The 72,089-nt window shown below is 41.9% G+C and overlaps 1 protein-coding gene across 2 annotated transcripts; it reads right to left on the reverse strand.

Moving 5' to 3' along the window:
• Window positions 1-291: 291 nt before the first annotated feature.
• On the reverse strand, window positions 292-53,356 carry LOC126354298 (uncharacterized). Of its 2 annotated transcripts, none has more exons than XM_050003852.1 (4): window positions 53,162-53,356; window positions 32,380-32,471; window positions 7,249-7,291; window positions 292-477 (listed from the first exon to the last, which is right to left on the reverse strand). In XM_050003852.1, exons 1-3 carry the CDS (start codon window positions 53,349-53,351, stop codon window positions 7,256-7,258), a joined length of 318 nt encoding a protein of 105 aa, XP_049859809.1. In that variant the 5' UTR covers window positions 53,352-53,356; the 3' UTR covers window positions 292-477; window positions 7,249-7,255. The 2 variants fall into 2 exon arrangements, with proteins under 2 accessions (XP_049859809.1, XP_049859808.1); XM_050003851.1 differs by having other exon boundaries at window positions 7,245-7,291.
• Between the last annotated feature and the right edge of the window lie 18,733 nt (window positions 53,357-72,089).

Raw genomic sequence — 72,089 nt, forward strand, 5'->3', positions numbered from 1 at the left:
CGGCAGGGACGTTGACCGCCGAGTTGATTTCCAGCATCATGACGACGACGAAACTCCACTGGCGTACAAGGCCGACACACAGTGCGTGCACAGGTCGCTGAAGCAACTATTCTGCGCCAAGCCGTTTACCAGAAAGCGAAGTGGTGTCCTCAGCATTGTGGGGCCCGGGCCCAGTGATGCAGACTGAGGGGAACACAGCACTATAGTTGGAAACAATAAGTCAGTTTGAAAGCTCAGAAGAGTCTTAATACGGTGCCTTCTACCTCTTTCCACAACATTTGGTCATTCTGATACATTTGGTGGCAGAAGTTACCACTACAAAATTTTATTGGAATACTTATTTCCACTCCTTTTACAGAATATTTTTAAGGCAGAGGGATTACTGGGAGATTCTATATACTACATATTCCAGATGTACTGACGATTCAGTAGGTGCCATGTACGTTGCCTTATCATTTTGCTGCTTGTCCATCCATTCTGAAAACAATGTAATAGTAATCGAATTAGTAATGCCTCATCTTAACAACAATACGGATGCAGTATTTAGCTCCCCCACCCCCACCCATACACACACAGCACCTACACACTATACTATCACACATTCAATACACCCTCCCTTCCCCCCTCCCCCCTCACTCACACATGACGGAGTCACACTCTCCAAGCTCTCACCTTTCTTACATCCCCTTCATGACACACACACTGCAGCATCAATCACACTACTCACCCCCTCGCCTCCACTCGCTCTCCTACACTCACTTGGCCTTATATCCCCCTCCTCCTCACATATATAAAACACCATTACACAGTAAACATTCTATGAATTTTGGTGAGGTAGTATAACACCCAACAGTAACTTTTTCAGAAAGAGTATTTAATTTTTTTGTTTCATTAATACTACATTCTGTGATTTATATATACGTAAGCCATCATTAGTGCTATCATTATTACACAAATATACTGAACTACTCTATAGAAAATTTTATTGAATATTAAGACCCTGAGTTTTTTCATTCAAAATAAGACGTTAAAATTAGTTAATCACTTCATCAGTAACATTACGAAATGCTGAAATAATACATAGTATTGTATTTTAAAGTATAATTTGAGAGAATTACATGTATATTAATATCAGTGATTAACTATATATTAATAATTAATTACAGTGAAATGTAGTTTAGGCAACAAAATTTTTGTCTTAATTCAAAGATATTTTCATTGTCTCTGTAGCAACGAAACTGCCTACTACTTCAGAAATTTTTATATTTCGTAATCTTTAATTTTCTGATGGTATATTGCCACACCTGATAACCGCCTCACTGAATAATTTATTTTTTTAAGAATTTCTATTTTGGCTAAAGTAAGCTCAGTTTTCTCTAGAGTCACTGGTACTGGAAAATACACTAGGATGTCTGGCACATGCTATGGGAACCCGTCACCTGTGAACTATGTTCCTATAATAGCACCTCTGGCAAGTCTCATGCACCAGACACATTCTATATTTGTACCTGAAATTTGCTTCATATTAGCAACAGCTGTAACTGAATCAGAGAAGAGACATATTCATTGTATATCAGTGGGAACTTCGGTTCCTTACTTTTAAGACGTTTCTTACAACCTTGAGTTATGAGGAAACATCTCATTATTGTGTATGCCTCTATAATGCGCTTCATACAGTGAAGCCGCTATTTTACATGTAAATAAATGGTGTCAGACACTGAAAAAAACGGTGACACACTTTACATGCAGTTCCAGATCATTTATAGATGTTGGAAGCTTCGTGAAGTAGTAGCTCAGACGGTAAGTATTTCTGATAGCATCTTTCCGTCTACAGTTTCAATTATTTATGTTAGAGTGCAAATTAAGATAGATCTCTCATCTGGGAAAGCGAAGTAAATGATTCGCACTTGCCTATGACTTCCTGGATGATCTTTGATTATTTTACCGTTTTGAACGAATTCACTCAACCTGCAGCTCTTCACTGACGTGTTACGCCGTATCACACACTGGAGAACCAAAACATTTTGGAGAACTGCCTGGTAATGTGTTGGTTCATCTTTACTTTGGAACCCCAGTCATTCTGTGTAGCACGTGCTCGACAAGTCGCTGGTATGATTCCAGAGGTATGTGGCATCACAGATGTCTACCTACAGCTCCAGAAGTCCCCTTAGATTGCGAGCCAGTAGTCTGTGGGAGTGGAGCTGGCTCTCGTTTGCGTCGAAGATGTGTTACATCGGGTCTAGATTGGACGAATCTGGTTTTCAAGATATCAACTTGAGTTCACTGTCTTGCTGCTCAAGACAACTCTGACCTTGTAAAGAGGACGGTTACCATGCTGCAAGATACCATTACCAACGGGGAAAATGTCAAGAAATAATGTTAGGGTAGAGAACAGCTCTCATCGTTTCTTCAGCTACTGCCGCAAGTGCTAAATTGAGGCAAAAAAGTCATGGAATTCCTCTTAATATTATGTCGGTACCCTTCTTGCCTGGCGTAGTGCAGCAGTTGTTGAGGCATGGACTCAACACGTCGTTGAAAGTTTCGTGAAGAGATGTTAAGGCATGCTGCCTCTACAGCCGTCAGTAATTGCGAAAATGTTGCACAGACTGACCACTCCAACAGTCCACAATATTCCTCAAATCGGTCGCGAACGGTCGATGATCCATTCAGTTGGATCAGAGGACCCAGTCTATTCCATATAAACACAGCCCACATCATTACGCAATCATCAACAGGTTGGACAGTGCCTTGTTGACAACTTAGGTCCATGGCTTCGTGGGGTCTGCACCACAAAGAAACCCCATCATCAGCTCTTAGCAACTAAAATAGGGACTCATCTGAACAGCATACTGTTTTCCAGTCGTCTAGGGTACAGCCGATATGGTCACGAGCCCAGGTGCGGCGCTACAGGCGATGTCGTGCTATCAGTAAAGGCACTCGCGTCGGTCGTCTGGTGCCATAGCCAATTAACTCCAAATTTCAGCACTCTCTCTTAACGGATACGTTTGTCGTACGTACCACGTTTATTTATGTGCTTATTTCACTCAGTATTGTTTCTCTCTTAGCACTGACAACTCTTCGCAAATGCCGCTGCTGTCGATTGTTAAGTAAAGGCCGTCGGCCACTGCGTTGTCCGTGATAATGCCTGAATTTTTGTTTTCTCCGCACACTCTTAGCACTGTGAATTTCGGAATGTTGAATGTCCTATTTCCGAAATGGAATGTCTCATACGTTTATTCCACATTCAGAGTCTGTTCATCCCCGCCTTGAGTCCTTAATCACATCTGAAAAGTTTTCACACGAATAACCTGAATACATCTACATCTACATCTACATCTATATCTACATGACTACTCTGCAATTCACATTTAAGTGCTTGGCAGAGGGTTCATCGAACCACAATCATACTATCTCTCTACTATTCCACTCCCGAACAGCGAGCGGGAAAAACGAACACCTAAACCTTTCTGTTCGAGCTCTGATTTCTCTTATTTTATTTTGATGATCATTCCTACCTATGTAGGTTGGGCTCAACAAAATATTTTCGCATTCGGAAGAGAAAGTTGGTGACTGAAATTTCGTAAAAAGGTCTCGCCGCGACGAAAAACCTCTATGCTGTAATGACTTCCATCCCAACTCGTGTATCATATCTGCCACACTCTCTCCCCTATAACGCGATAATACAAAACGAGCTGCCCTTTTTTGCACCCTTTCGATGTCCTTCGTCAATCCCACCTGGTAAGGATCCCACACCGCGCAGCAATATTCTAACAGAGGACGAACGAGTGTAGTGTAAGCTGTCTCTTTAGTGGACTTGTTGCATCTGCTAAGTGTCCTGCCAATGAAACGCAACCTTTGGCTCGCCTTCCCGACAATATTATCTATGTGGTCCTTCCAACTGAAGTTGTTCGTAATTTTAACACCCAGGTACTTAGTTGAATTGACAGCCTTAAGAATTGTACTATTTATCGAGTAATACAAATGACAGCTCCCCCACTACACCGCCGTTTCGAACCTCATATACGTGATAGTATCACCATCTCTATATCAGCGTATCGCAATCGCATAATTTTTGTCACCACAGTGTATAACACAATAACGACCTCATCCACATGTGACCGTGGCGCGGTGTATGTTTGCGCAACCATTCGCTTGGATGGTGCCGTATTTGGTTACGACCATCGATCTGCTGTAGCAAGGAATGTGATTCACCCGACCTCAAGGCACATTTTCGTAGATGCAATCTGGAGAATCCTATGCCCAGACCAGTCGTAATTGCCTTTATTGTAGAGTGGTCATGCAGACAAGTTGCTCAATAATGTTCATTGAGTCGTGTTCTCAGAAACAGTTGTTCCTGCAACAGCAATTTACTCAGTCACCAGATATGCCACAGACCACCACCTATTTTGCTTTAGAGAGTGGTTTCACAATCCTTAAGCACCTTGGTGACCACTCAAGTAGTATGCTTTGCCGTTTCCGATAACCTCGATCAATGTATCGAGTGATAGCAATGTACACTTTGTCAAAGACGCTGCTGCCAGTAGATTTCCCAACTTGCGGCCGCTATCGTGGCTATAATGATTCCCCATTATGTCTGCTTCACTTATATATACTTCCATTACCGCGTCACGGGACCGCAACGTCACTAGATGACATTCGGTTTCGCAGTGGTCACTGGTCACAAGGTTTTGGTTCATTAACTGTATAAGGCAACGATAAAAACTGCTCATTTCGAATGTCTTCAGTTACTTTGTGCTTGATTTTTCTTGCCACCAACGGCACAATTTAGTTCTGATTTAGAAGAGTCAAATGAAATAGGAGAAGACTTTGACGGAGAACTGAAAGACGTAAGTCGAAACAATGACCCTGAAGTAGACGAAATCCCGTCAGAACTTGGGAGAGCCGACCGTGACAGAATTTTTCCATCTGGTTTGCAAGATGTCTGAGACAGGCGAAATAATTGAATTTCCAAAGAAAGCAGGTGCTGAAAAGTGTAAAAATTAGCGAACTATCAGTTTAATATGTCATGGTAGTAAAGTACTAATAAACAATGATTGAAAAGCTGGTAGCAGCCAACCTCAGGCAAGAAAAGTTTAAACTCCGGAGAAATGTAGGACAACGCGAGGCAACACTGGCCTTACTACTTATCTTAGAAGACAGGTTAAGGAAAGACCGTGCTACGTTTATACCATTTGTAGACTTGGAAAAAGCTTTTGATGATGTTGACTGGAATATTGTGAAATTATGAAAGTGGCACGACTAAACTACAGGGAACGAAAGGCTATTTACAGCTTATACAGAAAGCCGACGGCAGTTACAAAAGTCGGAAGGAATGAAAGGAAAGCACTGGCTGAAAATGGAGAGGGACAGCGTTGTAGCCTATCCCCGATGTTACTGAATTTGTACACTGAATAAGTAGTAAGAGAAACCAAAGAAAAATTTTAAGTAGGAATTAAAGTTCAGGGAGAAGAAACCAAAACTTTGAGCCGGCGGGGTGGCCGAGCGGTTCTAGGCGCTACAGTCTGGAACCGTGCGACCGCTACGGTCGCAGATTCGAATCCTGCCTCGGGCATGTATGTGTGTGATGTCCTTAGGTTGGTTAGGTTTAAGTAGTTCTAATTTCTAGGGGAATAATGACCTTAGAAGTCCCATAGTGCTCAGAGCCATTTCATTTCAGAAACTTGGAGTTCTGCCTATGACGTTGTAGTTCTGTCAGAAACACCAAAGGACTTGGGAAAGCAGTTGAACGGTATACACACTGTCTTGGAAGAAGGGTATTAGAAGAATGGTGTAAAATAAACATCAACAAAATTAAAATAAGGATAACGGAACTTAGTCGAATTAAATTAGGTAATTCTAACGGAATTCGATTAGGAATCGAGAAACATAAAGCAGTGTATCAGATTTGCTATTTGAGCAGAAAAATAACGGATTATGGCCAAAACACAGGATATAATACGTAGACAGGTAATGGCAAGAAAAACATTTCAGAAGAACAAAAATTTGTTAAGACCGAATATTGATTAAAGTGTTAGGAAGTCCTTTCTGAAGGCATTCGTCTGCAGTGCGAAACGTGGACTATGAACAATTTAGACAAAAATAGAATGGAAACCCTTGAAATGTGGCGCTACAAAAGAATGCTGGAGATTGGAGGGGTAGGTCATGTAATTAACAAGGGGGTACTGAAAAGAGTTGCTAAGGAATGAAATTTGTGGCATAACCTAAAGGGGTACTAAAAAGAGCTGCTGAGGAAAGAAATTTGTGGCATAACCTAACTACCAGAAGGGATCAGTTGATAAGATACAATCTGAGACATCAAGGGTTCACTTAATTAGTATTGGAGAGAAGTGTGATTGTGTGTGTGTGTGTGTGTGTGTGTGTGTGTGTGTGTGTGTGTGTCTGTGTGTGTGTGTGGAAGGGGGTGGGAGAGGGAAAGGAGGAAAGGCGAGGGGGGGGGGGGGTAAAAATAATAGAGGGAGACCAAGAGAGGAATACAAGAAGCAGATTCAGTAGATGTACACCGCAGTGGTTATCTGGAGATGAAGAGGCTTGCACAGGTTAGAGTAGGATGTAGAGCTGCTCCAAACCATTCTTCAGAGTGAAGATGACAAAAAACAACTATGTAACTCTTTCAGTAATGAATAGCTATGAACAGTTCAATGACAGAATAAAAGTAACGTTCCAGACTGAGCCCTTACTCTTCAGCTGGGTGTGCACTGGTCTCATCCGTTTTAATCTGCCAGGATGTTTCAAAATTAACACTGTCAGAATACGATATGTTGCTGTTTTTTAGCCGAAAGAGAAGATTGCTGTTACAGTCCGTGGCAGATGCAGCCCTTATGCAGAAACCCTACATTAAAAATAGCGTTCTTCTTTTAATCTGTTGGGTTTCAGCTTATCATAAACTGCTTCATGCCTTCGCCATTGCTCATAGGTAACTCAGAAATTTCTGTGAGATTAAGTATATTCACGTGTTTGCGTCACTTATAATTGGAATAAAAGTCGTCAGTCTCATAATATCGTACCGCAATATGTGTTCCAAGAAAAGTGACAAAACATAATTAAGTTCCTCAGAATATGATTATCCTTTCTGTTCACTTTTAGAAATTACTGGGTTAAAACAGTACAGTAAATATACAAGTCACATTCCTTAACCTTTGGGGAAAGACTAATTTTGTTGAGAAGGCTTGTTGGCAATTACGTTACAAGTTAAATCTTCGTCAGTTATGTATAATGGTACTTACTTACGTAGCCATTATGAGCTGATGTAAAAACCAATAGCGGTGGAAATCTGTAAAGAAGACATACATAATTAAACTCAATTTCTTTTATTTATAATAAGACGTGTTTCATAATAAATAATACCTATTCCTATTTCTTATGCTTAATCGTATTACACTATCAGACATTACTGATTCTTAACGAGAAACTGAAATAATGGAAATAATAAGAGAATTACTCAGTTAACTGGTGACAGTACTCTCATGTTTAATGGTCTAAAATATAGAAACAGTTATGGGAATGTGTTTATTCTGCTTTGAAATTCAAAAGTTATATTTTGATTTCATAAGCTGAATATTTTTCAGTATCTCTGTAGAACCTTCAGTGGTTCCTCCCTATTATTAATCACCTAACTTCATTTGAAATATCTGATCAGTCCGAAAGCCACTGGAGTAATTAAATTGACTCATCCTTAATTGTAACTATTGTAATAACTTCAACTTTAGTTCGTAGTTTAAATGTGCTTTATAAACTTGTTTTAGCTATGCTCGATGGGTAGGAAGGTGGTTAAAATTTATTAAAACCACTTAAACTCTATCTGTATACGTTATGGCCAGCACGCCACTCGGGAACGACAAGGAAGAGAAGGTTGTGAGAAGAAGTCAGCCAATCGCACGCTGACCGGGCCTCCCTTCACGATGATAGCGCGTCAGCAGCGGCCTCTACGTGAAGAGGAGATAAGGGCCACGACCGACTAATATCGGCCCATTTAGTAGCAGCTTCAAGACTAACGACGTGGATAGCAATGGCAACGCTAGATCACTTCGCTTGTACTCTCTATGTTGCACAGACTCGGGATTATTTATACTTAAGAACACTGATTATCTCGTATGTCGTCCTTTGCCTGCAACACATTGTGTGGTTGAAAAATTCAAGTATTGTAATTTTCTTATTGTAATAAAACTTATTTATGCGACTGGTTTGATTGTTTGTCTAGCGATCGGAGTATGCAGGATTGCTAGACGCCATATACCTGGCGACGAAGTATACGAATACCAACGCAGTAACGTGTTCACGTTTCACAGCCCAGAAACTGGCTGCCACTATTTTGTTTTGTCGTGAGGTTTTGTGTTTTGCTGACACCCTAAAATGGTTCAAATGGCTCTGAGCTCTATGGGACTTAACTTCTTTGGTCATCAGTCCCCTAGAACTTAGAACTACTTAAACCTAACTAGCCTAAGGACATCACAGACATCCATGCCCGAGGCGGGATTCGAACCTGCGACCGTAGCGGTCGCGAGGTTCCAGACTGTAGTGGCTAGAACCGCATGGCCACTGCGCCCGGCGCTGACGCCTTAATTCTACCTTGCCTTTTCTTTGCAGGGGTATGTTTACTTGTTTCAACAGTGTCTCTTACAGTACTTTTTCTTTTCTGTGTTTTCAGGTGGACGTTGCAGAAATTTTCATTGGGTGTATGCTCATTTTTATTGCTTGCCTTGTCTGTTTATCGCAGTTGCCTATTCCACAATGAGCAACCCACCTCTCCCACCAAATGCTTAAGCGCCTCATCTGAAAGCGATAGATGCAACGCGGCTGACACAGATGTTTCAGTTTCAGACGGTAGAGATAGCCACTCTAGTAATCACGGTACAGGAGTTGCTAACAAACCAATCTACCAACGCTCGCAACATGACACAACTGTAGCTCCGAGTGCCATATCGCCCTTTCGCCAGTTTAATGAAAAAGTAGAGCAACGGCTGGAGTGGCTTCAACAGTATGAAGCCTACATTATTGCTTACAAAGTACTGTGAAACTACATTACTTTATTCAGCGGTAGGAAGTGCAGTCTTTCACTCGTTCAGAGATTGTTACCTAACGCCACTCCCTGTGAACGTTCCTATGATCAGGTTGTAGATTCTCTAACTAACTATGACGACCAACAAGTAGATGTGGTGGCAGCTGGGTACCAATCGTTTCATTTGCAAGAAAAGGTTAGAATAAACTTAATGCGAGTGGGTAACAGATTTGCAGGGTATGACGAGGAAATGCAAATTCAAATATGCTTGTGATCCTGTATATTCAGATGTTATGTAGTGTGGTGCCAACATTTACAGTGTAACTGATGTCAAACTTACAGAACAGGTTTCGAAACAGTCAGATCCATATTTTCAGCAGGTAGTGCAAATTCTAGATCAGTATGATTCAGGTGCCGTAACGGGCAATAAATTTGAGCAGCCACCAGTTTATTGAGTTAAGTTGCCCCTTGCACACGACTGGCCCAGTAGGCAGCAATAGCATACATGTGCCAAGCCACGTAAACAGTTCTCTAAACAGGAAAACAGAATTAAGTCATTCCCTCAGTGCTTTTCATGCCACAAACGCCAAGATAGCCCATTCAGACAAGCACAGTGTTACTCGTATGGCAAGAAAGGTCACGTATGATCCAAATGTTTGCAACAGAACAAACATTAGTATTCTGCCCACTCACAAAAATTATTCAGTGTGTTCAGAGCCTGCTGCAGGCATTAGCAAAACTAGCAACCAAACAGTTTATTCCATGCTATGCCAGTCCAACAAACTGTTTGTTCATTTGCATCTTAGCGGAAAACCTGTGAAATTTCAGTTGGGCATGGGTGCCTCTATTACATTGCTGAATCGTAACATATATTAACCTGTCAGACTCCCCACGCCTGTCTAAAACTAGCATGCACCTGACGGCTTATTATGGACAGGACGTTCCCGTTCTCGGAGAATGTATTTTGTCTGCCATGTATCGCTCGCATACGCGAACTGTGACTTCCACTGTGTTACAATCACGCGATTGTGAGAACATATTTGGCCTTGATTCGTTTGCTTTTTTTTGTTTTTTTTTTTGGCTTTCAAATGCAGAACAATTAGTTGTCAGTAACCTGTTTCAATGCCACAGACAGTGTAGCTGGCTTGCTGAAAGAATTACCTGAAATCTTTTCAGAAAGTTTAGGCAAGGCTAACAATTTTGTTGCACATATTACTATGAAGGACAATGCGCAACTAAAATTTTGACGGCCAGAACTGTTCCCATTGCTGAACTTAAGGAATTGCAAGATAGCGGACCTATTGCGCCCATACAAGCTAGTCATTGGCCATATCCACTGGTTTTGCTCTCGAGACCGTCAGGTCGCATTCGCCTCTGTGTTGGATTTAAGTTTACAGTCAATCCACAGAGTGTGATTAATACTTGTCCACTGCCACACCTCGAGCATCTCATGGAAAGGTTAGGCGCTGGTCACAACTTTCCAAAAATTTGTTTGCGTGGTGCATACCTTCAAATACCATTAGGTAAAGAATCTCAAATTATGTGTGTTGTGAACACTTATTTGGGATTGCATAAATATTTACGTTTGCCTTTTGGCAGTGCCACCCCAGCAGTCATTTTCCAATGGTATTTGGAACAGCTGACTGCTCAAGTCCCAAACTGTTCAAACTGTTTGGACGATATTGTCGTAGCAGGTCGCATACCTGAGGAACACATTGCAAATTCGCGTGCTTTGTTTCGTGTGTTATCTGTTGCAGGATTACAGTGTAGATTGGATAAGTGTGATTTTTTAAAAATCTAAGTTGCAGTACCTTGGTCCACTCATAAACAGTGCAGGTGTCCATCGTCTTCAGTCACATTTTTATTCATGCGTAACCTGGCCGTTCATCGCAGTGTTACAGAATTGCAGTCAGTCTGAGGGAAAATGAACAATTATCTTCGGTTCATACCAAATGCTGAACAAATCGCAGCTACACTGCATTGCTATCGACTCAAGAACATCACCTTTGTTTGGACAGATAAGCGCCAATAAGCTCTTCAAAAATTTAAAGATGCGTTTCTCAGTGACCGATGCTTGGTTCACTTTCACCCTGACAAACCAGTTGTGCTGCAAGTTGACGCTTCCTCTGGCGGAATCGGTGCAGTGGTTTTGCACAGATTAGCTGACAAAGACAATATTGCTTCCACATCAAAAGTGTTGTCGAAAGCTAAGTGTAACTATTTACAAATAAACAAAGAGACATTGACTACTGTGTGTGGTGTCACCAAATTCCACCACTATTTTTATGGCAGAAAATTCTACTTGGTAACGGATCACAAATAATTGCAATCATTGTTTCATTCAGTGAAGCCGGTTCCTGTACGGACTGCCAAAAATCACAAAGATGGGCTTTGTTGTTGTCTCAATACGAGTATGAGATTGCGTATCGTCCGACAGCTCATCATGGTAATGCGGACGCACTTCCACGTCTTCCGATTGGCCCTGATACAGACTTTGGCGCTTCTGGTGCATCTTGTTGTCGCATCGATGTTCAGGATTCTGAACTGCTTCAATTCTTTCCTCTAGACTACAGTAAAATTGAACAGACCACGAAAGCTGATTCAAATCTTATCATTTTGCTAAAATACATTCGCAAATCTTGGCCTCACTCATTGCTTAGCATAAAGAACACTGTAGTGCGTCAATACTTTGCACGCCGGCATAGCCTCGCTACACAGCGAGGTGTAATTATTTTCAAAATGACAATGGACAGTCATGTGTATTGATCCCCAAAGCTTTACAAAAAGAAGTGTTGCAGTTACGTCACCAAGGCACTGGGGCATTGTTCGTACGAAACAGTCAGCGCGTCGACACTGTACTTGGCATGGTATGGACACCCAAATAGAACAGATGACGTCACACTGCCACGAAAGTACGGAAAATCAGTCTTTTTCGCCCCAAAATTCTCTGTTTGGCCTAAGTCGCAATCTCCATGGCAACGCGTGTACATAGATTTTGTGGTACCTTATTGGAACACTCGTTGGTTGATTCTGGTAGACTCATGAGTTTCGTTTTTCTGAGCCAATGAACTCAACAACGTCACCTAGTACAATTCAGATGTTGTCCCCTATTTCTTGCCTCAAAGATTTGCCTGAAGTCATAGTATCGGACGACGGTCCTCAGTTCACGTCAGATGAATTTGAAACATTCTGTGAACGCAATGGCATGCAGCATCTAACTAGTGCACCGTTCCACCCACAGTAAAACAGCGAAGCGGAACGTTTTATCAGAACCTTCAAGCAGCAGATGACCGAACTTCGCACCGCGCACCAAGGGACCAAGTATTCCAACTGTTTCTCGCCTACTATCGTTCGCATCCACGAGATGGAACATCGAAAGCGGAACTGCTTCACAGCCGCCGCCATCGGACGCCGAAGGAAGGACGCAATTATAGCTTCGCGCCAAATTATACTTTTTTCTTTTTTTTTCAGGGTTTCTAGCGGCAGCAGACCGTTTTCCCGAGGCTAGATCCTTCGTTGACTCGGCGCAAGCATGTGTCTCATTCCAGACCCAAGCGGATTGCAGAACTGTGTACTGAAGTGTACACGGTGATCCTTCTGTATCTATTCCCCCAGATTCACAGATTCCGAGGACAGCGCGGCCACAGCAGCCGCCAGGAGATGTCCGTCCTCACGACACCGCGGGACTACCCCATGGAGACGGAGCCTTCGCCTCCTCCACCTCGTCTCGTCCTGCCGATGGAGCTGGACCCTTCCACGCCGCAGCAGCCGACGCCTTCAACATCTTGTCAGGAGGTGGACTCGTATCCTTCTGGGCGATTTCCGGGAGACGTTTCCACGTGAGCGAAGGCCGGATGGTGGGGTACAGAAGTCTGACGTCCCATGCAGCCACAGTTTCCAGTCCATCAGTGCGTTCACGCTCCTGACAAGGAAGAGAAATGGCTGTGAGAGGAAGTCAGCCAATCGCACGCTCTCTTCAGGACGACAACGCAACAGCGGCAGCCACTATGTGAAGAAGACATAAGCTCTGCGACCGACTGATAACGGTCCAATTCAATAGCAGCTTCAAAACTAGTGACTTGGATAGCAGCATCAACGCTTGTACTGTCAATGTAGCACAGACTTGGGATTGTTAATACTGAAGAAGACTGATTATTTCGTATGTCGCCCTTTGCTTGCGACACATGTGTGAAACCTCCCCTTAGAAAAATTTATGAGTTACTGTGCTGGTAAACCCCTTACGTTATTTGATTTTCAAACAGCTGAGCAAAACTGAACGAAGTCGGACATTTCTCTCTTTACTTATTCTGATCATCACTAAACTGACACACAATATTTTTTGCGCAACGCAATCTGACATTCAATAATCCCTACAAAGGAATGGTGGTAACTAACAATAACCTATACCTTTCACTTACCACACAAAAATCTTCGTTACTCGAACTACCGCAATACAGCGAGCGCCAATACTCCCAGCTAAATTATCCCAACAACGCAAACCAGCCACAGACTGCACACAGCAAAGTTAGTGATTTTCATACAGAGCGCCCCGTGGCGTTACCAACATAAAAACCTAAACAGACTACTTACATCTGTAGAATTGCAAAAGCCAAGTATTGTAATTTTCTTTTTGCGATAAAACTCATTGATACGACTGGTTTGATTGTTTGTCTTGCGATCGGAGTAATTTATTTTATATGTTTGGAAATTTGTGGTAAAGTCGTATGGCACGAAACTGCTGAGGTCATCGAGCCCTAAGCCTACGTACTACTTATTCTTTCTTAAGCTAAGTTACGCTATGGACAACACGCACACCTATGCCCGAGGGAGGACCCGATCCTCCGACGAGGTGGCCGCACGGACCGTGACAAGGCGCCCCGAACCGCGCGGCCGATCCGAGTATGCAGGATTACTAGGCACCACAGTATAGGGATTCATTTTCTTTATTTCTCTGTGGCAGTCAGCGGTTGTCCTACAGATCTGATTGAGTAACCCGACGTTTCGCCCCCATCTATAGCGCTTATCTTCAGAGGTATATATATATATATATATATATATATATATACTTCCTAAGTGCAAAGTGACTCGTTGTTGTCTAAATATACTATTTACTGTTACAGATCTTGGCTCGGAAATATGACGACACTTACTACGGGTGTTCCAATTTCGTGTTTCGTTTGGTGATTATTTATTGTGGCAATTTCCGTTCGTAGCCGGAAATGAGGTATCATTAAGATCTTAACTAACTGAATTGTCAAAGTTGTTGTCGTAGGATACTACGTTTCTGCCTTTTCTGGTGTCATCAATATTACATTTCTGAAGCTAGTAATCATTGCATCACTTTGCGAGTGTATCGAGATCTGAGCGAATATTTGCGCAGCTTTCTTTTCATATAGTGTTTCATTTTAGCTAGCTGGATCCGCAGAGTGTCTGACATCACTATTAATATTGCGTGCTAGTTCATTAACTTGCATCGTGGACAACTGCCACAACATACTTTCCTGGGGCACGCCTGAAGTTACTTCATCTGTCGATCACTTTCCATCCAACATATCATACTGCATTCTTCGTAGCAGCAAATCCCCAGTCCAGTACCAAGTTTCATTTGAGACTCCATACAATCGTAGTTGTGGACGAATAAGGGTTTTATCCAAATGTATGGGGCATACGGGCGTAACAGTTGCCTCTGCACTAGTCGGTTTGCCTTTAGTTCCAAATTCACACTACAAAACTGGAAACATGCAACGCTTCCAGTCTCCACGTAATCCCAGGTAATTCCCTTCAATTTCATCGGACAACGCAGTAAAGATATAATTTCATGAAACTACTGATGAATTTTAAGCCCGCGCACAGAATATGGAGTATTTCCGCACCACAAACGTAGCTAGACTACTCAGTACGGATCCCAAATGTCTTTCTTGAGAAACTAATGTACTATCTAAATAAATCAACATGTACAGCGTCCTTCAGACAGATATGATGATAGTACGCTTTTTAATGAGAGATTGAACGTACTTGTTTCGAGGAACTAGTTCTTTCCACTTCCTGAGATTTGTGGACTCTTTTACTCTGGGGTTTTTACTCTGTTCCTGAAAAGATATCATTGATGAGCATTTAGATGAATGTTCAGGATGTTACTTCGGAATTATTTGGAGCCTGGAAGTGGTTTATGTTTCTGGTTTAGTAGCTGAAATTTAAAACATCAGATCTGATCCTGGTCCATCGACAAATTTTTCCCATAGTAACAGAATTGCGTCGGGTGGGGAGATCCACCGGGACTGGGATGACAAATCCTGCGTCAGGCACTGATGTGTGTTAGGTTAGATAGGTTAGTTAAGTATAGGTAGTTCTAAGTTCTAGGGGACTGATGACCTCAGATGTTAAGTCCCACAGTGCTCAGAGCCATTTGAACCATTCTGCGATGACGATGGTGTGGGGCGTTAGGTACTCGTAACAGCGACCTCCAGTTATCAAACAAAGTGTCTTAAACGACTCTAAGAGGTCTTCAGAGACAATTATTTGGTGTTTTTTTTTCACTGAACAGGGGTGATTTCAAAATGGGAATATTTGCGGAATCAACGAATTAGGTTTCATCACGATATGTTAAATATATTTCATCAGCCTCATTTCATCTAAATGCATTTCCTGACAAGTGCCCGTTTCTATCAAGTTATTCCACGGGAATATCAAAAGAGAGGTGTCTAGTCTACACGGCTATTGGTCCTTCTGGCTTTGCCCTGTTTACGTGGTCTTCATCATTTTAGAGCCAATGAGCAATAGTATAGGCAGACAAGCTAACGTATGTAGGGGTTAACTTGAGAGCGTTATTAAGCCTTTACAAGAAGAAATGAAATTACAGTTGCATTTTCCACTGAATCAGATTCGTCTGCAAGTACCATAGTTTTTGATGTAGCAGTCTGCATTAGCAAATGTTCGTTGATAATTCTTATATTTATTATTCTGACAGCCTTGAAGTGTTATTAGTGCGAAGCAAAACGGAAAAAACTACGAGCAAAGTACGTCAACTTTGACGAGCTCTTACTTCAGTTTCCATCTGTCTTAAGTAATATGATAACTGAATTCCTCATTCATTTGACACATTCTGCTATTATTGGCAAAGTGTCTCTAGCAAGTATTCTGTAATAGTAAAGAACAGATAATACATTTCGTCTGCTTTTGTACACTCAATGACAGTTTTGTCCAAGAATGGCATATTCTAGACGTTATGGTCATCACTTATTGTTCCTTGATTCTCCTTTCCTGTTATCAGAAGATGGAATCGAACTTGAACTGCGCTCATTCGCTTGCTTTATTTTACTCAAGGCTTTGGAAAAATATTTTTCTGTACCGGTACTTGCGAAAGATTTGAGACTAGAAGTTATTCGCAGTTTATGACACTTGTCTGAGATTGTGAGATTGTTCTCCATTGTAATCAGTGTTATTTTGGAACAGTTACGCTTATTGTGAATTGGAGGATTACTTTTTACTCAGGTAGTTCAGGATTATTACGTGTGAACATGTAGAGTTTAATAAAGGATTGGATTGAATTTGTAGTGCAGTGGAGGATAGCATATATTTATTTCAACCTCAGTTTCTTTAGATATTAATTTCACTCTCCATTTATCTGTCCTTTAACCTTAACTTTTCTTTAGGTACAAAACACTACTTGCATCTGATACTCCTTTAAAGTAACGCGCAATGGATAATTATCTCTCCTGTTTAGCATATTAATTAAAGAAGTGTATAAATGTCTAATTTTATCAGTGAATCTTTCAAGTTACTCTTCCACAAATATATTAAGGATGGGAAGTGGGATTGCAATCCTGAACCATGAAGTGTTTCAACGTATGATCCGAAAAGTTTTTTCTACGGTTTGATTATTTGTGAATCAAGTCCATACAGAACAATGATTTTAAAATATTAATAAATTGATGTAATTCTCTATAGTACACGAACTTTTAGCGAATTATCAAATCCAAACACTGTCGTGGGGTAAATAGCTTGGCCAAAGAAAACTGGAATTATAGAAACGACTGACATTTTTACACTCGCTCATTCCACAACATCCCGAATAAATATGGTAATAGTATTGCTAGAACAACCACAACACCCAATAATGTAAAGGATTACTCAGCAGCGTGTCTGGGCTAAGTCTAGGAGGTAGAGCGCGAACTAATCAACGTGCGAACACTTTGGGAATAAGGCACACGAAGAAAACCCAGCCATATCTTCGTTAAAATTTCTAAGGCATACAAATAATCAACGAACACTAAAGGCGTTGACATTTACCGAAAATTTAATGAGAGCATAATTTAACTGTGCTCAGTTACCACAAATGGCTAAAATATTTTAAGCTAGTCAATAGGCGAATTACCAAATAATTTAGCTAAGTAAGTATGTTCACTATTACGGATTGATTGAATAATGCAATATATTTTTACTCTGTTCAGATATGGTTGAAACTCTGGATCTGACAATGAAAAGGCGTCGATTTACAACGGAAAATTCAATAAGATTTTAAAATGCGTTTCATAAAATACTCACGCGGTGCAGGCAAATGCATTTACTATGAGTTAACAAAGAATGGGTTTAGATTCCACCATAAACCATGTAGCAGTGTGATTGTGCAGAACCACCGACCTTCAAATTCCGAACGCACAAACGAATGGAAATTCAAACCTGTGGCGTTCACAATTTCGTTTAATAAATTTCCTCTTAATATTTATAACAAATCCACTACCATCCCGATCTGGATCGCAAAGTCTCGTTTGTTTTACGACACACGTGTAGTCCAGCATGTTCATAAATAAACTACTTTTACCTAAACTCATGACTGAATCAAAATACAAACTCGCAGCTCTCGTATTTCCAATTAATAAATTTGTATTTTTAGAACGAATCCGCTACCATATCTGTCTGGAAAATCAAGTCTCCTTTGCTCTACCTCATACGTGGAGCCCAGCTCATTCACGCGTGCAGTATTCTTACCAAAACTCAAAAAATGATTTAAAAACTTCACATGAAACTTATTTGCAAGCTAATTAATACAATTACCTCTGATTCCTAAAGAGACTACAATGAAATGACTGAAAATGCACACCTTAAATATTTCAAATTCCACCAACCGTGGGCTACCCACAGATCAGTCTGTACTCACCGAACACCGGAGAAAACAGTAACCCCTTCAGCACCCAACCTAACCACTTCCGCTACTGCTATGTTGTAATACAGACGTCGGTGCCTACCAGTCTAATACGTTGTGTGCTTTGGTACAATCTCTGGTGATCAATCTGGACATCTCTGCTTTTCTACTTCCCTTAAAGTTATGGTCGAAACTGGAAGAGTGGAAGAAATTGCGTTAGCAGATAGCTAGTAACTGAGCTCACTGAAACTCACACTCACTCTTTTCAGTCTGTCGCAGCAGGTTAAATGATGTTACATGGCTCTGGAAGCGATTCAGGTGCCTACTTATTTGCAACGAAAAACAGAAAAGAAAAGAAAAATCCATGTAAACGACACGCTTTCTTCCAAGAGGCTAACGACACACAAGCAATAGATACTAGAATATAGGAGAAAAATCTGTACATACGGGAGGGATCTACTGGACCACTCCGAAGGTTTTCCTTTCATTTGTGTTGCTCTGTATTAGAGGTGGTGCCAATAACAAAAACTCTTCCGATGTACAGAATATAAAAAAGAATGTTATATACTCACAATTATAATAACATCTGCTGATGCTAAAATACTGAATCACTTCCGGAAAACAGTTGTTTAAGTATGCAGTTCACTTAAGCCACAAAAACAAAAATAGTTATGACAAATAATGCCCACTGCTCTTTATTTACGACTAGCTTAGCGTCCGCTGCTTCACGCAGGTAGACTACATAGTCTAATTAAAGCCATAGAAGCATAGTCCTTTCCGAAAGTACTTCTGGTCAAAAGTGATTTTGCTGGCTGGAGTAAGGCCCTTTTTGTTAATCCTGCCCTTTCCTTACAAAATTTCATCGTCTAATGCACATTTATTCAGGTCTAACCGGCAAAACGAAATATTTTCATAAAATGTTTCATCCTCTATTTCATCCCCTTGGGGGTTGAATTTCCGAAAGAATTGAATCACGTATGTTTTTAATTTCCAACTTAAACCCCAAATAAAAATTGTTATAGCTTTAGATTCAAAAATGCTTTAATAACGAAACATTTTCATCCCCAGTTTTTCAGTCTTAGGGGTTGAACTTCCAAAAAAAGAACAAGAAAAAGAAAGCAGATGTAATTTTTTTATCTGTGACCGAGAAGTCTAAGCAGTTAGCATAGAAATAACTTTGAAATTACTATAGTAGTTGTTTAATAAAGATTTATTTTCAAAATCAGCTTTCACCCACTATCTCATTAGGTGCTAAAGTTCCAGAAATGCTGAAACACATATTTCCTTATGTACATCTACATCCATACCCCGCAAGCCACCTTACGGTGTGTGGCGGAGGGTACCCTGAGTACCTCTATCGGTTCTCCCTTCTATTCCAGTCTCGTATTGTTCTTGGAAAGAAGGATTGTCGGTATGCCTCTGTATGGGCTCTAATCTCTCTGATTTTATCCTCATGGTCTCTTCGCGAGATATACGCAGCAGGGAGCAATATACTGCTTGACTCTTCGGTGAAGGTATGTTCTCGAAACTTTAACAAAAGCCCGTACCGAGCTACTGAACGTCTCTCCTGCAGAGTCTTCCACTGGAGTTTATCTATCATCTCCGTAACGCTTTCGCGGTTACTAAATGGTCCTGTAACGAAGCGCGGTGCTCTCCATTGGATCTTCTCTATCTCTTCTATCAACCCTATCTGGTACGGATCCAGCACTGCTGAGCAGTATTCAAGCAGTCGGCGAACAAGCGTACTTTAACCTACTTCCTTTGTTTTCGGATTGCATTTCCTTAGGATTCTTCCAATGACTCTCAGTCTGGCATCTGCTTTACCAACGATCAAATTTATATGATCATCATCATCATCATCATCATCATCAGCCAATTCAATCATTAAATGATGTGGCCTCTTCGAGTCGTGGATTCAGGCAGGCTTTCAGCAGTCTTTTCCAAGTGCGACGGTCTTGGGCAGTTTTCTGCCAGGTGTTACCAGCGATCTTCTTGATGTCTTTGTCCCATCTGTCTGGTGGTCTTCCTCTAGGCCTCCGGCGCTCTCTCGGACTCCACTCCAGTACCAGCTTCGTCCATCTGTTGTCTTTTCTTCTTGCGACGTGGCCAGCCCACTACCATTTCAAGGAACCTACTGTCTCTAAGATGTCATTAATCTTCGTCACAGACCGGATGTCATCTGCCCTTTTCCTGTCCCTTCTTGTATAGCACAGCATTTATCTCTCCATGGCTCTCTGTGCTGTCCTAAGTTTCCCTTTTGTAAATGAGTTCAGTGTCCATGTCTCGCAGACGTATGCGTCTTCACAGGAAGAATGCATTGATCAAATACTGCTTTCTTCAAATTTGCTGGCATTTTTCGTCTGAATACTTTTGAATTCTTCCCAAATGCTTGCCAGCCCAGCTTGATGCGTCGATAGATTTCTGGCCTTATGTCTCCCTTCATATTTATAATCTGGCCAAGGTAGACATATTCACTGACCTCTTCTAGTAGTCTGTCCTTGACTTTCACATCTCCAGCTGGGACCTATTTGTTGGACATTACTTTTGTTTTGGAAAGGTTCATGTTCAAGCCAACCAGCTGACATTCCGATGCAAGATATGTAACTAAGTTTGGGAGCTCTGAGAAATCTTTGGCCAGTAAGGCAATATCATCAGCAAATCTCAAGTTGGTAAGCCTTCTTCCATTAACTCCAATTCCCTTACCTTCCCAGCTCAGCTTTGACATAGCCATTTCCAATACAGCAGAGAACAGTTTTGGCGAGATGGGATCGCCTTGCTTGACACCCCTCATGATGCGGAATTCTTTAGTTGATTCGCCGATGTTAACATAAGCTGAAGAATTCTCGTAAATTTTCCTGAGCACTTCAGTGTATGCTGCTCCCACTCCTTGCTCACTCAAAGCTTGGAGGACAGCTACATGGCTAACGGAGTCAAATGCCTTTTCAAAGTCAACAAAGGCAATACAGAGAGGCAGTTGGTATTCATTCGCTCTCCTTATCACTTCACTAGCGGTCATAATGTGGTCAACAGTGCTAAAATTGCTTCTGAATCCTGCTTGTTCTATAGGTGGTTCTAGGGTGGAACTAATTCGGTTTAACAAGATCTTTGTGAAAATGTTGTACAAAATTGAGAGCAAGCTGATAGGACGGTAGTTTTTCTTGTGTATCAATATAATCTCAGCCTTGTTCCACGATAATGGGATTGAAGCATAGTGCAGGCAGGAAGTAAATACTTTTGCCAAGTGATTTATTATTACCTCTCCTGTCAGTTTGAGGATGTCAACTCTGAGCTCATCACCACCCGGCACTGTTCCCTTCTTCAAGGTATCTAGAGCACACTTGACTTCCGATGGGAGTATATCTGGAACACTAGGTACCTCATTTAATTTAGATACACTCGAATTTTCCTTGGATTGATATACAAATTGCTATAAAAGTCTCTGATGAACTTCAAAACCTCCTCCTTTTCAGTGATTCGACTGTCATTTCCATCGAGTACGATAGTCTGCTTTTTACCGATTGTGAGTTTGCGTTTGGCTGACTTTAAACTTTCTTGTTCTCCAAGCTTGCTCGTGAGGTGTCTTCTGTGAATTTCTGTATGTCAGTTTTCATTTCTCTTTGCACTGTCTTACATAGTTCAGAATACGCTACCATGTCACGATCGGTTTGGATTTTCATTTCTCTCCTCTGTTGTAAAAGGGTTTCAGTTTTGGCACTGAATTTTTTGGTTGCTTATTTTTTTGGCATAGGCCACCGACTTCTTGTGCACTTTAAACAATCATTTCCGCCAAATCACCATCTAGTTACGTGGGACATGCTTTGGAGGACTTCTTGGAATTTCGAGGAACGTTCTTCCAGATTTTTGAGGTTGATAACCCTTCTTTTCCCTTTCATAAGTTTATTCCTTTCATTTCTTACATTGAGTTAGACCCTTGCTATCACAAGACGGTGATCACTGCCAGTGTTGAACTGATTTAGCATTGTTACGTCTTTTATAATCTGCGGAATGTTTGACAGAATAAAGTCTATCTCACTTTTAACACTGAAATTTGGACTCCTCCAAGTCCATTTTCGGTCAGGGTGCTTCTTAAAGAACGTGTTCATGATGGACATACTGGTGTATTCAGCGAACTGGACTAATCTCTCACCTCTATCGTTTCGGTCGTCAATCCCTTAGTTGCCCACCACTGTGTTGCCTTGTTTCTTGGTGCCAGCTTTTGCATTGAAATCGCCAATGACCATCTGGAAGTGACAATCGCTACCTTTTTTACAGGTGCTATCCAGACTTTTATAAAAGGATTCAATTTCTTCGTCAGGGTGACTTGAGGTGGGAGCGTACACCTGAACAATCTGTATTTTGTGCCTATTCGACATCTTCAGGACCATTCGAGGTGTCCTGCTGGAAGTTCCTTCTAAGACAGATACTCTATCAGCAATATTCTTGTTGATTAAGAACCCAACACCATTGAATTTTCCTTCTGGGTCGCCACAAAAGTAAAACAAGTTGCTAGACTGCAAACGGAGACAGTCTTCCCCTTTTCTGCGTACTTCGCTTAAACCAACAATACTCCAGTTGATTTTTGTAAGCTCATTCTCGATCTCTTCTAGTCTGTCGTTGCCTATTAGAGAGCGACAGTTATATGTACAGACTTGAAGAGTCTGTATCTTCTTCTCAGCACCACTTGGTGTTTGGGACATCAAAGTTGCTCACACCCGGAGATCCGACTGTGGGGCTATTACTCCGGAAAATTTAAAAATGGGTTCAAATGGCTCTAAGCACTATGGGACTTAACATCTATGGTCATAAGTCCCCTAGAACTTATAACTACTTAAACCTAACTAACCTAAGGACATCACACAACACCCAGTCATCACGAGGCAGAGAAACTCCCGCCGGGAATCGAACCCGGGAACCCGGGCGCGGGAAGCGAGAACGCTACCGCACGACCACGAGCAGCGGACGGAAAATTTAACATTAATGTCACACAACATAACTCGAAGGTGAGAAGCATAATCGGCACGCTTGCTTCAGAACGGATTGGCGATATAATTTCCAGGCCGCCCCTGACATGGAGTACAGATGCCTTTAGTAGGCCGCTCCACTAGAGTACAGACGCCACCACGCTGCTAGTTTTGGTTCACCCTGGGTATTTCATTTCCCCGGTGCCACCCATATCTGAGAGGCTTTCCCCTAACCGCCACCTGGGGAGGCGCCCGATGGGGGACTAGCAACCCCACACGGGAACTTTATATGATCAGTTGCTGACCTGCTATTTTGTAGCTAAATGATAAGGGATCTATCTTTCTATATATTTGCAGCACATTACACTTGTCTACATTGAGATTCAATTGGCATTCCCTGCACCATGCGTCAATTCGCTGAAGATCCTCCTGCATTTCAGTACAATTTTCCATTGTTACAACCTCTCGATACACCACAGCATCATCTGCAAAAAGCCTCAGTGAACTTCCGATGTCATCCACAAGGTCATTTATGTATATCGTGAACAGCAACGGTCCTGTGGCACTCCCCTGCGGCACACCTGAAATCACTCTCACTTCGGAAGACTTATCTCCATTGAAAATGACATGCTGCGTTCTGTTACCTAGCAACTCTTCAATCCAATCACAAATTGGTCTGATAGTCCATATGCTCTTACTTTGTTCATTAAACGACTGTGGAGAACTGTATCGAACGCCTTGCGGAAGTCAAGAAACACGGCATCTACCTGTGAACCCGTGTCAATCGCCCTCTGAGTCTCGTCGACGAATAGCGCGAGCTGGGTTTCACACGACCGTCTTTTTCGAAAGCCATGCTGATTGCTAACAGAGTAGATTTCTAGTCTCCAGAAAAATCATTATACTCGAACATAATTCGTGTTCCAAAATTCTACAACTGATCGACGTTAGAGATATAGATCTTTAGTTCTGCACATCTATTCGACGTCCCTTCTTGAAAATGGGGATGGCCTGTGCCCTTTTCCAATCCTTTGGAACGCTACGCTCTTCTAGAGACATACGGTACATCGCTGAAAGAAGGGGGGGCAAGTTCCTTCGCGTACTCTGTGTAAAATCGAACTGATATCCCATCAGGTCTAACGGCCTTTCCTCTTTTGAGCGATTTTAATTGTTTCTCTATCCCTCTGTCGTCTATTTCTATATCTACCATTTTGTCATCTGTACGACAATCTAGAGAAGGAAGTACAGTGCAGTCTATCTCTGTGAAACAGCTTTGGAAAAAGACATTTAGTATCTCGGCCTTTAGTCTGTCATCCTCTGTTTCAGTAGCGTTTTGGTCACAGAGTGTCTGGACATTTTGTTTTGATTCACCTACTGCTTTGACATAAGACCAAAATTTCTTAGGATTTTCTGCCAAGTCAGTACATAGAACTTTACTTTCGAATTCATTGAGAGCCTCTCGCATAGCCTTCCTCACACTACATTTCGCTTCCCGTAATTTTTGTTTGTCTGCAAGGCTTTGGCTATGTTTATGTTTGCTGTGAAGTTCCCTTTGCTTCCGCAGCAGTTTTCTAACTCGGTTGTTGTACCACGGTAGCTCTTTTCCATCTCTTACGATCTTGCTTGGCACATACTCATCTAACGCATAGTGTACGATGGTTTTGAACTTTGTCCACTGATCCACAACACTATCTGTACTTGAGACAAAATTTTTGTGTTTAGTCGTCAGGTACTCTGTAACCTGCTTTTTGTCACTTTTGCTAAACAGAAAACTCTTCCTATCTTTTTTAATATTTCTATTTACGGCTGAAATCATCGATGCCGTAACCGCTTTATGATCGCTGATTCCCTGTTCTGTTCAAATAGTTCGGGTCTGTTTGTCACCAGAAGGTCTAATACGTTATCGCCACGAGTCGGTTCTCTGTTTAACTGCTCAAGGTAGTTTTGAGATAAAGCACTTAAAAATATTTCACTGGATTCTTTGTCCCTGCCACCCGTTATAAACATTTGAGCCTCCCATTCTATATCCAGCAAATTAAAATCTCCACCCAGAACTATACCATGGTGGGGAAATCTACTCGAAATATTTTCCAAATTATCCTTCAGGTGCTAAGCCACAACAGCTGCTGAGGCAGGGGGCCTATAAAGACATCCAATTACCATGTCTGAGCTTGCTTTAACCGCGACCTTCACGCAAATCATTTCACATTTCGGATCTCCGCAATTTCCTTCGATACTATTGCACTTCTTATCGCTATAATACGCCTCCCCCTTCACTGTCCAGCCTGTCTCTCCGCTATACATTCCAATCTGAAGTTAGGATTTCATTACTGTTTACGTCTGGTTTCAGCCAACTTTCTGCCCCTAGTACTATATGGGCAATGTGACCGTTTATTAGTTCGAGCAGTTCTAGGACCTTTCTATAGACGCTCCAGCAGTTTACTATTAGCACATTAATATTGTTATTCCCTGTTGCATTTTGCCTACTCCTACCCTGCCGCGTCTCAGGAGGCGTCTTGTCGGGCCTAGGGAGTGAATTCTCCAACCTATAAAACCCCCATGTGCACTCCACACGTACTCCGCTACCCTTGTTGCCGCTTCCGGCGTGTAGTGCACGCCTGACCTATTCAGGGGGACCCTACATTTATCCACCCGATAGCGGAGGTCGAGAAATTTGCACCCCAGATCTCTGCAGAATCGTCTGAGCCTCTGGTTTAAGCCTTCTACTCGGCTCCTAACCAGAGGACCGCGATCGGTTCTGGGAACGATACTACAAATAGCTCTGATTCCACCCCGCTTTCTGCCTTCACCAATTCCGCCAACCGCCTGTACTAGCTGAGGATGACCTCTGAACCCAGACGGCAGGAGTCATTGGTGCCGACATGAGGAACAGTTTGCAGTCGGGTGCACCCAGTGCTCTCTATCGCCGCCGGCAGGGCCTCCTCCACATCTCGGATGATACCCCCCGGCATGCAAACAAAGTGAACACTGGCCTTCTTCCCCGACCTTTCCGCTATTTCCCTAAGGGGCTCCATCACCCGCCTAACGTTGGAGCCCCCAATAACTAATAAACCCCTCCCCCCGTGTGCCTGCTCTGACCTTGCTGAAGGAGCGGCCACATGTCCACTCACAGGCAGAGGGTCGACGCCACACGGCCAGCCTCCACGTTTACCCTTTGCTTCATGCGCTGCGAACGCCGCTGAACCCGCCACTCCCCTTGGGGAGAGGGTGGCCCAACCGCGCCCGGTACCCACGAAGATGTCTCGACAGCAGGAACCGTGGGTGAAGCATGTAACACGTAGGGTGTACCATGCGACGCACCATACTCCCCACTGCCGCTACACTCCGAGGCAGCAGCCTGAAGACGGGTGACCGTAGCCATCAACACGCTCAGCTGTTCGCGAACAGTGGCCAGCTCCTCCTGCGTCCGTACACAGCAGTCATACATCCTATCCATCCTAAGGAATCAATTTACTGTAGAGAGTTAACAACTTTTAACTAGACTGCTAATTCACTAAAGGCGGCTGATTGTTGACTAAACTGTGATTGCTAGCCACTTCTTGTAGAAAACAATGAAAATAGCACTACCTGTCTCTCGACTGTATTCAAAACAAACACGCACTACTGGCATTGTGGCTGACTAAAGGGACTCTCTCTGACTGTATTCAAAAACAAACACGAAATCTATGGAACACTATTACTAGCACTCGACAATTAAAGTTTCCTAAAAGCAAAAACACACGGAAGAAGAAGTGACAAGTAATAAAAATACAGTTAATACTTAAATTAAGGTAGCTCCCTGCACAGCAGAAGTGAAGCAGGCAGCAGTTACGACGACACTGGCCGTTACTTCTATGTGATTTATCACTATGGCAATGAGACCGAACTGCATGCGGAACGGAGTCGCTAGCCATGAGGTAATGCTACCACCTTTTGAAGGGGAACATGCTTTAGCTCTTCATTCTTCTCTCAGCGAGCTAAGAGCTTCCAGATCTGAAATCAATAACGAAATCTTAATTTCTCCGTCGTTTCTCCTCAGATTTGAAGGTGAAATTTTAAGAAATTACGACCTACAGGTGGTTGTATTTACACTTTCACTACCAGAGCCAGTTTAGAAGGAAAACTACACTACTGGCCATTAAAATTGCTACACCAAGAAGAAATGCAGATGATAAATGGGTATTCATTGGCCAAATATATTATACTCGAACTGACATGTGATTACATTTTCACGCAATTTGGGTGCCTAGATCCTGAGAAATCAGTACCCAGAACAACCACCTCTGACCGTAATAACTGCCTTGATACCCCTTGACATTGAGTCAAACAGAGCTTGGATGGCGTGTACAGGTACAGCTGCACATGCAGTTTCAACATAAGGCCACAGTTCATCAGGAGTAGTGACTGGCGTTTTGTGACGAGCCAGTTGCTCAGCCACCGTTGAAATCTGGAGAATGTGCTGGCCAGGGTAGCAGTCGAACAGTCTGTATCTAGAAAGGCCGGTACAGAACCTGTAACATGCAGACGTACATTATCCTGCTGAACTGTGGGGTTTCGCAGGGATCGAATGAAGGGTGGAACCACGGGTCGTAACACATCTGAAATGTAACGGCCACTGTTCAAAGTGCCGTCAATGCGAACAAGAGGTGACCGAGACGGGTAACCAATGCACCCCATGAAATCACGCTGGATGACACTCCAGTATGGCGATGACGAATACACGTTTCCAATGTGCGTTCACCGCGATGTCGCCAAACACGGATGAGACCATCATGATGCTGTAAACTGAACCTGGATTCATCCGAAAAAACGACGTTTTGCCATTCGTACACCCAGGTTCGTCGTTGAGTACACCATCGCAGGCGCTCCTGTTTGTGATGCAGCGTCAAGGGTAACCGCAGCCACGGTCTCCGAGCAGATAGTCCATGCTGTTGGAAACGTCGTCGAACTGTTCGTGCAGATGGTTGTTGTCTTGCAAACGTCCACATCTGTTGACTCAGGGATCGAGACGTGGCTGCACGATCCGTTACAGCCATGCGGATAAGATGCCTGTCATCTCGACTGCTAGTGATACGAGGCCATCGGGCTCCAACACGGCGATCCGTATTACCCCCCTGAACCCACCGATTCCATTTTCTGTGAACAGTCATTGGATCTCAACCAATTCGAGCAGTAATGTCGCGATACGATGAACAGCAATCGCGATAGGCTACAATCCGACCTTTATCAAAGTCGGAAACGTGATGGTACGCATTTCTCCTTCTTACACGAGGCATCACGACAACGTTTCACCAGGCAACGCCGGTCAGCTGCTGTTTGTGTATGAGAAATCGGTTGGAAACTTTCCTCATGTCAGCACGTTGTAGGTGTCGTCACAGGCGCCAACCTTGTGTGAATGCTGTGAAAAGCTATTCATTTGCATATCACAGTGTCTTCTTCCTGCCGGTTAAATTTCGCGTCTGTAGCACGTCATCTTCGTGGTGTAGCAATTATAATGGCCAGTAGTGTTTTTTACCGTATGGGGACCCAGCTTAATATGAATGATGTTCTGACTGTACGCCAAAGGATTTGCATTGTCGCTAGTGCCACTGAGCTCCGTTAGTGGTACGGCGACACAAGCATTAGTATGCATTAGAGCTGCAGACCGTCAACATGCTCTGGACAAGGTGGGCAGGGGCTTCACTCCTAAATCTGTTTCATCAAAACCACTGCTGTGCTTTGGGAGTATGGACGCATTAAGTAAATACGGAGATGTCCTCTTTTCCCACCGGAGTTTAAGACTACGATTCGGAAGTTTGAATTATCTGACGATTTGATAACTGCTCATGGGAGAGACCGAGGGCCAACTGTGCCAGAAATTGTTGAAGAAGTTACAGTTGCCGTGACTGAGAATGCTGGAGGCAATGTGCGATCGTCAAGCAGGGCACGCTGTGTCATAGCAGCTGAACATGTCATGGCCCACCGATTGAAAACACCTGCAAATAGCTGTGAAATGTTGTCTCTAGTGTGGTTCCAGGCTGTCATGGATGCAGCTGATCGTCACACTGAACAACATTTTTAACCTGTCATGTAAAAGTGGTACACAACTAACAAATCTTACCCAGCCATGTTGAAATTAAATTGTTTCTGTCTCTGTTATGTTCCTCGCTATTTCTCTTCCGCAAGTACTTAAAAAATCTTGTGACGTCTCCTGGCAAGACATTCACAAAATCTTTGTATTATATGTAAAAAAAGAAACATTTATCTGTATTAGTATTATTATTATTATTATTATTATTATTATTATTATTTCCTTCCTTTCTCAGACGTTACGTCTGGTTATTATTATTATTATCATTTCACTTCTGTATGAATGGTTGACGATTATGTAGACTCTGTAAAAAAAGAAATAACCTTTTTTCATTTTTATGTTTGTACAGCAATTATGGAGCTATAGTTTGCAAATAACGTCTGTGGTCGGCGAGTGTAGAAATCGAAATCGGCAATGATAATTAAAAAAGATAACAAAGATGCATATTAAACTGCATATAAATAGTGTAGGTTAAAACATAGCGTTCTGTAACTTCTGTACGTGTAATAAGAGTAATTTTCAGTCGTTGTATTCTTGTAGCCGTCAAAGTTGTAATAGTCTGTAACGATCGATTGAATGCTTGGTTAGCTTTCTTTTGTTCCTTGGTCGTATAAGACGCCATCCGAGGCTGATGAATGTAAAAGGTGTGTACCTTAAATTTATGTTGATTTCTGAATACAGGAATTGTTAAAAATAGTTGTAATAATTTGTTGCTAGCTTGCCTAGTATTTCATTCCACATTTTAGGCGTTTTCAACATATTTAGAACTTTTTATGATGCAGAGCTGTGTAGAGATCGCGGGAGCCGCTGCCGCGGCAAATTCAGATTAAATTGAACGAAAGCAGTTTCCCCCAAATTAAGCGGGCAGGTAAAGGTATATTATAATTATTTATTTCAGCTTCACGGAGACCTCAGAGGTGAATGGTGGATTTTATTATGTCATTTTCAGGTGGTCACGGGCAACTGCCATTACTATAATTTAAGTAAATCAAAACAATTAAATTTTACTTGTGTGTTATCAAAGACTGCTGTGATGAAACCTGTTCTGGGTAATAATACAAAAACATAATTTCAGTTTTAATTTCATGCTCTCATCTTAGTCGTGGAAATCAGTAGTGTTCATATATTAAAAAATCCACTGCAGCTTTTACGTTTAGCGAACACAGCATATTGTAACTTCTGTACGTGTCATAAGAGTAATTTTCGGTGCATTTCAGAGATGAAAGTAGCTAAGAACATGTTTAACATCATAATTAGTTACAGTAATGATACCGTGATTCATTTCTAACAAGCCATATCAGGATTACATAAAAATAGTTTGCAAATTCAAGATCAAACGTGCACAGCAGGAAATCTTTTAGTGGTGTGCAATCCCCACGTAATAGATTAAGGTGCACAAAGTTAAAATATTTTCATCTGCAGAAACTAATAGTGAGAATCGCGTTTTATTTGTTGTTCTTGCAAGAATAAGCAATATACAATTAATTTAAATATTATGCCATATAAACTGCGTGCGATGGGGATTACGCGACAATTTCCATGAAGACTCATTGTCCTATGATTTCTCGATTGTCATAGATGCCCTTTCAAGTAGCGAAAGTTTAATTGAAATCAGAATTTTTGGGAAATTTCCTATTATGGGTACTTTTTGTTTATTAAGGTTGATTCTCATCGTAAGTTCATGATCGTATGCTGTAATACATTTGTATTAGGACAGTGCATGTGTAGCGCGTCTCACTGGTTCATTGACTATAACAGAAGAACTTAGCGAGAAAATTATCATCCACAATATATTCTCTCTCAAAAATTTAAACAGTCTGATAATTTTCATTAAAGTTTGGGATTCCATGTCTGTAGAACACTACTGGTTCAGAGATAAAGGTATTAATCCAAGTTTAAGTTATATTTTCGTCTACAAAGGAGTTTTCTTAATGGCTGATCGATAATGGGCAGGCAAGGTAAGGGTTTAAGGGTACAAGATTAGAAGATACGAGCTATAAGTTGCTTTCCAACCAGGCTCCTGGATAGATTATTTATCGAACTCATCAGAGTGGAGACCGACGTTCTCGTACAGTAGCAACATTTCATGCAGTTTCCTGGGTCGTCTTTCTTACATGGTAACCGCAATGTGTGAGTTGTTGGCAACAGATATCACCTGCAATGGACAAACACCTGAGATACTGCCCATAACGCAAAACACCTTCATTTTGTCACCAGGATATATCTTTTTACTAACGCCTACAACTGTTATCTTCCTATGAAGTTAACATACGGTGTTTCAAATTACCGTTTGATCATCCTGATGTAAGTTGTCCGTTAATTCGTTAAGTAGATTAATGCAAATGTTGGGATCATTCGTTTGAAAGTTCGAACTCTCATTCCTTGTACATTCCTTCCAACAATAGCCTCTGTTTCATCTCTGATGACCTGGTTGTCGATGGGAGGTTTAACACCTATATATCCTTTTTATGGTTTCTCATAAATTGACCAATGAATGCAAGTGGCTCACGAAAGCTAAAGAGTCGCAGGTCATCACATTTGCCAATAATAGGATGGCCCATAATGGCAAATCATAACAATCTCCTTCATTCATTGTGGCATATAATTCACTTCGAAAAGACCCTACCACAAAAGAGGAAGCCATTTTCAGGCGATTTCTTCGATGCATGTACCCCAAATACGGCAAAAATACGAGGGTAATCCCAAAAGTATGGTCTTCTATTTTTAAAAGTACATAGACCTGTTTATTTCGACAATGGTTTACATCAGTTTACAGACTGAACATTTACCTATTATTCGACATAATCACCCTTCATACCAGTGTGACCAACTGCCACAGAAACGGAGTTCTGTACTTATAAAAAAAAATAGAAGACCTTACTTTTGAGATTAGCCTCGCATTTCAAGCTGCCTTCGCTGCCTTCATTCCTCTACTAAACCCAAAACAATATTTTAATAAATGTTGGACTTTGTTCCACCAGCGGCTCTATTTTATAACGCTTAAACAACGTTCATAAGTTTCAGGTACGCAAAATCTAATACAAATACCAGAACTTTAAATAAGAAAATGACTATTGATAAAAACACTCACAGGAACCTACGTGGGTAGTGTTACGACAAGGTGTTCACGCGGTTTATCGAAGTTATTTCGCTAGAAAAATTCAACTATGATAACTAACTATTTTGTACTTACCAGTGCGAGGGCAGAAGCGAGTCCAAGATGAGCCGTGCCGCTTCTACCTTCCCCGACGGCGCCACTAAGGACGACTTGTAGCTCGGGGTCCACTGTAATGAGAGCAAATGTTTGAGCATAAACGTTCTGATATAGCCACGAACTCTTGATGAAACGTTTCTGGATGTTTTTGCTTTTATTGGTGGGTCAGGAAGTTACGCAAATTATCTATGATGTTCCATCAGATTGTTCACTAGGTAGCCAAAACGCGCCTTAAAAAATAAATGAAGGAATGAATTCGATCGAGCGACTTACTGCCCATAGCGCGTGAAGTTTACCAAGAGACCACGAGCTCCTGAAACTTGCATGTCCTACACCGTTGCCAGATAATGAGTAGAAATTTACTGTGAACACTGAGGTGAAAAGACTCACGGGATACCTACCAATACCGTGTCGCACCTCGTTTTGCCCAGCACAGCGCAGAAACTCGCCGAAGTATGTACTCGACAAGTCGCTTGAAGTAACCTACAGAAGCGTTAAACCATGCTGCTTTTACAGTCGTTCGCAATTGCTAAAGTACTGCGGATGCAGGATTTTGAGCATGAAATAGCCTCTGGATTATATCCCACAAATGACCGATAGGATTCATGTCGGGTCATCTAAGTGGCCAAATAATTTGCTCGAACTGTCCAGAATAATCTTCAGATCAAATACAAACAATTGTGGCGTGACGACACGGGGCCTTGTCATAGGAACTTGAAGTCAACGATGGCTGCAAATGGTCTCCAAGTAGCCAAACATAACCATTTCCTGTTAATGGTTGGTTCAGTTGAACCAGAGGACCCAGTGCAATCTATGCAAACACATCTCATATCATTATGAAGCTACCACATGGCCGCGCAGAGCCTTGTTGCCAACTTGGATCCATGGCTTCATAGGGTCTGGGCCACACTTGATCCTACCATCAGCTATTACCAACCGAAATCGAGATTCATATGACCATGCCATCGTTTATCAGTCGTCTACAGTCCAACAGATACGGTCACGAGCCTAGGACAGGCACTGCAGCCGACGTCGTGTTGTTAGCAAAGGCACTCGCGTCGGTCTTATGCTTCCATGGCTCATTAACGCCAAATGTCGCTGCACTGTCCGAACGGATATATTCGTAGTACGTGCCACATTGATATCCCCGGCTATATCTCACGCTTTGTCCGCTGGCACTGACAACGCTAAGCCAATAGCGCTGCTCTCGGTCGTTAAATGAAGGTCGTTGGCCACTGCGTTGTCCTTGGTGGGAGAAAATCCTAAAATTTGGCATTCTCGGCGTACTCTTGACACTGTGGATCTATGACTATTGAATCCTCTAACCATTTCCGAAGTGGAATATCCCTAGTGTCTAGCTTCCCGTTGTGCTACCACAATCACTGTCATACAAAGAGAACAAATTCTTAAAGTCACTTGTCATTTACATTGCAGGCCTGAAAGATACAAAAAAATTAACACTCTGAGAGAAAGTTTACACTGTCATTAGGTTTTTTTGCTTTCACAACACTGGTTATACGTAGTCTGGCACGAATGTCTCTTCTGTGCCAACCTCCCTATCTCACAGGAGATCTTGCATCATGTGCTCTCAGTTATTTGTTGGCTAATTTCTGTCTTACCCTAGTGTTTTCACCCGGCATAGCTGCCTCTGATAGCACGGACGTTATTCCCTGATGTCTTACGTTCTGTTATCTCATCCCTTCTTGTTACTGTCTTCCGCATGTTCTTTCCTTCGACAGTTCTGCGGAGAATCTATTCATTCCATATCGTAGCCGTCTACCTCATTTTCAAGTCTTCTGTAGCATCTCATCCCAAACGATTCGATTCCCTTCGGTTCCGGTTTTCCCATTGTCCATGATTCAGTACCAAACAGTCCTGTGGTCCAAACCAACGTTCTCTTCAAGTTTCTTCTTCACATTACAGGGTAAGTCCTATGTTTGGTATTAGTCGACTTCTTTTCATCATGAATCACCTCATCGTCTGTGTTGTTTTAATTTTTATACCCTCTTTGCATCGTCTGTCGTGACTTATTTATCATTCCTACATCTACTTCAATAATCGCATTTCTGCTACTGCTGGTCGCTGTGGTCGAGCGGTTCTAGGCACTTCAATCCGGAACTGCGCTTCTGCTACGGTCGCAGGTTTGAATCCTGCCTCGGGCATGGATGTGTGTGATGTCCTTAGGTTAGGTTTAAGTAGTTCTAAGTTCTAGGTGACTGATGACCTCAGAAGTTAAGTCCCATAGTGCTTGGAGCCATTTGAACCATTTCTGCTGCTCCATATTACTTTCACCTTTTTTCGATTTCCTCACAATCCATATTGTGTTCTCACTAGACAGTTCATTTCATTCAAGAGGTCATGTAGTTTTTCTTCACTGTCACTGAGGTAAACCATTTCACAGCGAACTTTATCATTGAATCCTTGATATCTTTTGACCCTGAATTTCAATTCCACTGTCAAACCTCTTTTTATTTGCGACATTGCTTCTTCATTATATAGACTGAATCGTAGGGACGAATGACTGCATGCACTTCTTAATCCGAGAGCTGCGTTTTTGGTCTCACATTCTCTCTGTGCGTTTTATGTCAGCAGTTGTCCTCATAGCTGACTGCTATTTTTTTCAGTACTTAGTATATCTTCCAACAAGATAAAAGGAATTTGTAGTCTTTTATACCACACGACCTGGTTTAATGGTCGTTGATTTAGCATTTCCCTCAATCATTTTAGAATTTCGGAAGGGATGTTACCTATCCATTTGCCATATTTGATCACAAGTCTTTCACGGCGCTCTTCCGAACTCTAATACAGGGTCTATTGTGTCTTCCTGACTGAGTCACTAGATCCCGTATGTCTCCCATATCGACTCCAGTTTCTTCTTCCATCGCGACAGTTGATATGTCCTCCATCTTTCAGAGTCGCACATAGTGCTCGTTCCACATATACGCTGTTCAAATGGCTCTGAGCACTATGGGAGTTAACTTCTGAGGTCATCAGTCCCCTAGAACTTAGAAGTACTTAAACCTAACTAAGGACATCACAAACATCCATACCCCAGGCAGGATTCGAACCTGCGACCGTAGCAGTCGCGCGGTTCCAGACTGTAGCGCCTAGAACCGAATTACCATTACGCTCTTAATGTTGATGTTCTTGCATAATGATTGTTCTGATTTTTCTACACTCTGAATCAGTCCTACCGACGAGCATTTCTTTTTCGATTTCCTCAGATTTTTTATTCAGCCTGTCGCCTTGGTTTCACCACACTTCTTATTTATTTCATTCTAAAGTGGTTTATACTGCAATATTCCTGTCTTTTCCGGAAAATTTTTAGTCATTTAAGTGTATCAATGTTTCTTTGCCTGACTTCCGTGATAGTCCTTTTTCGGGGATATCGCTTCTACTGCAAATTAACTGCGTACTGCGGTATTTTGGTATTGCAATACGTACAGCCCCACAATACTTCAAACGTAGCTCATCTCCAATACTTGAGAGTCCTGGTTATTTCCACACCGATTCTTACGGACGATTTTCTTAAACTTCGTTACTAAATTATGATCCAAGCCTATACCCAGTGTACGTCATGCAATCCAGAATCTGATTTCGGAACATCTGTCTGTGTACGACATAATCTAACTGGAATGTGCCCATGTCTCCGGGTCTTTTCCAAGTATATCTCCAACTACTGTGGTAATTGAACAATATATTCGCTATTAATAGTTGAAATTTATAGCAAAACTAAATCAGTTTTTCTCCTTTCTCATTCATGCTAAAACGCTCAAACTCTTCCTTAACTCCGTCTTCTATTTATTTCCCTGTTACCGCCTTCTAAACCTCCCTGATTATTAGATTTTCATCTCCATGTCGCTACTGGGAAACCAGAGCAACATCGCCCCATACTTCTGCTAATGGCGGCGGCACATATACGTGAACCATTGTTGTTACGTTCGTTTTCAGAGGATTCTGACGAATATAGCTCTAGCACTGAACTGTGCATACTAACTCACTGCCGCGCGGAGTGGTCGCGCGGTTTGAGGCGCCATGTCACGGATTGAGCGGTCCCTCCTGCCGGAGATTCGAGTCCTCCCAAGGGCATGGGTGGGTCTGTTGTTTTCAGTATAAGTTAGTTTGTGTGTTAGTCTAGGGACCTATGACCTAACCAGTTTGGTCCCTTTGAACTAACATACTCTCTACACTATTCGCTTATTAATGAGGAATCCTACACCCATTTTCTGCTAGTGTTGACGTCACACTACAGTCGGCTCATCAGAAATCCTTTCCTTCTTTCCATTCCACATCACCAACCCCCACTATATTCAGACTGAGTTTCTGCGTTTCCTCCTCAAATTCTTTAGCTTCACTGCCACATACAGATGCCGATCATCGGGCCTCAGTTCGAATCGACACTCATCAATGAAGACAATTCTACTACAAACAAAGAGATTCCAGGCCGAAGACGTGTCTGAAGACGCCCCGGACGCCTGTGGGATGGTCTCGTGGGGAGAGGCTCTTCCTTTCGTTTCCAGGACACCTTTGGCTCTCATCCGTGACACCTTTACAGGACAGTAGTAAGTCGACCTGATTCTTCGTCCCATTTTTTGACTTTCATGGTAAACCATCCTGTGCATTTAAGCAAGATAATTCCCTCTCCGCCCATTTAGTGAGTTTCTACTGGTTGTCTTCGTCCTTGCCAAACTCTGCGCTGGCCAGCAATGTCATCGGATCTCGCCACAATTGATAACGTTTGCAGAATTACGGACAGGGCCCTCCACCAACTCGGCATGTTGACGACCTAAGGAGCCATTTGGACAGAATGTGCACAATATCCCTCTGGAGGACAACCAACAACTGTATCAATGAGTGACAACCCGAATAACTGGTTGTATAAGGGGCAGGGGATGACCAGGGCGTTATTCATTGTGATGATTCGTTTGTCTGTACATTCACATCACGTCTAACGATTTGCGTCCCATTCGGATAGTTCCTTTGTGGTGCTTTACTTTTAGTTTTTAGAAATATACTTGTAAGGGAATTTCAACTGTAATATAAGTTGCAATTTTCGCTATTTTACTTACCCGGTTAGAAATAATAGTTTCGGATACTTCGTCTACATATACATGGTTACTCTGCAGTTCACACTTCAGTGCCTGGCAGAGGGTTCATTGAACCATTTTCATACTACTTCTATACAATTACACTCTCGAATGGCGTGTGGGAAAAAGGAACACATAAATCTTTCTTTTCGAGCTTTCATTTCTCTTATTTTGTTATGATGATCATTCGTCCCTACGTAGGTGGGTATAATGCCACTAAGAGAAAACAGCAGAGTTAGTAACACTAACAACGAATTAAACCTGCTAATCCTTTGATTTTTAATGATCTGAGATACTCGTGTTTTTTACAAATATTTATCTTAAGCATGCCTTTATATCCGCCTTCTTCAGCCTAACATGTCGCTACAACACTGCCTCGTTAGTCTCTTCCTACAATTACACATCTGAATTGTTTTATTATATTTGTGCAGTGCCAGAGAATACTACAAACTGAAGTTTAGACATTCTTTGTAGTAACTATAGTGATTTTTTCCTTAATTAGCAGTTTATGTGGGTAAGTATCACATTAGCTACTTTTGACTGGCAGCTGGTCAACTGCATCAAATTGTTAGCGTAGGAACATGCTCATAAATTTACTAGAAACACTCAATCGGTGGGTGATACGACACGTTTTCTATTTTATTGATATTTTCCAGAATACGGTGTGTTGCCCCTATTGATCTATTTGGTCGTCGTCAGTTGACGACCTCTTAAGAAGGGATCATGTCTTCGATATATGTTCGATTCACAACGTGGCTGACTTCTGACTGAAGTTAATATTTGGTGCCATGGACAACCGTACAGAGACGTGACGTAGCCAGAGTTTCTTTTCCCCAACAGCAGATTGTTCATTACAGATTTGTGTCATCGCACTGTGTTTGGCTGCAGGCATCCTGCCTGTCTGTACGTTGTTTGTAGTCGCCTGGCCGTCTCGTCTGATGGATGTACCACGAAATCATTATCCTAAGCAAAATCGAGGTATCACTAAGCTTCAAAAGTACTAAGCTCGTCGTCCCCCCCGTAGAGGATACCGTCGTTTCAGTTCGTGGCGATCAGGCCACGAGTGTTCTCAAACTGAATCTAGTCACTTCCTCGCTGTTACACTAATGCTGATTTATTATTTTCCTTTATTTGACAGCTGCCTTCATGTTCCCCTGTTTGCTTGTCCAGCATAATATTTTTTAGCTAGTGTACCTCATTTTCCGAAGTAAGACATGGCAGTATCTATGAACTATTACTGACGCTCGCCAACCATTGCAATAAATACGGATGTATAAACCCCATACTTCTGGTCAGATGTACGTGGTATAAGATAAATAGTTTAATCTTCACAATCCCATTATAGCATAGGAGAGCATATTCATCTGGGTCAATTAATAAAAGGCCAATCCAGTTGCTAGCAAGAATTCCATTAACCGCACAAAGCTGGTTTCGGCCTTTATATTGGGCCACTGTCAGGAGCTACTGAAAGTTCTGTCACTCTCCATCCCTCCCCCTGTTTGACGTTGCTTCTTTTACAGAATAACGTTCAGGTAACTTGGAACTCCCCATGAACGATGGACGTTGCCGTTGGTGGGGAGGCTCGCATGCCTCTGCGATGCAGATAGCTGTACCGTAAGTGCAACCACGACAGAAATCTATTAAGAGGCCAGACAAACGTGTGGTTCCTGAAGGCTGCAGTCCGCATGATTGACAGAACTAGTCTTGTAACATCAACCTAAACAGCATTGCTGTCCTGGGACTGCGAACGGTTGAAAGGAAGGGGAAACCACATTTACTGTATGGTTAAATGATGATGGCGTCCTCTTGGAGGTAAAGTAGTCCCCCATTCGGATCTCCGAGGAGGGACTACTCAGGAGGACATCGTTATCAGGAGAAACAAAACTGGCGCTCTACGGATCGGTGCGTGGAATGTCAGATCACTTAATCGATCAGATATGTTAGAAATTTTAGAAAGGGAAATGGATAGGCTAAAATTAGATATAATGGGACTTAGTGAATTGCCGTGGCAGGAGGAACAAGGCTTCTGGTCAGGTGAATAAAGGGTTATAAATACAAAATCAAACCGGCGTAATACAGGAGTAGGTTTGATAATGAATAAAAAATATAAACCTACTACGAACAGCATAGTGAACGCATTATTATGGCCAAAATACACACGAAGTCCACACCTACCTCAGTAGTGCAAGGCTATATATCAACTTGCTTCACAGATGACGAAGAGATTAAAGAAATGTATGAAGCGATAAAAGAAATTATTCAGATAGTTCAGAGAGACGAAAATTTAATAGTTATGGGTGACTGGTATTCCATAGTAGGAAAAGGAAGAGGAAGAGGAGGAAAACTGGTAGGTGAATATGCCTGGTAGAATTTTGCACAGAGCATAACTTAATCATTGCTAACACTTGGTTCAAGAATCATAAAGCAAGTTTGTATACATGGAAGAATCCTGGAGACACAGAAAGGTTTCAGATTGATTATACAATGGTAATACAAAGACTTAGGAACCAGGTTTTAAACTGTAAGACATTTCCAGGGGCAGATGTGGACTCTGGCCACAATTTATTGGTTATGAACTGTAGATTAAAACTTAAGAAACTGCAGAAAGGTAAGAATTTAAGGCGATGGAACCCGGGTAAACTGAAAGAACTAGAGGTCACACAAAATTTCAGAGGGAGCATTAGGGAACGATTGACAACAACAGAGGAAAGGACTGCAATAGAAGAAGAACGGATAACTTTGAGAGACGAAATAGTGAAGGCAGCACAGGATCAAGTAGGTTAAGAGATGAGGACTAGTAGAAACCGTTGGGTAACACAAGAGATATTGAATTCAATTGATGAAAGGTGAAAATATAAAAACGCAGTAAATGAAACAAGCGAAAAGGAATACAAAGTCTCAAAAATGAGATCGACAAGAAGGGCAAAACGGCTAACCAGGAATGGCTAGAGGACAAATGTAAGGATGTAGAAGCATATATCGCTAGAGATAAGATAGATTCCACCTACAGAAAAATTAAAGAGACCTTTGAGAAAAGTGAACCACTTGTATGAATATCAAGAGCTCAGATGGTAAACCAGTCCTAAGAAAAAAAGGGAAAGCCGAAAGGTAGGAGTATATAGAGGACCTATACAAGGGTGATGTACTTGAGGCCAATATTATGGACATGGAAGAGGACACAGATGAAGATGACGTGGGAGATAAGATATTGCGTGAAGAATTTAACAGAGCACTAAAAGACCTAATAAGAAACAAGGCCCTGGGAGTAGAAAAACATTCCATTAGAACTACTGATAGCCTTGAGAGACCTAGCTATGACCAACCTCTTCCATACGGCGCGCAAGGTGTATGAGACAGGCGAATACCCTTACATCAAGAAGAATATAACAATTCCAATTGAGGGGTTTGGTACAAGAAGGAGGCAGCTCCACTTTTTGCCTCTATTGAGTTTAATACCCTATCACACACAAAAAAGGGCAAGAAGGATTCAGCTCCACGTGCTAGTTCCTGATAAATGCAACAGATGGATCGGCCTATACTCCGAGTTTGGGTGAAAACGGAGCTTCTCTACAACCCAAACGATAGCAGGAATAAGGTTATGTTACGTACTGTTCAGCAGACAAGTATAAACACGGCGCGTTCTCTGTGAGGGATATTTTTTTATCATTTTTACTATCTGTTTTGTGACTTCATCGTCTTCTAGTTTCACCGTTTCTGTCAATATGAATGGATCAGGAGATGAAGTACTGTTAATTGTGAATCTTCAGAAAACTACGACTCTGGTGGAGATGAGACGTCTATTGATTCAGAAGAAGATTCAAGAAGCAGAGACGCAATTGTTGGACCACAAGAAACAATGGGAGCGTAACATAAGAAAACAGTCCGGAAAGCAGTACAAGAGCACAAGTGGAAAAAACATGCCTCGCCCGACTGAAGTTAGTGATTGCAGTTGCAAATACAAGTGTTTTACTGAATTTGACGTGAAGCAAGGCATCGCATTACTAATGCTTTTAATGGCCTAACGACTAAGCATACCAGGATGTGTATTTGGCTGATTGCATTAAAAGTTTACCTATTAAAATAAATAGGCCAAAAAGTGGAACAGGAAACCCCAGGGCGTTTTTAAATTCTTATACTATTTTAGTCGGTGACATCAATGCAAGATTCTGTAAAAAAGCATTTGCGTCACTGCATAGTGTATCCAGAAAGCGAGTGGAAAACATCGCAGAAGAACTTTCTTTTGACGGAGCTATCACACCAAAACCAAACGGTAGGGTGAAGCATAATACAAGACGCAGCAAAATTCCAGATGAAACTGTTCAAAAGGTTCATTGTCACATTGACAGTTTTCCTAGGCGAGAATCGCATTACAGTCGACGAGACAATGGCAATAGACAATACTTGCCTGCCGACCTCACTTTAAAAGAAATGCATCGTTTGTACCTGGAGAAGCATTCTGAACCTCCAGTAGAAAATGATCTTTTACATTCGGTACTTGAAGACACACTTCAGCATCAGATTCAGGCATCCAAGATCGGACACGTGTCAAAAGTGTGACAACATTCAAAAGGAACTCAGTGCCTCTTCTACCTCAGATCAGAGACGTTATAACAGATGATATCAAAATCCTTTACCTATTTTCCGATAACTATTGTCTCATAAAATAAGAATCGTTCGTTAATCCACTACCTGTTTTACCTTGTGCAAAGTGGCCGTTTTGCGAAGATCGTTCATCGATTACCAGACCCGGGCCACAGCTTTGTGTCATGTGACAGAGTGTTCGGTAGCATAGAAAAGTGTTTGAGGAAGATGGAAAGAGTTTTTCTTCCAGTGGATTATGCTCGAAGAACCAACCCCAAATTTCATGTCACTGAAGTGATCCAGCGATTTATTTTCAACTTTGTTGACAAGTTGAAGAATTTTTGTTTAAAGAACCATTACGTATCATTATCGAACAATAAAAGAGGGCCGGCCTCAATGGCCGAGCGGTTCTACGGGCTTCAGTCTGGAACTGCTACGGTCGCAGGTTCGAATCCTGCCTCAGGCATGGATGTGTTTGATGTCCGCAGATTAGTTAGGTTTAAGTAGTTCTAAGTTCTAGGGGAATGATGATGTCAAAAGTTAAGTCCCATTGTGCTCAGAGCCATTTGAACCAAGAAAAGAGGAAAACATTCAATCATTAAGTGCAAAATTTTCCCCTATGAACAGCTACAAAATGGTAAAGCAATTATTAAATGCTGTGCGACCGTAGGGATGACTGTCTTTGATAATGCTAACGATCTTCGAGTCTCATAACAATGGAACGACTTCTTCAAGCTTATGATTGTCTCCTCCCGCTTAAAGACTAAAAGCTGAAACTCAAAGAGCCGACCTAAACGTATAACGGGCAAAAATAATTGTGGTTTTACGACCAGATGATGTCTGGTCCTTCAAATGATCCTGAGGAGATTGAGCGGATCTAGAAGACTGAAGAGGAACTGCTGTACATATTGGTGTATTATGCCAATAATGTCGCACTTTCTTTATTATTGGTGTATTACGCCAATAATGTTGTACTTCCTTTATTAATAAATGTTTTTTTTTAAACTGAAATATGGTTAATTATAGAGAAAATGTTCCTACAAAGAGTTTCTCATTCACTTCGTAGCAAAACGGAAGTAGCTTAAAAATTCAAAACTCCATTGCACGTGCCTGAGTGCATGCGTTTGTATGTATTCTGGTCAGTAGTATCAGACACCCCACAACTTAACACAAGGCTGACTATTTTTTGGTTTAAGTGAAAACTGAATTTTTAGATCTTTTTTTTTAATTTGCCACAAGCTAGAAAAAGCGGAGCTGCCTTCTTGCACCAAATCCTTCAATTCCAAAGATGCCAGTGCTGACAGGTGTGAGAATTATCGAATTATCAGTTTAACAAGTCCTGGCTGCAATATGCTCACATGAATTCGTTACAGACGAATGGAAAAACTGGTAGAAGCCAACCTCGGATAAGATCAACTTAGATTCAGGAGAAATGTAGGAACACATGCAATACTAACCCTACACCTAATCTAAGAAGCAAGGTTATGGAAAGCAAACCTACGTTTCTAGCGTTTGTAGTCTTAGGGAAAGCTTTTGACAATGTTGACTGGAATACTCCATTTCACATTGGGAAGGTGACAGGGATAAAATACAGGGAGTGAAAGGCTATTTATATTTTGAACAGAAAACAGAAGGCAGTTATAAGAGGCGAGAGGCACGAAAGCGGAGCAATGGTTGAGAAGGGAGAGAGACAGGGTTGTAGCCTATCCCAGATGTTATTCAATCTGTTCATTGAACAAGCAGTAAAGGACATAAAAGAAAAATTGGGGTAGGAATTAAAACCCAGAGTAAAGAAATAAAAACCTTGAGATTTGCTGCCAACATTGTAATTCTATCAGAGACGACAAAGGAATTGGAAGAACAGTTGATTAGAATGGGCAGTGTCTTGAAAGGAACATATTAGGTTAATATCAACAAAACGAGGATAATGGGATGTAGATGAATTAAATGAGGGAATTATATTAGAAATGACACACTTAAAGTAGTAAATGAGATTTGCTATTTGGGCAGCAAAATAACTTAGGGTGGTCAAAGGAGAGAGGATGTAAAATGTAGACAGGCGATGGCAAGCGAAGCGTTTCTGAAAAAGAGAAATTTGGTAACATCGAGCATAGATTTAAGTGCCAGGAAGTCTTTCCTGAAAGTATTTGTATGAAGTGCAGCCATGTATGGAAGTGAACCGTGGACGATAAACAGTTTAGATAAGAAGAGAAAAGAAAGTTTTGCATTTTGAATACTGAAGATTTGATGGGTAGATCACGTAACTAATGAGTAGATACTGAATAGAATTGGGGAGAAGAGGAATTTGTGGCACAGCTTAACTAGAAGAAGTGATTGGTTGGTAGGACATGTTCTGAGGCATCATGGTATCACCAGGTTAGTAGTGGAGGGAAGCGTGGAAGGTAAAAATCGTAGAGGGATACCAAGAAATGAATACACTAAGCAGGTTCAGATGGATGTAGGTTGAAGTAGTTACTCGAAGACGAAGAGGCTTGCACAGGATAGAACAGCATGGTGAGCTGCATGAAACCAGTCTTTAGACAAGACTAAAACAACAACCACATGAAAAAGGTCTAATGCAAAGGCCGAAAACCATTATCTGAACTTAACAAAAGTTCTGGTTGGTAACTGAAGCGGCCATTCATTAAATGAGCATACAGTTGCGGTATCAGCACCATCCGAACATGGGGAATCAATGTAGAAAGTAACTTTTTATATCAACAACGCAGATATACACGACCGATAACTGATGCTGTGCGCCAGCGTCAATTCTGTTCGAGTTATTGTGCAATAACTTCCGCCGACTATTACCATAGTCTTCTACTGTCTTGCTTTACTGGTGGGTAAGCTCTCTGTAGCATTCCGTCTGTGAGTAAACGTAGAAAGGTTACTTTGAAGCAGTTTTTCCGTAACACATAATATGGAATAATGTGACGAAGAAGATTAATAAAAATCGTAGGTTTTGTTGTATCACAGTGTTTCTGTTGTCAATCAACAGATGAGTGTACAAAATTCAAATGATATATACTATATATTATTCTCCTAAATTACCAAACAATCAGTTTAATAAGCCACAGCTGCAAAATACTAACACGAATTCTTTAAGGAGGAATGGAAAAACTAGTAAAAGCCGACCTCGCGGAAGATCAGTTTGGCTTCCGTAGAAATACTGGAACACGTGAAGCAATACTGACGTTACGACTTATCTTAGAAGAAAGATTAAGGAAAGGCAAACCTACGTTTCTAGCATTTGTAGACTTAGAGAAAGCTTTTAACAATTTGACTGGAATATTCTCTTTCAAATTCTAAAGGTGGCAGGGCTAAAACACAGGGAGCGAAAGGCTTTTTACAATTTGTACAGAAACCAGATGGCAGTTATAAGAGTCGAGGGACATGAAAGGGAAGCAGTAGTTGGGAAGGGAGTAAGACAGGGTTGTAGCCTCTCCCCGATGTTATTCAATCTGTATATTGAGCAAGCAGTAAAGGAAACAAAAGAAAAATTCGGAGTAGGTATTAAAATCCATGGAGAAGAATTAAAAACTTCGAGGTTCGCCGATGACATTGTAATTCTGTCAGAAACAGCAAAGGACTTGGAAGAGCAGTTGAACGGAATGGACAGTGTCTTGAAAGTCGGGTATAAGATGAATATCAACAAAAGCAAAACGAAGATAATGGAATGTAGTCGAATCAAGTCGGGTGATGCTGAGGGAATTAGATTAGGAAATGAGACACTTAAAGTAGTAATGGAGTTTTGCTATTTGGGGAGCAAAGTAACTGATGATGGTCGAAGTAGAGAGGATATAAAATGTAGACTGGCAATGGCAAGGAAAGCGTTTCTGAAGAAGAGAAATTTGTTAACATCGAGTATAGATTTAAGTGTCAGGAAGTCATCTGTGAAAGTATTTGTATGGAGTGTAGCTACGTATGGAAGTGAAGCGTGGACGATAAATAGTTTGGACAAGAAGAGAATAGAAGCTTTCGAAATGTGGTGCTACAGAAGAATGCTGAAGATTAGATGGGTAGATCACATAACTAATGAGGAAGTATTGAATAGGTTTGGGGAGAAGAGGAGTTTGTGGCACAACTTGACCAGAAGAAGGGATCGGTTGGTAGGACATGTTCTGAGGCATCGAGGGATCACCAATTTATTATTGGAGGGTAGCGTGGAGGGTAAAAATCGTAGAGGGAGACCAAGAGATGACTACACTAAGCAGATTCAGAAGGATGTAGGTTGCAGTAGGTACTGGGAGATGAAGAAGCTTGCACAGGATAGAGTAACATGGAAAGCTGCGTCAAACCAGTCTCTGGACTGAAGAGCACAACAACAACATTATTCTCATGCGCCACCCTGTGAAAGGGGTAAATATATTTGGAAGGGGAAGCGATTATTACAGTGTGGCGAAATGTGCCTGGACTCCTACACAATGCAATCTTCTGATGCGACCGATCTAAAACAATAACGAAAACTAGTAAACATCTCCTTTTTAGGTGACAATTGAAATTTCACGTCTAGCGTTCTTAGAAGCAATGAAACAACTGCGTGGGGTGCAACAACTTCACACATTGTAACAACCAAAAAGTCTGTAATAATAACATACTGTGTAATAGCTAGAAGCAATGTCAATAGACGGACATTGGAATGCACTGTGAAGCTGATTATTTTCCATACTACTGTGTACCACAGCAGTACGACCCAGCAGTCCGTTTGAATCTCTGTGCAGCTACTCAGATATGTTTTTCATGATTTCCCTAGATTCCTAAAGGTGAGTTCCGGGTTGGTTCCCTTGAAATATTTTAATAAGAGACTTAATTTCTTTCACGCCCTTAATTCGAAGGGGGCATCTTGTTTCACGCGGACGAAATTCACTGTAGAGACATATAGAAATAACAGTATCGCTCACACGAATAGAGGTACAATACTATTTAATAGGGCTTGTATCCTTAGAAAGGAGTTTCTTTTGTTTTAAATAAATATTCCATTTCAAAAAAGGAATATCCATAGTTAAATTACAAAAGTGAATTATAATACCAGTGCGGTACGAATTATAATATGGTGTGCTGTTTGTGCCTTTCCCCAATTTCTTACAAAGGGAGATTTGCGCACTTGGATACACGGGAGACTTGCATTTCAGCACAGATGCACAAAGTGGTTGCGAGCAGTGCATCTACATTCCGTTGGCAAGGAAGGATTGCACAGCAAGTTGCCCACTGTGAAACGCAATTGATTTCTGTTTTTTTGTGAGGAGACTGTGGTATGCGTGGTGTAAGAAAAAGAAATGCATACGAGTACATTTAAGGTTTCGACAGCGCTAGGACCGCGGCCTTCTGAGACTTCACTTTATTGTTCGCGGTATGGTTCCTCGCCTTGTTCGACATCCAACAGATATCATGGGTACAAGGATTCGGTTCAAAGTCGCACATGATTCCAACAGATACATGCAGCCAGAGCCCTGAAGAACAATCGCATCTTTTGCTCCGGCGTGCAGCATCCTACATACATACCAAGTACTCACAATTACCATACTTTTCTGACCCAAATTCGGGACGCTTTATAAATTGATATCACAAAAAAATTTAATAAGATTTTAATTAAATGTGTATAAAACATATAGAAATCATTTAACTTAGCGCTAAAAATACAATAATTTGCGGGAATCCGAGGCAGGACAGTGAAGATAATATTAAAATTACCACATTTCAATTAAAATGCAAAGAAAAAGCTAAAGAAACAGTGGGACATTTAACAAATACTTTAAACAGTGAAATCAGATGTAAAGGCGAAGACATTTTTAAAAAAAATTTAAAAGTTGGCAATTGATGCATTGCACTTCAGGCTTGGTACAGAACGGAGCCACATTCATAACTTTACTTTATTGCCAGTAAGGGCTAACACTAATTTTCAGGCTGGTCCCGGCGGAGGATCGAGTTCTCCCTCGGGCATGGGTGTGTGTGTTTGCCCTTATGATAATTTAGGTTACTTAGTGTGTAAGCTTCGGGACTGATGACCTTCGCAGTTAGGTCCCATAAGATTTCACACACATTTTCATTTCCTTACAAGTTTAACTTTAGAATCTAATCATGTTTCCTAAAATTTACAGAAACACATTAAGCACACGTGTTTACAGGTGACAGAATGCATCGAAAAAAAATGAGTCATCCTGCCTACTCCTGCTACTTTAACTAAGTGCTTCAGTTTTTTTTTTCTGCCACATGAAAAGTTAACGCATGAACTCCAATGTCAATCCAAATAATCTGACATCCATTTTCTTAAATTAACGCCAAACTCTATCTCTTGCTAATCCTAGAAAACACGACAAAATTTTCTTTTTCATCTTTCGGTCTGAAAATTCTGATTTTGAATTATTTTCTCAACTAGACTCTGAAGAGTTGTTTTAGGAATATTGGACTCCATACTCATTATCCTAAATTCTATTTCCTTTTTCATAACAACTGTCACTGCCTTCTCCATGTTTGACCAACATTGACAATTAGTTTTGTGAACGTATCTTCTAAACAAACATGAAAAAAGAATTGAGACTAGCAGCAATATGAAAAAATTGAAAATATAGTAATGTTCTTAGAGTGTTAGAATAAATATTAATTATAAATGTAAACTCTGACAAAAAACAATACGCTCGCTGGGGCACAATAGAACCTTGGTCTATTCTGTACCGGTTCGTTTTGTCCCGACCTATGGAGTTAAGTACAGTTCAAAAACCACAAAAAATCCTCTAAACAAAATGCTTTGAATATAAACCTCCCCTAAAAGCAATAAAATGAAGGGCGTAGCATGCATTTTGAGATTTCAAGAAACAGAAAATTAGCACATAAATTGATTTCGTTTGCATTGTATTTAGAGAATTTCTGATATTGCAATATGTACACGAAAAAAATTCGCAAACACGTTACTGACACAACAATCAAAGATAAACTCTTCTACAATTACCTTTTACCATCCTTATCTCTGGGATAATAGTTCCTCAAAGTGATCCTAGAGAACTTTCTAAGATGAAGTAGTGTGAGCAGACCAACTATATTTAGGAGCGCTACGATTTTTGCTCAGCAGGTTTATATTTTTCAACACAAGTTTCATCAGAATCCACTCTAGTCACGAATACTGTCTCTGAGTGCGAAGACGTAGCGTCACTGATGAAAGACTAATCGTTTCGTAATTGTTCGCTGCAACAGCATTTGCGCTTCTTAGAACTCATTCTCACAGGAAAGTATGGACGTTGATGAAGAAAAATGACAACCTTAACTAATAACTGAATAAAATAAACGGAAATATGAAATAGCAGTAGCACCAATGCTAAAATTTTTCGTCCTTAAATAAACCTTTCTATAATAAAAAAAATTGTGGAGTAGTTTTATTCGTTATATTTTCATTGGTTTGAAGTATAGCGTTATTATAGTAAATAAAAAAAGCTATCAGTGGTGTTTTAATAAGAATGTCGACAGAAACGGGCAAGAAACACATAGCATAAAATTGGTACAGCTTTGTTTTTTGGAAGTTTGTGATAAGGTACTATGGGACCAAACTGCTGAGGTCATGCATCCCTGACGCTGACACACTACTTCAGGTTAAACTAACTTAACGCTAAGGACAACACACACACCCATGCCCGAGGGAGGACTCGAAACTCCGACGGGGAGAGCCGCTCGAACCGGGACAAGGCGCGTCAAGCTGCGCGTGTACCACATACGGCACTGTTTTGTTAAAATAATAATAATAAAGTCCCTGACGTTGTGTGGCGTGGCCTATCAGGCGGTATGCGTGAGCGTGCATTGGGCAAGAGTTGACCCCACATCGTCTATACGGCAGTTTCTCGCTGTCGTCGTAGGATGTCCGTTGTTCTGCAGAGTGGCACCAAACTTAGTCGGAAAATATTTTTTGCAAGTGGCGTTACAATGAAGTACAATGCTCCATTTGCTTTAAGAGATTAAAGACTCCTCTGCCACATCTATTGAATAATAAAAGAAGAAAGCAATTATGTAACGGTAATAAATTAAAAACCTGACAATAATTAATTCTTATTGTAGGCCCTACAATAAAAATAGAAACAAGCTGATCTGCTGCCTCTGTCTGCATAATATGCCTTTATCTGCTTATCACCCTCGGAAAACGAACGAAATGACATGAAAAACAGAGTTCTTCAGAGTCAGATTTGACCCTTTAGCATTGACTAATTGATCCCAAATTACAACACGATATTTGGCAAAGTTCAAAAAAATTAGAATCAGTGGTGCAGTACTGGTGATTATTTTGTAGTGTTCAATCACTTATTTAGTTTCGAGAAAAGCAGCGAACAGTGGATGAACTAGATTTTATTTGCCTATTTATTTTTGATGTTTTTATTTTATGTATCTTGAAACTGAGTTAAAATTTTTCAATATTTATTCTATTTCTACGTTTATTACAGAAAACAATACGAACAAAAAACCGTTATTGGTGATTTCAGAAATATTACTTTGAAAGGCTTTAACAGTCAGGTTAAACTGACGTGAGAAAAAACATATAATCGAAAACCAGTTGTTTCAGAGTTAACGACCATCCCTAATTTGAGTGGGTAAATCGGTTTCCTATGCAAATACGCACAGGGACGGTGTGGTGATGTTAGGACTGAACGGATTTTCAGCATGGCGATCATTCTTGCGGCTTCTTGACACGGCTGCAGAGAGAGCCGACACGACTGTGATGTAACCAATGGGACCACTAGACACAGGAATGGCACCGCGCAATCTTTTCACACGGGACCCGATCCTGCATAAAGCGCTACGATAAACGTAAGAGATGATGGGACAGAACGTCACCAGACTGTATTCTTCACGAACCCAGGACCTGACTTGATGGTTTCGGTTGCCATAGTTTACACAACACGATCGCCTCCGTTTTGCATAGCCGGTAATTTATACTTTTCATACGCTTCATTCTCGAACAGTTAAGGACAGCATGCCCTCTCTTACAGGTGTCTACGATGTTATCTTTCAACAAGACGTCGTAAGATCACATCTTCTCCATACTGTCCTGGTACTGAGGAAGTTGTACTTTTTTCCCTGGCCAGCACGTTCTCCAGAATGGTGTTACTAAAGAATTTGGGCCTGGGTTTCAGAGATGCTGGTCCTCCACCACTCACCAGCCGCTCTAATACAACTTTAAAGGACACGTAATGCACTTGTATTTGTCATCCAAGCTCATTTCAACACGATGACCAAGCTTGCTTAAGGTCATTGCTGCTGCTAGAGATGGTGGCTCTCTAGACTAAATTTCCTGTCGTGTGCACATCAAGATCATTTACAAATTTCTCCATTATACTGTATAGGCTGATCATCCATAACTTAATTATTACTTAACTAATAGCCATCATGTCCACTGTCGACACGAATAACTGCTGCGGCGCGTCGTGAGGCCTTCGTAGGTCGCTTGAGAGATTTGGCACCAAATCTGCACACACAAGTCACCTAATTCCCGTAATTCTTGGGGAGGGAGCGTAGAACTCTGACGTCAAGCTCAATCACATCCCAGATGTGATCGATTGGGTTCACATCTGTGCGAGATGGGGGGCCAGCACATCAACTGGAAGTCGTCCATCACACTCCTGGCCTTTTTACATGGCGCATTATCGTGCTGAAAAATGTCACTGGCATCGGGAATCATGACCGTCGTGATGGGGTGCGCGTGTTCTGCAACCAGTGTAAGGGCAGCTTGTTTTGTATTATTACGTAATAGGGGAGAGAGTGTGGCAGATATGATACCTGAGTTGGGATGGAAGTCATTAAAGCAAAGACGTTTTTCGTCGCGGCCAGATCTATTTACGAAATTTCAGTCAGCAACTTTCTCTTCCGAATGCGAAAATATTTTGTTGACCCCAACCTACATAGGTAGGAATGATCATCAAAATAAAATAAGAGAAATCAGAGCTTGAACGGAAAGGTTTAGGTGTTCGTTTTTCCCGCGCGCTGTTCGGGAGTGGAATGGTAGAGAGATAGTATGATTGTGGTTCGATGAACCCTCAGCCAAGCACTTAAATGTGAATTGCAGAGTAGTCGATGTAGATGTAGATGTAGATTCTTCTCGGCTATCATTTAGCCTTGTACGAGCTCCACTGGACACATGGGTGCCCACGTGAATGCGGTCGTTGCCAGCTTGAGTCCGTCCCGCAGTACTGGTGTCCACGAACCGTTCCCCTGGAAGACGACAGATTCTCGCCCTCAAACCGGAATAATGATGAAGGTAATGAAGGTATAGGGATTCGTCACACCATAAAATGCTCTGACACTGCGCCAACGTCCAAAACTGACAGACACATGCCCACTTCAGTTGTAGTTACCGACGTCGCGTAGTGTTAATATGTTGGCACATGAATGTGTCGTCGACTGCGGTGGCCCATCGTGCGCTGTTGGTAGAGATACACTTGCACTCTGCCCAACATTAATGTCTGGTGTTATTTCTCCACAGTTCGCCGCCTGTGCTGTTTTACCACTCTGCCAGCCTACAACGTCTGACATCTGTAATGATTTGTGGCCGCCCAACCACACGACGTCTGGATGCTGTTTCACCTTGTTTTCGCCACGATTCGAAGACACTCACCACAGCACTCTCCGAACACCCGGCAGGACTTGCAGTTCCCGAAATGTTCGTGCCAGGCCTCCGGGCCATTACAATGTGCTCTCGGTCAAACCCAGATAGATCGCGCACCTTCCCCATTCTACTGACGGATAGCACAGTCCGTGTGTCTGACTAGCAGTCAACACTCGCCAGGTGATCCTGCTATCGCCAGGAAAGGTTTATATCGATAACAGGTCGGTGGTCGTAATGTTCTGGCTGATCAGGGTAGATTTATGGCCAGCAGGATACAAACAAACAATTCTGAAATCATACATTTACAGTCCTTGTAACGACATAGTTGAAAGCAGTAACGCAGACTCACTGCCACCACTAACACAAACAATTGCTTAAGCAAAGCTCCTATATTAGAGCACAACAAGAGAAAAGAAGTTCCCCGATGACCTACTGGAAAGAGCAGAACTATAAGTACAATTTGCAGACAGATCAACGAACGAATCACGCAGGAAACCTGCTACAGTTCTAGTACCTGGTTCCTCCAACCAAGTGTATCTTCTGCAGTCCCCGCTGACGTAGACGTAACCATCAGGGCAGCGATCCGGCAGCATCACCATATCGTAGTCAATGTGTACATGTGGCTCACCGTTTTCTTCCGTTGCAGTGACAACGTCTGCCACTAGCAGGGAAAAGAGGAGGAAAAGAGATGCGAAGCGAGCCATTGCTGTTTGCTAACCTCGTTCTAAACAGCACCATATTTATTGTGGCTGATAACGCGAGTATGAAAAATAGAAGGCCTCGCATGACCTCTCTCCGTGCAGTCTACAAGGAAAAGCTCTGTTATCGGGTTGTGCTGTGTTTAACCCTACTGGGGAGTTAAAGTAGTAACGAATCGAAAATATTCCATTTGCTAGATATATTATACATTTCGGTGGTAAGTGGCTTAGTTTCTTATTTTCGTGACCGTGTCAGCTTGGAATATTTTAAGTGCGTCGATGGTAGGGATCTCAGTGAGACAGCCGTAATGACGGCTAAGAAAACTTTGTCCAAGCTGGTTACTATCATCCATACAGTATCTCACCAGCATTTTGTTGCAAAAAAATTTTAATAACACATACGAAAGTTGTTATCAACACAAAATAACAAAGTATTCGACAAGGTGCGGAAAAAAATTTGGTGGTTGTTATTGTTCAAACTCACTTACATTAACATATACGTCTTAATCGCCTCGTGATTTCACAAGGCCAGGAGCAGGAAGGATGAAGAGTTAGGTGCAAGGTGAAGGATGTCAGACAAAGAGCGAATATTAATTTCAGAAAAATGATCCTGTCATTCACTATTCCTTTGAAGTTTAACACATACCGTTGTCACGAAGTTATCCTTTAAACCCTTACGGGCTTTTCTTATCATGTATTAAGTATTCTGCAGTCAGACTCTAACATTCTGCGTGGTGTCTGTTTGTTCTAAGTCGTGTCACCCTACCACACTCGCGCAACGACACTCTGAGCGTGTTTTTTAGGGAATTGACTAGTTTGAACCTGGGACCTGTTGCTGGTAAGGAGACGCCAGACTACACATGACATGTAGAGTTCAGAAGAGTTCAGTGAGACTAGAGATGATATAAACAAATACTTAATGATTTCTGCGTCAGCTCTACTGTACTCCCTGTAAAAGAATCTTAATACTAACTAAATTTAGAGGACGGGGTTCAAGGCTTTCCTATTGTTAGTTAGCTGGTAAAATAACGTCGAAAAAGCAATTATCTTTACCACTGGAAATTTTATTCTACTCACAAAACATTGTTTCTTAATTGCACTACTGATAAAAGGAAATATTTTAATACAGGATGATAAAAACCAACTGCGTTCAACAAAAATGTGAACGATAATCCCCTAGTGGGTTTCCAACTTCTACACTGGATCGAAGGATGACCTATGCCATATCACATCTATAATCTAGGTTTAAATTAAGTTTCACAAAAGAGAAAACTATCAAAATGGTCTACAGTGACCCTCAATTATCTTTAATTACTTATGTAACTTGTCGTAAATTATAGTGGCTGATGTGACTTCTCAATAATTATATAATAGAAAAATCATCTCGTTTCAGATTTTAACTTACATAGCAAATGTGAATACCATGAGCTTCAATTGACGATCGACACTAGTATCACATAAAAGGGGATGCAACAGATGAGACTTCTGCAGTTCTGAGTGAAGCCTTATGCGCTAAAAAATGAGGCATCGCATGCGTTCATTACCTTGTCGGTGTTCACCATGGGGCTGCTGGCGGTACAGCTCCACGCACCTCGCCGTCTAGGAAGCAATTCTCCCTAACTTCTCCCTACTACAACTTACCGAAGTTGGTTTAAAAAAACTATTGGCTGTGTTTTCATCTGGCCAATCAGGTTCAAATGGCTCTGAGCACTATGGGACTCAACTGCTGTGGTCATAAGTCCCCTAGAACTTAGAACTACTAAACCTAACTAATCTAAGGACATCACACACATCCATGCCCGAGGCAGGATTGGAACCTGTGACCGTAGCAGTCACGCGGTTCCGGACTGAGCGTGACCAGTCAGGGTCTCAATGTTAACCTTAAGCTCTGCCTACAAAAATTATGTTTATCCAATAAAAACGTTATACTTTTCGTGGTGGAGCAATGTTTTTAACGTTTGGAACGTAACAGAGACGCGAAAAGTCTCACGCTAAAACTTGCAGCTGGTGTGGCCCTTTTAGTGTTATCGTATGATCAATACTGTTCTTCTGGAGGGCTCTATCTTTTAACATGGGCTGGGGGTGGTCCTTGTGGTTGGCTGGCCACGTGGGTGTCCGTCCCTTATCGTAGGGCCTTCTAGCTTAACACGGTTCTGCTCTCAGCTTCTGTTCTCGTTTCTTCCCTCGGAACTGCATCTGTTTCACGGTGGGAAGGTATGACATGCATTTAGGCGTTCTTGTGTTAGTCTGTGGTATTTGATTTGCTCACTCGTTGATCGTATTTTTTAATGTCAGGATTTATTCGGAGCTATGTGGCATACTGCCGGATTTGCTTATCATGTCAGGGTTTTCATGGAAGGTGTTGGATTTGCCTGCACCTTACAAGACAAATATATCTATTCTAAAGAGTAAAAGAAAGTAGTATTGTGTCTCTATATTGCCTCCTTCATTTAGGCAAGAAAATGATTACATTTACTTGATGAAATCATATTCAAGAAATGTTTTTCATTAATTCCAAATGTCTATACATAAAAAATATCTCGTATCTTAGATATATTAAAAGTTCAGATAAGTGTCTATCCGTGATCGGAAGTTAAGTCTTTCATAATCTTCTTCGTCAGACCCACACACTGTACCCTCTATCACAAGAAACGACGCACCATAGCAGAATACCCACATAATACATATTGTTTCAGTCCGTCCAAGTATTGACGTTTTGCTATCCAGCGCCATCTGTCGGACATTTTGTGAACTTTTTTTTGTTCTAATAAAACACCATGTCATTCCAAGCATGTGTGACAATTTTTACCTCTCTGTCTGTATTATTCCATAATTTATTCAGTTTTCAAATTTATACTGACTTTTTGGTCACCCGGTAGTTCATTTTCTTGCCGTTGCTACAACTAGGCATTTATAAGACGTAGTACAGAAGACGGAAGCTCACCATTCACATCCGTTGTTTGTTGACAATGGCTGCCACGTCCGCCTCGCAGCAATTACATCCCGTACCCGTAGATCCATGGCACATCTAGGACATGGATTCATAGCAAGGAAATACTCCAAACCAGCAATGCAAATGCTACGAATGTGCCGACTGCCTTACTTGGGCTACCCCTCACATAGTCACCGCCAGCGAGGAAATCTTGCCGCTTTCCAGATTGAAACTCACCACTGTCTTGTGCAATCTTGAGGTGTTCACCCGTCTTCTGATTGGTGAGATGTTTACCGCCTCGAATTCATTTCCTGTGCCAAACTCTTCATCTCGGAATAGCACCTGCTACCTACGTCCTCAATTACTTGCTGGATAAGTTCTAATCTCTGCCTTCCTCTGCAACTTTACCCTTCACAAATCCATCTATTACCATGGAAGCTAGTCCCTGATGTCTTAAATGATGTTCTTCCTGTCCGTTCTTCTTGTCAGCATTTCCCATGTGTTTCTTTCCTCGCCTATTCTGCAGAGAACCCCCTCGTTCCTTATCTCACCGTCCAAGCCGAGATCCCAAATTCTGATGTTAAGTTTCTCGCTCTTCTCATTTCTGCTACATTTCCATTACTTTCGCCGTTCTTCGATTTACTCTCAAATCATATTTTGCGCTCATCAGACTGTTCACTACATTCAGCAGATCCTGTAATTATTCTTCACCTCCTCTGAGGATGGCAGTGTCATCAGCAAATCTTATCATTGATATCCTTTCACCATGAATTTTAATTCCAATTCCAATTTATTTCCGTCATTGCTTCTTCAATGCACAGGTTGAACTGTAAGAGCGAAAGACTGCATCCCTGTCTTACACCCTTTCTAATCCAAGCACTTCATACTTGGTCTTCCACTCTTACTATTACCTCTTGGTTCTTGTACACGTTGCGTATTACCCGTCTTTCCCAATAGCTTACCAAAATATCGATACGAACGTATCGCTTCCATGGTGATCCGAACTGTCACGGGACCATGCAAAATGGAGATGTTTCTAGACGGAAGAGACACAGAGAAATGCCCACAGGACATCCTTGCAACGCGACATTGCTTCTAGAAACTAGGGCTGCTTTGAATATTCTCAGAGTATTGTGAGAATGCTACGAGACGGGACGCAGCTGAAAGGGGGGGAGGGGGCAGGGGGCAGGGGATGGGGTGGAGTGGAGCAAAATTGGAAATTAGTAATTTGTGGTAAGAACTTACGGCACCAAACACTACTTAACCTAAGTTAAACTAACTTACGCGAAGTACAACACACACATCCGTGCCAGAGGGAGGACTCGAACCTCCGACGGGAGGAGCCGCGTGAACCGTTGCAAGACGCCCAAGACCTCGCGGCTACCCCGCGCGGCTGGAATGTAGCAGTTAGAGGCACGGGGCAGCAAGTTACTGCTGAACGCAACCCAATGTGACATCTAGGGACAGACTTTTCAGCTTCTTGTAGCAATAACAGGATTTATTGCTTTCAACGTAACGTATCCTCTACTGTATATGAGTGAGAGACCTTTCGTAATCCCACCACCAAAAAACCTAACCTACTTTTAGGATAACCATGACATAAGCTAATAAATTACCTCAACAATCGAAAAGGACTACCACATGGGCACATTATAGCAGAAGAGCTTACACCATAGTCAGATTGAAATGTTATACGAACAGTCTAGACTGCTTAAAAATTTTTAGTTTTAAATAAAACTTTATTCTGTTAATAGAGTAGCATGAAATTTGTTACAGGACTTTAAAAAATTAACACAACAGTAAAAGTGTTAAGTGCAATATAAGCAGAAGGAAAGATACTCTCGCTGTCTGTTGGAGATGGTGCATCAACTTCTCTAGGATGACGTGAAGAGCAGCTGTTGGATGACGTGAAGTTGCCGTCACATTAATAGCAAGAACTCCGGCTATCGTCTCCAGCCATTAACTCAAAGATAGTCAATGGTTCTGAGATACGAATAAAACCGGTATAAATACAACTGTCAGGTGCGATTTAGACCACGACCATAGTCATGCAAATATGAAAACAGGCTTCAACAAATTATATAAAAAGTACACGTAAAAGAAGTATAATAATGAAGTAAATCATAAACATTAGATTCAGACAAAAGACGCCCCCTTTGGGAATTAGTGCACATCTTATGTAGAGCAAAGGTCGGGTCAAAATAATGTCAGTAATTACAGTAACGGTATTAAAATCGATATGTTCCGATTTCAAGTCAAATATACAAACGTACGGCTTAAATTTTTTTACTCAGAATGTATCATAGTTTTTTACAGAAGGAGTAATAAGTGCAGAGTGCCCATTATCAATGTTCTAGTTTCTAAAAGGTTTAGAAAGAGAGTCACTGCTAAGAATGACTTCCGATTTGGAAACCATATTAGTGACGCAGTGGGAAACGCCAGTGAGCAAAAAATGTAATGAAAATTTTACCAACGCTTGGCGCTTAAGCATATTAACGTAAATGGGGTCGGCTACGAATGACAAATGAATCTGTTGGTATGGATATTCTAGCGCGTACAACGTCATTGATCAAATATTGGTTTTTTTTTGCTTTTTTTCGTTCCATGACGTTTCCCCTTGCGTATATAATATGCTGTTAAAATCTGACGACATTCTGAGCATTTGTTTTTCTTCTGTCTTTCTGTACCGTTTTGGAACCTGAACTTTAATTATGTACACCCTGTACATTAGATACAATAGGAAAGAAAACACTGAGCTAAAAGATGTACAGGAACTACAAAATAACAACAAAACCGTAAAGTATTGACATTACATTATATACAAAGTGCCGTCCAAGGGAATTTGCAAGAAACGTGTAAGCCAAAGATGGCTCAAAAGGACGCCATTAACTGGAGTAGAACTGTTCTCAATTATATGTCCGGCTTCGAACTGAGCCATAACGATCATACAACGCTGTACTCCAAACGTACATTCTCAAAAACTTCTTCCTCAAATTAAGGCCTGTGTTTGATATTAGCAGACTTCTCTTGGCCGGGAATGACCTTTTTGCCAGCGCTAATCTACTTTTTATGTATTCCTTGCTCCGTTCCCCACGGGTTATTTTGCTGCCGAGGTAGCACAATACCCTAACATCATGTACTTCGTGATCCCAAATTCTGACTTTAAGTTTCTCGCTATTCTCATTTCTGCTGCTTCTCATTACTTCCTTCGATACACTTTCAAACCATATTCTGTACTCATTACACTGTTCATTCCGTTCAACAGATCCCGTAATTCGTCTTCACTTTTATTGATGATAGCGATGTCATCTGCGAATCTCATCATTCATATCCTTTCACCCGCAGTTTTAATCCCACTCCTGGCTCTGTCTTCTATTTCCATCATTGCTTCTTCGAAGTAAAGATTTAACAGTAGTAGCTTAGATCACCGTCTTACAATCTGTTTAATCCGAACGTTTCGTTGTTGGTCCAGTTTTATTTTTCCCTCTTGATTCTTGTAGATATTGTTATTATCTTTTGCTACAGCTTACCACGGCCTTGCTCAGAATTTAGAACATCTTGAACCATTTGACATTCCCAGTTGGACAAAAGTCTGGAAACGTGTCTTAATTTTTATTTACTCCTACTTCCATTATACCGCGATGTCAGAACTTACGCTCTCTGCTGTCTTTGCCTTCCCTAATGACAAATTCATCGTCTTTTAACAGATCCCCAGTTTCTTATCAATCTTTTCTGTATGTTATCGTTGTTGGCAACCTGAATGCATGAGATGTTAAGCTGAGTATGATAACTAACCCACTTGTCGGCTCCTGCTAGAATTGTGAGACTGATTTTTTTCCGAAAGTCTGATGGTATTTCACCAGTTTCATACATTCTACAAATGAGCCTGAACAGTCGTTTTCGTACCACTCCTACAAATGATTTAAGAAATTCTTATGGGATATTATCTATCACTTCTCCCCTTTTTTTTAAAGTATGACAAAGCTCTCTTAAATTCTAATTCTAAATCTGGAGTCCTATATCTTTCCTGTCGACTCTCCATACCACTATCCCATGACTTTTGCCATCTCAGTGTACAAAGTGAACAGAGACGAATAAGGAATCAGTGTAGCAGCGATACGGACCGCAAATAGGGAAATACATTGACATGAGCTACTTTGACAAAGAGCAGATTAGTAGGGGTTGGCGAGAGGGCGGCTGGCTGTCGGTGTGCTACCGTCGTAAACAATCTGTCGAAAGTGGTTGGAGAATGACGAAAAGCATCAGCAGGCGACAAGGCGTTGCGCTTCATCAGACAACGTGGAGATCGGTGGCTTGCCGATTCCATAAACACCTGGCCAGACAGAAAACGGTCCGGCTGCGCAGTTTAACGCCGTGGCGGTTGGCAACTGTCTTTCAACGTCGAGGGACGCCACACACGAAGCGGTTCCCACAGAGCGCCTGATAGCGTACACGAGAAAAATGAGTTTCCTGAATTTCTTGCTGGGAAAAATGCTCTACGTAATTGAGGAAAAACTACGTCAACTCCAGTAGTTAGTTTGTCGTTAGAGATTTTCTTCTTCTTTTAAAAAATGAAATACCACTTCTTTCGGTTTTGAGCGTTTTCGTCACTATAAAATGCTTCTCATTCGATTCTGGAGTAACTAAGGAACATAAAAAGTTATCTTATAGTTTCACAATATAACCTGATGATGGAGCATCTTTTTTGTCGATGTTGGTCATAGTTACTGTTATACCTACTTTGTAAGTACTACGTACCACAAATTTTGAAGGCTTTGCAGTGAAAAATGGGCTCTCTGGCTACTTTATGTTTCGTTCGTTATAGGTGATATGTTGCTGAGAAGTAAATGAAGCCAATGTATCGAAGTTATTTTTAAAGTTTTAGTACAGTATGGAGAAATGAGTAGCAGAAATACTTCACTCGTGCATACAGTATGGAGAGATGAGAAGTTTAAGTACTTCACTCGTGCGTACAGTACGGAGAAATGAGAAGTTGAAATACTTAACTTCTGCCCGATGGCGGCGAGTGCGCTGCCTCAGCGCGCCACGGCCAAGTACCGTGGAAATACACGGACCTCTTTCAAATTAGTGATCACGAGTTTTCATTGTACCTATTACTGGAAGAAAATAATGATGAAGACATTCTACCCCAACAGTTGCACAGTGGAAAAGATGAAACATACCCAATTTATAAGCCAAGGCTTGAGAAAAATTTCGTTTACATCAGTCGTCATTTATTAAACGAAGACAAAGTTCTGTAAGTTCTTCATTTTAAATACTCCTCAGTTTAAGAATTTCCTATTATTGGCCAAGGAACCTTTCAGGAAGAATTCACCAAATAGATGAAATTACGCGTAATACTAAAGCAATAAAAGTCAAAATACTTCGAAAACTACAGTAATTTATGTGTCATTCATTCTGTTGTAAACGGTTTTTTACCATGCACCTGGAAAGTATGAACAGAAGCACAACAGTAGGATTTTCACTTCAGGTAGAACATTCTACCGTTTTCAACATAGTAAAGCAACTTTGCATTAAAACATGGGAGCTTTTTGCACAACTACAGAAGAGATTATCTGAACTGAGTCAAGGCTTGTCAAGCTGAGCCTTTCGTAGTCATATATACGTTGTCTCTAACATCTCCTAAAGCAGTTAACTGCACAGCTAGCTACGTTGCATTTTCATTAATGGGTAGTTTTGTAGACTGCTACAGTATTTCATTTGAATAAATGAATAGTTTAAAGGTAAGAGAACCGAGCGACACCTCTGCGAAACTGTTTATAAAATCTGATTTCCTATTTTGTGTACTCAGACATATTTCTACATCTACATCTATACTCTGCAAACCGCTGTGAGGTTCCTGGCATTTCTACGTCCTATTGCGCCAGTTGTAAGGGCTTTTTTCCCGTTCTATGCACGTATGGAGTGCGGAAAAAAAGACTGTTTAAATGCCCCTGTGCGTGCTATGATTAGCCTAACCTTGTCCACACGATGCACATGGCAGCGTTGCGTAGGGTATTGTAATATATTCCTAGTGTCATCATTTAAAACCGGTTATTGAAACTTTATAAGTAGGCTTTCTCGGGATCAAATATCTGCCAGTTTAGTTCATTCCACATTCCAGTGACACCTTCCCGTAGGTCAAACAAACTCGGTACGCGTTCAATATCCCCTGTTGGTTATATCTGGTATGGGTCCCACACACTTGAGCAACATTCTGATGGGTCAGATGATTCACTTTTAAGCAATCGCCTCTGTAGAGCGATTGCATTTCCCTAGTATTCTGCTAACAAAACTGGGTCTATGTGACCGTTCCATTTCATACCGTGCAAAGTTTTACAACCATGTATTTGTACGACTTGACTGATTCCAACTGTGAAATGTTGATATTGCAGTCATAGAATACTTCGTTTTTTCCTTATGTGAAGGGGATAGTTTTACATCTCTGTACATGTAAAGCGAGTTACCAATGTGTGCACAATATTGAAATTGTAGCTATACTCAAAGAATATTTAGTGAGCTTGTTCCAGACAGTACTTCATAATATACACTCCTGGAAATGGAAAAAAGAAAACATTGACACCGGTGTGTCAGACCCACCATACTTGCTCCGGACACTGCGAGAGGGCTGTACAAGCACTGATCACACGCACGGCACAGCGGACACACCAGGAACCGCGGTGTTGGCCGTCGAATGGCGCTAGCTGCGCAGCATTTGTGCACCGCCGCCGTCAGTGTCAGCCAGTTTGCCGTGGCATACGGAGCTCCATCGCAGTCTTTAACACTGGTAGCATACCGCGACAGCGTGGACGTGAACCGTATGTGCAGTTGACGGACTTTGAGTGAGGGCGTATAGTGGGCATGCGGGAGGCCGGGTGGACGTACCGCCGAATTGCTCAACACGTGGGGCGTGAGGTCTCCACAGTACATCGATGTTGTCGCCAGTGGTCGGCGGAAGGTGCACGTGCCCGTCGACCTGGGACCGGACCGCAGCGACGCACGGATGCACGCCAAGACCGTAGGATCCTACGCAGTGCCGTTGGGGACCGCACCGCCACTTCCCAGCAAATTAGGGACACTGTTGCTCCTGGGGTATCGGCGAGGACCATTCGCAACCGTCTCCATGAAGCTGGGCTACGGTCCCGCACACCGTTAGGCCGTCTTCCGCTCACGCCCCAACATCGTGCAGCCCGCCTCCAGTGGTGTCGCGACAGGCGTGAATGGAGGGACGAATGGAGACGTGTCGTCTTCAGCGATGAGAGTCGCTTCTGCCTTGGTGCCAGTATGCGTGTTTGGCGCCATGCAGGTGAGCGCCACAATCAGGACTGCATACTACCGAGGCACACAGGGCCAACACCCGGCATCATGGTGTGGGGAGCCATCTCCTACACTGGCCGTACACCTCTGGTGATCGTCGAGGGGACACTGAATAGTGCACGGTACATCCAAACCGTCATCGAACCCATCGTTCTACCATTCCTAGACCGGCAAGGGATCTTGCTGTTCCAACAGGACAATGCACGTCCGCATGTATCCCGTGCCACCCAACGTGCTCTAGAAGGTGTAAGTCAACTACCCTGGCCAGCAAGATCTCCGGATCTGTCCCACATTGAGCATGTTTGGGACTGGATGAAGCGTCGTCTCACGCGGTCTGCACGTCCAGCACGTACGCTGGACCAACTGAGGCGCCAGGTGGAAGCGGCATGGCAAGCCGTTCCACAGGACTAAATCGAGCATCTCTACGATCGTCTCCATGGGAGAATAGCAGCCTGCATTGCTGCGAAAGGTGGATGTACACTGTACTAGTGCCGACATTGTGCATGCTCTGTTGCCTGTGTCTATGTGCCTGTGGTTCTGTCAGTGTGATCATGTGATCGATCTGACCCCAGGAATGTGACAATAAAGTTTCCCCTTCCTGGGACAATGAATTCACGGCGTTCTTATTTCAATTTCCAGGAGTGTATAACTGCATCATCTGAAAAAAATGTTGCTGCTATTAATATTGCTCGTAATGTAATAAATACAAATATGAACAGCAAGGGTTTCAATACACTTCCTGACGTACACCCGCTTTTACGCCAACATCTCTTGATGTCTCTCCATCCAAGATAGGTTGCTGAAACTTCGCTGACATTAACTCCTCAGTCCAGTCACAAATCTCACTTGATACCCCGTACGCTCATACTTTTGATAGTAAGCATAGGTGTGGGACCGAATCAAATGCTTTTCGGAAATAGAGAAATATTACATACCTGAATGCTTTTATTTATGGCTTTCAGTACGTCATGTGAAGAAAGTATGAACCACGTTTCACTTGGTTAATGTTTTCGAAATCCATGGTGGTTGGCATGGAGAAGGTCATTCTCTTCGAGATACCTCTTTAGCTTTGAGTACAGAGTATGCTGCAAGCTACAACAAAATTACGCGAACTATGTTAGACGGTAGTTTTGTGGATTACTTCTGCCTTCTTGCAGATGGATGTGATCTACGCTAGCTCCCAATTATTGGCCACAGTTTTTGTTAGAAGGACCTACGACAGATTACAGTTAATAGGGGGCCTAACTGAGCCCCAATATAAAATTTGATAGTGATGCCTTCGGACCCTGGGCCTTTGTTGAATTTTCACGAGTAGATAAACTCTTCACTAATTGACAATTTTAAGAGCACAATTTCTCATATGTCGGGAGGCATTACTTTGAAGTGTATTTACACTTAAAAGCCAAAGAAACTGGTACACCTACCCGATACCATGTAGGGCTCGTCGAGCACGCAGAAGTGCCGCAATACGGCATGGCGGAGCTGTTGAAACCCAGCAGAGTGTTTCTGGAGCCACTCTGTAGCAATTATGGGCGTGTGGGGCGTCCCACTGTCCTGCTGGAATTGCCCAAGTCCGTCGGAATGCACAATGGACATGAATGGATGCATGTTACCAACAGGATGCTTACAGACGTGTCACCTGCCAGAGTCGTGTCTAGACGCGTCAGGTATCCCAAGTTACTCCAGTTGCACACGCCGCACACCATTACACAGCCTCCACCAGCTTGCTGATAGCCCAGCGTTGAAATCTGCAGCAATTTGTAGAAGGGTTGTACCTCTGTCACATTAAAAATACTCTTCAATCGTCGTTAGTCTCGTTCTTGCAGGATCGTTTTCCGAGAACAGCGATTTCGGAGATTTGATGTGTTACGGGATTCCTGATATTCACGAAATGGTCGTACGGGAAAAACCCCACTTCATCGATACCTTGGAGATGCTGAGCCCCAAAGCTTATGCGCCGACTATAACACCACTTTCAAACTCATTTAAATCTTGATAACCTGCCATTGCAGGCTGTGACAGTATCTATGACGATGGGTCTCACAAGAATTGTTAAGATAGGAAGATATATTTGCTCCGCAAGGGTGACAGGATACAAATTTCAGAATATCTCAGCAGTCAGCATCAAATATTCGGTGATGAGGACGAAGATGAGGAGAACAAATGGAAAAAAAATTCAAAGGCATCGTGAAATATACTCTAGACAATTTATGTTCCGAGTTAGGTTTTAAGGCATCGGGAAGGTCCACCATGGTTCAATAGCCGTGTTAGAAAAGCGCTACGAAAACAAACGGCACTTCATCTCCAATTCAAGAGAAGTAAAAACCTAGCTGACAAACAAAAGCTGAACGAAGCGGAAATGAGCGTAAGAAGATCAATGAGAGAAGCGTTGTATGATTTTAAAAGTAAGGCGTTGTCAACCCACCTGAGAAAAAACCCTAAGAGATTTTGGTCGTATGTAAAATCAGTAAGTGGCTCAAAATCATCTGTTCATTCTCTCAACGACCACACCGCCACCGAAACGGAAGGTAACAGAGAGAAGGCCGAAAACCTGGATTCGGTCTTCCGAAGTTGTTTCACTGCTGAAGATCGTAACACTGTCCTTACTTTCAGTAGTCGTACGAACATTGAAATGGCAGATATTGAGATAACCGATCGCGGAACTGAAAAGCAGCTACAATGGCGTAGTAGTGGAAAGGCTTCAGGACCATGTGAGATACTGATAAGATACTATAAAGATTATGCGAAAGAACTTGCTCCCTTTCTAGCAGTAATTTATCTCAGATCACTTGAGCAGCGAAAGGTACCTAACGAATGGGGAAAAGCGCAGGTCATTCCCATTTTTAAGAAAGGCCGTCAATCTGTTGTAGAATTATGGAACATGCTTTATGCTCCAGAATTACGATTATTTTGGAAAATGAAAATCTTCTGTATAAAAATCAACATGCATCCCGCAAACAGAGATCCTGCGAAACTCAGCTCGCTCTGTTCCTCCATGAGATCCATAGCGCAGTGGACAACGGCACTCAGGTTGATGCGGTGTTCCTTGATTTCAGTAAGGCATTTCACACCGTCCTGCATTGCCGTTTAATGAAAAATATGCGAGCGTATGGAGTATCGGAGCGGACTTACGATTGGATTCAAGACTTTCTTACAGATAGAACTCAATACGTCGCTCTTAAAATGGTTCAAATGGCTCTGTGTACTATGGGACTTAATATCTGAGGTCATCAGTCCCCTAGACTTAGAACTACTTAAACCTAACTAACCTAAGGACAGCACACACATCCATGCCCAAGGCGGGATTCTAACCTGCGACCGTAGCCACAACGCGGTTCCTGACTCAAGCGCCTAGAACCACTCGGCCACAACGGCCGGCACGTGGCTCTTAACGGAACGAAATCGACAGATGTAAAGGTATTATCCGGAGTTTCACAGGGAAGTGTGATAGGACCGTTGCTGTTTACAGTATACATAAATGATCTACTAGAAAGCGTCGGATGTTCATTAAGGCTATTCGCAGATGATGCAGTTGTCTATACCAAAGCGGCAACGCCACAGGAAGGAAGAATTTGGAGAACGACCTGGAAATTATTGATGAATGGTGCAGACTCTGGTAATTGACCCTGGGCGTAATTAAATGTAGCATACTGAGCATACATAGGAAACGAAATCCACTATTGTACAGCTACACTATTTATGACAAACAGCTGGAGGGAGACAGCGTCTGCCGTAAAATATCCAGAGCGACCTTAAGTGGAATGACCATATAAAACAAATAGTGGGAAAAGCAGTCACCAGACTGATTCATCCGAAGAATAGTAAGGAAATGTAACTCATCCACGAAAGAAGTGGCTTATATGGCGCTTGTTCGCCCGATTCTTGAGCAGTGTTCATCTATCTGGGATCCCTACCAACTAGGACTGATGGAGGAGACAGAGAAGATCCAACGAAGAGCGGCGCGTTCGTCACGGGATCGTTTAGCTGGCGAGAGAGCGTTAGGGAGACGCTAAACAAACTCCATTGGTAGACGTTAAAAAAGAGGCGCTGTGCATCATAGAGAGATTTACTATTAAAATTTCGGGACAGCACTTTTCAGGAGGAGTCGGACAACATATTACTCCCTCTCCCCTCATACATCTCGGGTGTTGACCACGAGGATAAAATTCTAGAAACTAGAGCCAGTACAGAGGCTTACCGACAATCATTCTTCCCATGCACTATTCGCGAGTGGAAGAGGGTTGGAGGGATCAGATAGTGGTACCGAAAGTACCCTCCGCCTCACACCAGCAGGTTGCTTGCGGAGTATGATGTAGATGTAGGTGTAGCAGCAGTAACCGATGTAACAACTGTGGCAGACACTACTTGTCTTATATAGACGTTGCCAAATGCAGTGCCATCGCCTGCCTGATTCCATGTATATGCATGCGTAAACCAGTTTCCTTGGCAGTTCACTGTATAAATCACGTGTATGGAATAACATATTCTGTTGTTAGTGTTAGAAACATACATGGAAATAATTCATTTTGACATCAGATAAACTGTGTGAGGCTAGACAATTAATTTAGTTTGAATGCGACACGTAATCGTCATATAAAATTCGATTTTCAACTACTTGCTTTCTGTTTTGATCACGTGGTTGCCTACAGTCTTTCAGATGGTTTAAGTTTTAGTATAAGCTTAATGATTTACAATACTTAACAATATACGCCACTTCATTTTATGTAACTTACTGCGTGTGTAAAAATTAAACTTTTGGCAAATTTGCTTACAATTTTAAACCAGTTTAGCAGTTATACCCCTCCATGCTATGGCCTTCTTCAAATTGTTCTTATAATCTGCATCGCCTGTTCCGTACAAGAAGTTGTACTTCCTCACCCTCACCTGTTCGAATTTTTTTTTTTTTTTTTTTTGCGTGATTTCCATAGAGTGCACGACCCGCTCACCTATACGGCACTGCTGCTGGCTCATCCGAACCCATCGTGTGAGATCGCGGCATAAAATGGGGCTTCAGGCGCTCACATTTGCCGTCCGAGGCGGCGGATCTGTTATTTTGAGACAGATTGGCGCCCTCTGTGAGACCGACCCGATGCAAAAACACGAATTTCAACGACGTGTCCTCCCCGCCGCGGCTCAAGCTCATAGGCCGCACAGGCAGACTGCGTTTTGTCTGTCCAGGCCTTAAAAGTAGGAAAAGCGACGGTCTTGGGCACATCTGATGACAGAGTAGAACTCTGGAGCGGGCACAAGTGTTTCGGTGCACACCGTTCAGTGCAGTTTTCTGAAAATGGTGCTTTGTAGCAGCCGACCTCCACATTTTTCTATTCTAACTCAATGACGTCGCACGAGGGGAAAAAGGTTTCTTTTATTCTGGGATCCAGTACACCATATTATTCCCCACAATTTCGGTTACACAACCATACTTTTCTACGCAACTTTATTGAGTTGTTTCATCCACCCTACAGACTGCATCTCAAACGTTCCGGCTTTAATCTATTTGGCCCAGTGAGGAATGCACTTCGCGGAAAGCAGTACGGGAATGATGGGGAGGCTATTAAACCTACGAGACGTTGGCTCCGACGTCTACCAGTAGAGTCGTACCATGAGAGTATACAGGTATCGTAAGGCTACATTCCAGGAGGATAACGTCTGTGTCACGAGACCAGAAGCGTGTTACGGTGGACTGAGTAGCGTGATCGCGAACTTACATTGATATTCTTAGCCATTAAATTCGCCTTATCTGAACCAGACGGAACACACTAGGGTGGTATGGGGCGCCAGCACCCTAGCCACTAACAACTAGCCAGTGTTTTGGAGAAATTACGTTTCGGCGCATTAGTGTGGGGTATGTATGTTTTCCAGAACACGAAGATTGCGAACATGCCTCTTTTCGTCTTGTTAAAAAGGGTAAAAACGTTCCGCCGCACGGGATTAGCCGAGCGGTCTGAGATGCTGCAGTCATGGACTGTGCGGCTGGTCCCGGCGGAGGTTCGAGTCCTCCCTCGGGCATGGCTGTTTGTGTTTGTCATTAGGATAATTTAGGTTAAGTAGTGTGTAAGCGTAGGGACTGATGACCTTAGCAGTTAACTCCCATAAGATTCGCACACATTTGAACATTTGATTTTGGTAAAATCGTTCCACGTGCACATTTCCTATCGTGACTATAACTTCCATTAATTCTACAGTTTTATGCAACTTCGCCGTATATTTCTAATGCTGCAGCTGCTGTTAAACTGCATAACTTCACGGTAGCTGAAGTTGAGGAGAAAACATGTATACTCTCTGTTCCACTTAACTGTACGTTTCAGCACTGCTGTTAGGATCTACGCTTCCACAATGATTACTAAATTCTTTATGGGGGTATACCTGGTACTTCAAGGTGGAAGTTAATCTTAGGAATTGTTTTGAATAGAGGGTAAGGTAGAGACGCGGCAGACCTCTAACTTCTGCGTCAGGCAAAGGTGAGACGCCAACTATGAAGTTACAGTCAGTTATCTGTCTGACCTATGATCTGCCTGACCTATGTTATCTGGAAGTGCGGGATGCCTCTAGGGGCACATGCACATCAGCAATTAGTGATTCACGCTTTTCATTGGCCAGAGATATTCAAAACCAGGAAATTATACTCCCCTTCTTAATTTGTATTCGTTAGTTGTTGACATCATGTCGCTCCAACACATCAACGAAGAGCCAAGCATCCGAAATAGAGGCAAGATGTTACAGCTCAGTTAGCAGAGTGACAGGAACGAGAATAATGGATGTGAACGTAGAGCTGCATGACTCTTATTCTGCTCCGTCTCGTTCTCTCCTTCCACCTAACTTCACATCCAAGGCACACACGATGCTTAGAGGGATTACGTCGAAAAACTGTTCATACGAATAACAGCTTCTAACTATTGTAAGTAGGCTGTTTAGGTTTTTATGTAGGTAACGCCACGGAGCTCTCTGTATGAAAATCACTGACTTTGTGCAGTCTGTGGCTGATTTGCATTGTTGGACTATTTGCTATTGTAGTGTTGGGCAGCTGGATGTGAACAGCGCGTAGCGTTGCGCAGTTGGAGGTGAGCCGCCACTAGTGGTGGATGTGGGAAGACAGATGGCAGAATTTTGAGAGCGGACGATTTGGACGTGTGACGAAATTTGTAAGACTGGATGTCATGAACTGATACATATATACATATAATGACTTTTTAACACTATTAAGGTAAATACATTGTTTGTTCTCTATCAAAATATTTCATTTGCTATGCCTATCAGCAGTTAGTGCCTTCAGTAGTTAGAATCATAATTTTTAATTGGCAGTATTGGCACACGCTGTATTGTAGTAACGAAGATTTTTGTGAGGTAAGTGATTAACGAAAGGTATAGGTTATTCTAAGTCAGGGCCATTCTTTTGTAGGAATTATTTAAAGTCAGACTGAGTTGCGCTAAAAAAATATATTGAGTGTCAGTTTACTGTTGATCACAATAAGTAAAGAGAGAAATGTCTGAGTATGTTCAGTTTTGCTCAGCTGTTTGAAAATCAAATAACGTAAGAGCTTTTCCAGCACTACCATTTATAATTTTCAAAAGGGGACGTTTCACTATGTGTGTACACCTCCGTAAAGCCGTCAAACGAAGGAGAACTAGACTGACAGTTCCCAAAACAACACATTATTTCATGTTTCTTTGTGTACATTTCTTTCTCGCGGTCGAGTAGTCTGTTCCGATAATGATCGAATGTAGAGTTAGATACTTTTTAACCAAGCACCAGGCAGATTGTTTTGCGGCAAAAGGAGTCCCATGTGCGGCTATTCTGAAAAGGATTTTCACTTCCGTCATTAGCTTTACAACCAGGGATTCAGCGGCCTTCTCCCATTCCCCTCCCCGCTCCACGCACTCCAAAACGCCTTTACGGAAACATTGCTCAGAACCGGAAGATGGTAACTTAGCTGTGAAGCAATACATCCCACGCAAGTAATTCGAATTCTAGAGTGTGTGAAAGTATTCATGTGCATTCAGAGTAAAGTTAAGGATTTTCTCTACATGTGGATTCCACCTGTGGCATTACACACACAATGACTATCAATGTATGAGTTATTTCCAAGAATTTCGTTGATTGCACCGCCACATTTCGTTTCCTAATGGTTGTGCTTATACGACACAGATGAACATGTGCAACCAGTGCATAGAAATTAGTTGTTCAGACCACGGTGGACAGATTGAGGATGTCTAGATAATAAGAGCTATATTTTTGAAGGAATCACGTACCTATACCGAGGACCGTAAACATTTGCAAGTAAATCACAAACAATTGCCTACGTAATATTATGCGTGCAATATGGAAGGCATCGCATGGTATAGAAGTTAGTCATGATGCTCCTAGTAAATTTTCTGATTTAGTGTAGTTTCTTTCATACTTCGTTAATACGAAGCCAGTAAAGATATTGTTCTCCGCCTCTTCCACACTTATCATTAGCAATTTCTCAAATATTGCACGATATTCGCACGAATCA

Source organism: Schistocerca gregaria, chromosome 3 (genome assembly GCF_023897955.1).
Source record: "Schistocerca gregaria isolate iqSchGreg1 chromosome 3, iqSchGreg1.2, whole genome shotgun sequence".
Classification (NCBI taxonomy): domain Eukaryota; kingdom Metazoa; phylum Arthropoda; class Insecta; order Orthoptera; family Acrididae; genus Schistocerca; species Schistocerca gregaria.

Bases quoted from the DNA above. Each gene is read 5' to 3' on its own strand.
- LOC126354298 (XM_050003852.1), bottom strand. From the start codon at position 53,351: ATGGCTCGCTTCGCATCTCTTTTCCTCCTCTTTTCCCTGCTAGTGGCA. The intron at 32,472-53,161 runs GTACTAGAACTG...CTCTCATTACAG, and splicing joins CACTTGGTTGGAGGAACCAG to TGGACCCCGAGCTACAAGTC. The intron at 7,292-32,379 runs GTAAGTACAAAA...TCTTCTTTACAG, and splicing joins TCGCTTCTGCCCTCGCACTG to ATTTCCACCGCTATTGGTTT.